Source organism: Styela clava, chromosome 3 (genome assembly GCF_964204865.1).
Source record: "Styela clava chromosome 3, kaStyClav1.hap1.2, whole genome shotgun sequence".
Lineage (NCBI taxonomy): Eukaryota > Metazoa > Chordata > Ascidiacea > Stolidobranchia > Styelidae > Styela > Styela clava.
In genome coordinates, this window is record NC_135252.1 from 24,315,201 (window position 1) to 24,366,792 (window position 51,592).

The 51,592-nt window shown below is 36.4% G+C and overlaps 2 protein-coding genes across 2 annotated transcripts; one reads left to right on the plus strand and one right to left on the minus strand.

The window, feature by feature from the left end:
• Positions 1 to 970: 970 nt before the first annotated feature.
• LOC120342685 (zinc transporter ZIP10-like) lies at positions 971 to 30,413 on the plus strand. Its single transcript, XM_039411623.2, has 17 exons — positions 971 to 1,125; positions 6,136 to 6,298; positions 6,825 to 6,889; positions 7,769 to 7,878; positions 16,700 to 17,044; positions 18,868 to 19,012; positions 20,284 to 20,361; positions 20,901 to 21,073; positions 21,709 to 21,876; positions 22,318 to 22,420; positions 23,165 to 23,242; positions 23,691 to 23,774; positions 25,406 to 25,450; positions 26,213 to 26,326; positions 26,997 to 27,176; positions 27,575 to 27,666; positions 27,969 to 30,413. The coding sequence occupies exons 1-17, from the start codon at positions 1,122 to 1,124 to the stop codon at positions 28,104 to 28,106; spliced, it is 2,085 nt and encodes a 694-aa protein (XP_039267557.2). The 5' UTR covers positions 971 to 1,121; the 3' UTR covers positions 28,107 to 30,413.
• A 17,871-nt stretch (positions 30,414 to 48,284) lies between these two features.
• Positions 48,285 to 50,471, minus strand: LOC120342769 (uncharacterized). The gene is made up of 6 exons (XM_078111199.1): positions 50,324 to 50,471; positions 50,094 to 50,152; positions 49,904 to 49,919; positions 49,651 to 49,701; positions 49,035 to 49,264; positions 48,285 to 48,672 (listed from the first exon to the last, which is right to left on the minus strand). The coding sequence occupies exons 1-6, from the start codon at positions 50,391 to 50,393 to the stop codon at positions 48,484 to 48,486; spliced, it is 615 nt and encodes a 204-aa protein (XP_077967325.1). The 5' UTR covers positions 50,394 to 50,471; the 3' UTR covers positions 48,285 to 48,483.
• Positions 50,472 to 51,592: the final 1,121 nt, after the last annotated feature.

Sequence of the window (51,592 nt, forward strand, 5' to 3'; positions counted from 1 at the left end):
TCTAACTGGATCATTGATAATTACTAATTTCGGACCTCCTGAAGTATGCGCACCAAGATGGCGCACAGCCTGAACTCAGGTTGTGTACCAGGTTAGGGTTTAGGTTGTGCGACATCTTGTTGCGCATACTTCAGGAGTACCCTTATTTCTTATTTCGAAACATGGCGGAGGTGCTTTCTCAAATCTCATAATTTTGCTTTTTTTGCGGGAGCTTTCTACAAAAGATCCGACAAAGAAATAGAAAGATAGCGAATGTCACAAGGCAGAAGGGCGAACATTGGAATTTCGGTTTCTTTTCTCTTTTTTTTATGACCAGTTGCCCGTATCGGTATGTCGCCATTCTACTGTATATTGCGAAATAGTAACGAAATTCCATTGAATATCACAACTTCCTTTCAATATCTAGCACGAACACACTATATACGGCGCTTATGCGCGTAAATAATCAAATCTGTCACGTAGGACAAAGTGGGGCAAAATCTAAACTAAGATAGTTGGAGTCCTGTGTGTTTGTATTCAGCATTGCAACATTTCATACCATGACATACTTCAGGGCGAATCATTTATTTTCTACTTAAAATCCCCTTGTCTTTTTACTGTAAGACGTTTACATGCCCGTATTTGTATGTCAACATTCTATCGCATATTGCCAAATAGTGATGAAATTCCATTGTATTTCACAACTTCCTTTCAATAGCTAGCACGAACACACTATATACGGCGCCTATGCGCGTAAGAATAGTCAAATATGTCACGTAGAAACGTCTGGAAACGCCTAAAATAGGCGCGCAACGGAAACTGCGGTAGCGCTTTACAATGACTCTTCAAAATGGCGGTACTTAATCGAAGACGCTCCATTCACAGACCAAACGCTTAAAGGAAGAGCCACGTATTGCAGGTTGAATATTATCTTAATCAAATCACTCAATTTTGGATTTAAATTTATTTATTTTTGCAGGAAATAATTTTATAGTTATTTTATCGATAAACAATACGTTTTGGAAAAAAAATTCTTTATCAAAAATCTCAAGAAATCAGCGAAGAAGAAACATCGAGTCGCTACCTTTAAGAAAATCAAAATCGCCACGAGGAGGATTGTTTTGCACACGGTACGCCTTAGAATGGGTAAGCACCGATTTTTCACACGGAACTCTTTATTTACTATAATATCTTTCATGTTACTTAGATTGCCGGCTTAAGAATCATTTTAAAAAATGAGGGAATTCACATCGAATAAGAATTTTGTGTTAATTCAGGGAAATAGGAGAGATGATTAAATGAATTGAAGATATATTGAACTACGGACTACGGTATCGCCTGCTTGTCTGGTTGCCAGTCCAGGCCGTTATCACTGTATCAGGTTAGGATGGGATTTACATATTTATCCCGGGGGAGAGGAAAGCTGATAAGACTGCTTAACCATATGGCAAACCACGGCCTCTCGTCCATGTTATAAGACTAGTTAAGTTAGATCATGTAATAAGTTTATTTCCATTCCATAATGAGCATAACAGAGATAGATAAATCGATAAAAGCGATTTGATCAAACTGATAACAAAATTCAGGAATTAGGAGAGCTGACAAAACCTCTAGGAAGGTTCAAAGTGTACGGAATTTAAGTTTAAAAGGTTTGGACAAAAGAAATATTACTCTGTTACATGTTAAATTGTTTCTTATAGAGAGACTCCTTTTTTCATTTGTATGTTCTAAGGCAGTAAGGGAAAATATAGTTTCTTAATTATCGGTTGATTCAACGTAGCAGCGGAGTGCTGCTCTTTTCTCCTTACTGCTGTGTTGGCTGTGTAAAGGATTTGATTTGATCTTGACTCACAGGTGTGGCGCATGGTGCTAAACGTCAGGAATACGCTCGCCACTGCACCTCTGATTACTCTGCGTGGGTTCGCAGGTTCGAGGTAATTTATCGAATCCCATGCGAGGATAGTTATGTGCGAGAGGATTGCTGAGGTAGGGTGGTTCACCTAACCGCATATGTGACATGGACGAGAGGCCATGGTTTATGATTGGGCCATCTTATCAGTTTCACTTTTCCTCTGGATAAATATGTAAATCATATCCTAATCCAGTGGTTCTCAACCGCCGGTCTGCGGCAACCTTGCTGCCGGTCCGCCAAATATTTTCCGATATTAATATATTATATTTAAGCAAATTGCACCGCCTACTTTTGTCGTAATTGCATACTTTTAATTATGTTTTGTGTTTATGACCTTTTTGATTAATTTTGAAGGTTCGCCAGTCCGCGATATGTGTTTTGAAATTTTACCGGTCCGCGAACTGAAAAAGGTTGAGAAACACTGTCCTGATCAGTAGTTATTCATGGTTCACAGACTTTTTAGTTCAAGGATGATTCACCCCAGACCTTTCGATCACTAGGTGGTATAAAACACTAACTATGCCCAAATGGGGGCTCCCGAAGTATGCGAACCAAGATGGCGGACATCGGAATGTAATATGTGTACTAGGTTAGGGTTAGGCCATAATTTTAGGTATAAATACTACGGGAGGCTCTTGGCTAGTCTTCGAACTGATAATAGGATTAAAATAAGGAAAATTGGAAAAAAATTATCGCCTAACCCTAACCTGTTACCCATGTTACGTTCCGATGTCCGCCATCTTGGTTCGCATACTTCGGGAGCACCCCCAAATGTCCTATAAATACACATGTATTGGAATATACATTATTTTTAAACAATCCCCATGGCAAATTTAAAACAAAATCATATCTCAAATCGTCTAGGGCGAAACGTCCATGGAACTAAGATTGTGTATACCATTTTTATCACACTGAAAACACAAATTTCTGTTTTTCAGAAGTATGTGTACCAATATGGAGGTAACTGATTTTGTTCGCCTACTTTACATCAAGTTGTGTAAAGTGACGGAAGCCTATGGGCAGGGAGTATATTCACTTGGCTAACACAGACAGTCCCCGAACTCGTAATAGAACTAAAATAAGGAAAATCGGAATAAAATTATGACCTAACCCTATCCTGGTACACATACTACGAGAGTACCCAAGTTCAAATCGAGACACTTCGATTTTCGAAAATGGTCTGTAAGTGAATGACATAAGATAAAATATAGTTTCATAATTGTCAATATGAAAAAGGAAAGTTTTTTGTATTAATTTTAAATATTCTCAATATCGAAATGAATGCATCTCATCAAAAATTATAGTCACATGACTAATTTTTCTGAAATTACTTGAAAAGAATTCATCATTTTTATAGAAAAATGGAAAATTCAAATAATAACATTAACTTTGACTAGACTACATGAACTTGTAAAATAAAAATTCAAAGTTATTTGGAAATAGGTGATGATAATAATCTAAGATAAAGATATCAAGATAAGGTTATGAGTCATAGTATATACCAGGGGGGTTGGGTGGGCACGGTTTTCAGACCAGGGGCCAAAAAATTTTTCCACCTAGACTGACGGGCAATGTAAGTATGGCGTGAAAAGTTACATTTTTTGAACAATATTTACTGCGTTACAAAAGCGACAGTGGAAAACAATAGGCCTTGTGCCAAAACTAAATTTCACCGCAATCTCAACATATTGAGCTATTTTTACCTAAAACATCAAAATTTGTTTTCAATTTGGTTGTGGCAGCATCAGGCGGGCCAGATTGAATTACCCAACAGGCCGGATTTGGCTCGTGGGCCGTACTTTGCACACATCTGGTATATTCGGTGAATATCAGAATATATTTAGCGCATTGTTCCATATGAGAGACTTTCAGTGACTGATTTTCAGTCGTTTGAAAAGTGAAACTCGATGACTCCAGTTATAATAGTTTCATAATTTTCAATATAAAAGAGAAATCACATTCATGAATTTCTAAATATATAATAATATTGTAATAAGCCTATTTTACATATCGAAATAAAAGTATTTTATGTAAGTTTTACAAAAATAGCGATTTAACATAAAAAAAATAAGAGTTTCCAATTATGTGGGGGCTTAAAATACACATTTCGCCGCATTATATTCGCTAAATTTTTATCAAAAATGATGGTAACTGATATGAAAATAGCAATTAAACATAAAAAATATCAGTTTTTGGTTATGTTTTTGTGTGGACGCTTTAAATACACATATTACTAATATTTCTCGTTAAATCCCCCTCAGGTACATTGTAGGATGTTAGTATTATTACTTATCGATCTTAAGATCAGTAAGTATGTTGATAGGTATTTTATCTGTCTGTTTGTTTGTCTGTTAGATGCACGCGATATCTCACGACAGCGAGGTTGAATCTGCTCCAAATTGTGCATGCGCATTCACCATAGCTTGGACCAGAAGCCTATTGATTTTGGATGAATTATGTCGTATAATTAGCGAGTTATCAATTAATTAGTGATGGGACACACAGTGTCACTATGGAGTAAGAGCACTGTTTTGGGATCCCCTAACTTTCGATCGATAAGTCTTCGGTCTCCGACCGATATTCTCGTTTCAGACATTGTTCTGCTGCTTTATATTTGCTTAATTTTTATCAAAAAATCATGATATTGATACAAAAATAGCGAATTTCACATTTGAAAAAAAGTAGTTTCCAATTATGTGGACGTTCAAAATACAAATTTTTTTAATATTTTTTTTCAAAAGATTGCTCAAGTAGACTGTAGGATATTAGTATTTATTCAGACATTGTCTTTCCGCATTAAATTTGCTGAATTTTCATCAAAAAATCATGACATTGATATGGAATAACGAATTTCCCATTTAAAAATTAAGAATTTTTGATTTTGTGGACGCGTAAAATATACTAATTCTATGATATGTATTGTTAAAAGCTTACTCAGTAGACTAATAGGCTTCTGAAGAAAGTAATTTATTTACAATATTATCAACATTTAGCCAACTGATCCATATGTGTTGTTCATGTCGAATAATTTTCCGGTCTACCTGTTACAGACAGAAGTTTGCGTGAATTCCTACCGGAAATAATTTTATTACATTTCTGTCAAGTAAATTTTTAATTAATTTATGTAAATTTGTTATTCTCCCAAGCACAAATTCGCAGAAAATTCTATCGGAATTAAATTGATTAAAAGTGTTCCTTTTTGACTGAAATTTGCTTTAATATTGTGAGACTTGTTTTGTCCGCAATAAAAGTTTTCGAAGTGAAAATTGCGTCCGTTACGTAATAATGAATAATTTATTTGACAATTTACGTACTTTCTGCCCCCTTCTACATAGAGTTCATGATTATGACCTTTCGCAAGAGCAAAGGCCTTCATTTGATATTCAAGAGGGGATGGGACAACAAGTGCTTTCATAGTTTACTATTTTTTTGGGGGGTTGTGAGGGCAAATGGGGGGGGGACTACTGTTTCATATATTCGAACTTTTATTTAGAGATATATCAGAGCAACAGCTATCATTTGGTATACAATGGGAAGTCGACATACGGTTTTGGAGGTCACCTTTTTTTATTTGGGGGGGGGGGTAATGAAGAAAAAGTTAGTTAGCTTTAGTACTGGTGTGATATTTGCGTATCTGACTAAGACGTGCATTATCACAAGCTTTAAGAGCCGGATCGGAAATATCCAGTCATGGTTTTCCATTCATATTTCATGTCACAATGTATTGCCCTGTAGTATTTTATGTCTCTCTTTCTCTCTGATTAAGCCATATTATTATTATCTTTTCTCTCTTTGCGATAATATTTCAATGTGGATTGGGGACGATATCTACAGCATGACATGTTTATCTAAAAACAATGGCTTATCTTATATTGATTATCAATCCATATCTTCAGTATAATTATCTTTGAGATAAAGCATTCAGTGCGTCTTGATATGATTAAGAGATTTGTAATAAGCTTATATGCACTGATATTTTAAAATATAAGTAATAGCAGGCTTAAGGATGGTTGAATTACATTAATAGGATGAGGCTTAGCTAATCTAGTGCAGGCCTGTCCAACCTTCTTGGTGTCGTGGGCCACTTTCACATGAGAAAATTCATTACGAGCAGACTGATAACCGGACGAGAGGCCGGTAAATACGCCGTCTTATTGTATTTTCTCCGGATAATTGTAAAAATACTGATTTTGCCAACTCATATTAGGCTTTCTCCTCTAATTATTTTATATATTATTTTACAGTTACCAATCCTTTATCAAAATTACCTTCAATATTAGCCATGTGCAATCCTACGACGTCATCTACGAAAGCTGCTTCTGGTCTCATCCACTGGGAGAGCAAGAGAGCTCGCCATGTGGGGAGAAACAATGATCATCATTGTATATTCAAAGTACTAAAATGCAGGTTAGTTCTCATTGAATATTTTTTCAATTTTGACAAATTTGAGAAGACTTGAGACTATTGGAAAATTTGAAGTTTCAGATATTTTATACCAAAAACAAAATGCCTCGGCCAATGCTTAAAATCGGAAAATTAGCAATTATCCAGTTAGGCTAGGAATGCAGATCGCACTGGAAATTCAAATTTTCGAACCATTCCTAAACCCCTAACAAATTTGTTATTTCAAAACGTGGCATTTTTTTTCTCAAATCTCACATTTTGCATTAGAGATGGAGTCTTTGTACGAAATATCTAAAACTTCTTGCTAGTAGGGTATTTTTCAAGCTTGCCTTGGTGATCAATTCTGCTTTTATCGTGTCATATGCATTCTTTTCCTCCTATATTTATCATTATTCAAAATACTTAAAGCATTTCATGAGTTACCGTACTTACTATTTTCTGCTTTGTTTATTATTATTTCTTTTTCCATTTAGGTCGAGTTATAGTGATTCCATGATGAATAAATTACTAATCCTCATTTTTTTTTCAGTTCTCAGCAACTTTGCATTCTCTGTTTCCTGCTTTATTATTTCGCTGTTGGACCTTGCATCGCAGGTAAGTTTCAAAGATGGCGCACTGCATATTTGGGGATGGGGGGGAGGGGGAGGGTTCTATTTTTAGCTTGTATGTTCAGGCATTACTTTCTTTTACTCTTGTCTTACTTTATGATATTTATTTCTAAATATTTATTCATCATAATTTTGTTGGCGTACTCAATCCATACAATATTAATCAGCGTCATTCTGGAAGATGGAAAACCCTTTTTGACCTTCGTATGACCTTGGTTTCAAAGACTTTCACCAAGGTCATTAAATATTTATAAGTCAAACTAGTTAATAAATTTCAATTATGACAGTCATACACAAGAAAGTTCAATAAATCCAATATTACATTATACATATAACATTTTTTCATATATTAAACGACACATTACATTTATTTCGAATCAACAAATTAAACGTTCCTTATTAATGAGTTGGTTAAATTTAAAATTTGTAATAAAGTTGTTGGACTCTGTCTGGAATTTTTTTCATTTTACTATTTGGGCCTCACTCAAAAAACTTTGCCAACTACTGTGCTACACTCTGAAAAAGGTGCTTCCGAAGTATTCGTACCAAGATGGCGCACAACCTGAACATAGTATGTGTACCAGGTTGGAGTTGTTCAGGTTGTGTGTCATCTTGGTACAAATACTTCTGAAGCGCCCTGAAAAAGGCTCAATACAAGCTATCAGACAGGCTTATATTAGGGTCATCTTACAGGGGTTCAGAGTTCAAGCAATTTGAAATTTTTATTTAAGATTACCAGATACAAAACTGATGCACTTTTTGCGATTTGGTGTCTATGCCAGTGGTTCTCGACGCTGGTCTTCGTCATCTTTCCTACTTCCGATTTATTTTGTGAGTTTATTGATGAAATTTTTTTTTTTTTTAGCTCCTGACAGCACTCGTCCTCTAGAAACTACTCCGCAACCTCCCCCCTCATCCGGAAATATTCAATGTTACGGAGATTCCTGCTATTTGAAGATTGAGTCAAATGCTGAGGTATGTGGATAAATTTGGGAATTTATTTAAGTTTTTCATAAAGTTTGTTTGCAGAAAAGTGACTGAATATTGTTGAATTGTTGTTTGCGCTTTTTGTAATTGCTTTTTGCACAACCAAGCAAATTTAAAATGTTTTACATATCCGTGGCCGCTTACATAGTGGCTTGTTTGAAGGAAGCGAATGTCGTAAACGAGCGTTGTCTACATGTTTCTCCAGAAGTCTTAAGTAAATGTCACAAATTACTTTCAAAATAAAGATCAAAGAGCGGATGAAAAGGAATGGCAAAGTAAATAGTTCTAGGGTTGGTCGCAACATCGCAGGTAAAAAATCCCTGAATGTGAGAGATTCCATTCACAATGGCTTCAAAAAGCTGATGTTTAAGCAACTTTTTAGAAGAAAGTAAACACATTTTAACAAAATGTTTTTATTTCCAAATTTTTCCCCACTTTTCGAACCTGCTCTCTGTTATGGTCTAACTTGGTGATTGAAAAATTTTAGAACACCCCCCCTCCCCCCCCTTTGAAAATTTCTGGTCCTTGGTCTTCGTAAATGTCAAATATTACTTTCACTCTGATATCAAATAGCTGATGTTTGCAATACGTTTCAGAGTAAAGGAAAGATATTTATTTATAGAACTTTAAAATAAAGAAGACCTTGTAAAGAGTAGAAGACTCAAAACACTTAAAAACATTGTATTGTGGTTTTAAGTAAATATCACAGACATTAGCATGAAAGAAACTTTTCTATTGAAATATGACAAACAATATTTACTCTTTAGATGGATCAAATAGAGTTTTGACAGAAAGAAAATTTTTAAAATTTTTCTGTTCTGCGTTTTGTGTAAGTTCAGCTTAAAAAATCTGTGGATATCTGTATTGAATCAAATATTTGAATTGACTAAAACGGAGTTAAATTTAGATTTTAGAAAAAATTAAGAATAATTATTATAATTAAAACAAATTTTGTGTTAATTTCCACTGGAAGGCACTTCAATTAAAATTTAGGTTTTGAAAATGATTCACAATATTCATTTCCTAAAGTTTAACATCTGATGGCCACACAAAAAATGCTTTTTTTAATTTCTCAAATGAAACTTCAAAATTTTTTTTGACATTTGTCCTTGCCATCACAATGTTTGTCTGCTTTGTGTGTTTGTGAAGACACATGGTTTAATTTTATTGGGTAGCAACATACTCTGATGACCCCAAAAGGTCGTATCGTTGCCACTCAGTCATATACCGAAGGTATTTGTGTATTGGGGGCTCCCGAAGTATGCGAACCAAGATGGCGGACATCGGAATGTAATATGTGTATAGGTTAGGGTAAGGCCATAATTTTAGGTATAAATACTACGGGAGGCTCTTGGCTAGTCTTCGAACTGATAATAGGACTAAAATAAGGAAAAATGGAAAAAAATTATCGCCTAACCCTAACCTGTTACCCATGTTACGTTCTGATGTCCGCCATCTTGGTTCGCATACTTCGGGAGCACCGTGTATAGATTACCGGTACTTATGCATTCGTTTTGGGGATCAGAATCCCCTCCTCCCCCCTTTTGGAATATAAAAAAAAGCATTTTTTTGTGTAGCATACATAGCAATTCTATGTAGCTTGAACACTAATTAGGCCAGGGTGGTCCAAGGTCGTTGGCCTCGCGGGCCACATTATTATTTTTATATTGTTCGCGGGCCACAATAGTGCCTAGAATGGGAAAACAGTGTATTACAAAACAAACATTTCTATTGTCCAAACACATTGATCAATATTTGTCTTTCATCAAGCTAAAACGTGCAAAAACCACCAAAAAACTCACTAAAACGTGCAAAAATCTTACTATATCTACACTTAGTGTGAGATTTCAAACTTTTCTTAACGGAGAAAATGCCGTTTTAGATTGTCACCGATGCAACTTGCAGACATATTAAGCAACCATTATGGTATACCATATCCAGTCAAAAAATTTGTTTGAATTGGTCAGCTTTCTTTTCAAACTCCTGTTTACAAAATAACTTACAAATAACTGCAGATTGATTGATTATCGAATTTTACCAAATTTAGGATACAGGAGGATAATTACTAAATTTTTGTAATACTGTTTAGGCTGGTTGCAAAAATGATCTGGCAGGAATTATATTCAGTTATCAGGCATAGCCAACCTAGGCTAATGGATTCCTTGTTCGATTTTTAGTTTTCTATGAAGCCTATTTTGTGAGCATATATTCCCGACCAAAAAATTGGAAAGCCAGATAACAATTTAACCAACCCAAGCACATAAATCAACTTCGCTAGTTGCTTCAGATAGCCATATAACACTACTCATTCAGTGACATCAGAATATTTTTTGGTTATTTTTATGACGAAACAACTCCAAATGCGATTTTTTGTTTACCTTCGCGCAAATGCGTCGAGGGCCACAGATAATGACGTTGCGGGCCACATGTGACTTAGATCTCAAGACTCATGAAAACTCAAGTTTTCGGGTAAAAATGTGAACATATTTTATCAAGATAACAAATTTTTTCTCTCATATTTGCTTCCTTTTATTTTAATTCCTTCTGAAGTAAACTAGTTCAAAAAAAGCTATTGTCTGAAATTTTGAGCGAAAATTGGAATTTTTTTTTTTCAATAAAAAAATTGTGAATACCGGTAATATTTACTTTTGCTATTCATACAGAATAAATTGATTTCTAATGAAAAATTTTTCACAGACTTCGGAAATTTGTTTCCTATTATTTGAATTCCTTCTGAGGTAAACTAGTTCAAATAAAACTATTGTCGCAAATTTTGAGTAAAAATTTGAAATTTTTTTTTTTTTCCATAAAAATATTGTGAATAATATTTACCTTAGCTATTCATACAGGGTAAATTGATTTTTATAAAACTATTTTTTACAGAGTTTGAGAATTTAATAAAAAAAAATTCTATTTTGTGTGAAATTTGGGCAAAATTCTTGTTTTGAAATAAAGCAGGCATTTTTGGCAAATTTCATGCCACTTTAGTAATTTCTGAGTTTTTATGGATTAAGATTAAATATTTGCATAAGAACACGCTTTCAAATTCCTGGTAATTCTAAATAAACATGCCAGAAAAGTATTTTTGGGAAAACCATTTAATTAATAAAAATGCCTGGGGGGGCACTGTTATGAATGCTGTTGTTTCTTGTGGCAATTTTATTTGTTTTCTAAATATTAAATCGAGAGTCGATTTGCGGGAAAGAACTTTCTGTTTTTTTTTTTTTTTTCTCCAGTTCATGGAAAGTAAAGTGACCACAGAATTTTTTTTGCAGCCAAAATAGGCCATGAACGAAAAAAAGGTTGACAACCACTGGTCTGGGGGTGGGATGCGCCCCACAAGGGGTCGTAGACAATTTTTAGAGGGGGGGGGGCGTGGAGCTAATTAAAAAAAATTTTTTAGATTCGATTTTGCCCGTCTTATTTTGGATATTTAAATTTCTTTATTTTAGATATTTACGTTCCATCCATGTATTTTCAAGGTGTTTTTTGAATAAAACATAATTTTGCTTTACTATCAGTTATTTGTAGCTTATTGTTAGCTAGTTATTTTTGAGACGGGCAGGAGACTTGACCAATTCTAAAAGGGGGCACAGCTTAAAAAGGTTGACAACCACTGGTCTAGATATTCAACATCTGGGAGATATATTTCACATATTGCGCAATGATGGGATTCCAAATCTAAGTACTGGTTCCCTTATTTCCAAAAACATTACATTAACATGACCCATCAGTGGTTCTATTTGTTAAATTTGATCTGGTCAGCCTTTTTTTGGATATTTACATTTCGAAACTTCACATTTATTCCATTATTTACGTTCCAGCGACGTATTTTCAACGTGTTTTTGAATAAAACATACTTTTGATTTACTATCTGTTATATTAAGCTTACTGTTAGGTAGTTATTTGAGGCGGGGTGCGAGACTTGACAAATTTTAAAAAGGGGGCACGACTAAAGTTTGAGAACCGCTACTTTCATAAATCTAATAGCCTACTTAACTTATAATTTATTGAGATTGCGATTAAATTTAGTTTCGGTGCGAGGCTTATTGTTTTCCACTTTTTCCGCTTTTGTAACACTGTAAATATTGCTCATGAAATTTAACTTTTTACGTCACACTTACATACTCCGTCAGTCTAGGTGGGAGAATTTTCTGGTCCTAAAACCTTGTCCACCCCTGATCTAGAATTTTACTTAAAATTTTCAAGTTCACACAGATCATAATATTTGGTCTGTGTCAGTTATCCTTTTGTTCAGCAATATGAATCAATAGATGACAGACTAGATGTCTGGAGCATTTGTTTTGCGAAGGCTGATTAGTAGAATTCTGAACGCCCTCGAGGTCAAACTATTCGAAAACATTGTTTCGCATTTCAGAAACCGATATTTCATCCTAAATCAAATTTTGATTTTTCGTTCAATTTAGACACTAGACTCGATGTCGGGAATTTTTATTGTTGGAAGGTAAACAATTTGAAATTTGGGTCTGTCAACATTGACTTTGAGTTTTGTTTTGAAATGTTCAACTCCGATTTTCGAAATTTTGAAATCTTTGAGTGTGGTAAACCAATGGTGAAAGCAGTGGTGTTCAAAGTTCTTAAGCCGTACCCCACTTTTAAAATTTGTCAGGAATCGCGCTCCACCTCAAATACAACTACGGTAGTTAACAGTAAGCTATAAATAACAGATGGAAGAAACATGTTGAAAATACATGGAAAGAACGTAAATATCCAAATTAAAGAAATGTAAATCCAAAAGGCGGGCAAGATTAAATCTAAAAAATGCCTACCGGCAATGTTCCCTCTAATTTTTTGTAGTATGTGTGCGCAGTAATTTTGGTGTGTGCGCACTTTTTTGGAAATGACTAATATTTCTGCAAAAACCAATGAAGAAATTTTGGCGTTTAACCGAGTAATAGGTGGGCCAACAACAAACTTTCTCAACCTGCAAACTGAGAACATTGTAACATTACATCAAAATACGTCTGTACGCAGCCTCTGAAAGCTGTGTGCGCGCGCACATGCGCACACTTTAGAGGGAACACTGCCTACCGGTACCATATTTTTATTTTTAATTAGCTTTACGCCCCCCCCAAAAAATTGTCCATGCCTCCCTTGTGGGGTATGCAACACTGTATGAAAACCACTGATTCAAATGTTAGTCCTGATGCCTTCTGATATTTGGAGTCTTTAGTTTGATTAGATTCACTGATAAAATTCTGGGAACCATTGAGGGACCAATAAAATGAAATTTACATAAACAACATGGGGGCTCCCGAAGTATGCGAACCAAGATGGCGGACATCGGAATGTAATATGTGTACTAGGTTAGGGTTAGGCCATAATTTTAGGTATAAATACTACGGGAGGCTCTTGGCTAGTCTTCGAACTGATAATAGGACTAAAATAAGAAAAATTGGAAAAAATTATGGCCTAACCGTAACCTGTTACCCATGTTACGTTCCGATGTCCGCCATCTTGGTTCGCATACTTCGGGAGCACCACAACATGTTACATTTCCAAAATCAGATCATAATATTTGATCTTTGTTGAATTTTTGATATTTTGTTTGATTCAGTTGCCAGACTTAATGTCTAAAATGTTTATGTGAGGAGTTTTACCATAAGAAAGAATTCTTTGTTCTTTCAATAATATTTACTAATGTATTATGTAGTATTACACTAACCTATACAATACAAAGAGCTCTGTGGTTCATTATTACCTTCCTTCAACCGTGACTTTTGAGATTTTGTTTTTAAATGTTTAACTAAGATTTACGACCTGATATCTATTAGCATTACAATGCTCCGATTGTCCTGTCTACGTCGCTTAATTTTATTCGAAAAGTAAATAGTATTTGAACCCAGATATTTTCAATAATTCTAAACAGTGATGACGAACCAGAAAGTTTTTCATAAATCGCACTGCTATTGCCTCGCTTCATAAATGTCTATTTGTTGATTTAGATTTTGATTTAAGGTGGGCCGATACTTTGAAGTTCTAGGGATGGGGGCATTTTGTTGGATATTCAAAATTTTAATAACAACCTTGACTTTTTGTGTCAAAATGTTTAATTTAGATTTCTGAAATGATATCTAGATAAGGATTAGCATCACAATGGTCTGATTCTCAGTTCTGCTTCCACGCCTTCGAGTCGGCGTCGATAACTTCATTCCAAAAGTAAATATAAGTAGTAAATAGGCAATGTCGAACCCGTGAGATTTCAGTAATTCCAGACAGAGATGGCAAACAAGTAAGTTGCCCATAAATCACACTGCTATTGCCCCGCTTTATGAATATCTAGATGTGTGTTTGATCTAGATTCTGATTTGAGATGGTCCGATACGTGAAGTACTAAGGGTGGGGGGCATTCCGTGAAGTATTCAACATTTTAATAACTTTGAGTTTTTGTGTCGAAATGTTTAACTTGGGTTTCCGACTTTATATCTAGAGAAGGATTAGCATTACAATGTTCTGATTCTGTGTTCTGCTTTCTGTCGGCGTCACTTAATATTATTCTGAAAGTAAATATCAGCCGGGATTTCACAAGACTAACTACTCTTCCTTGCTTTATGCCTTTGCACAAGTGGATCCGATCCATATGTGTATAATGCAATGATGCTGTAGCAAGAGTAAACATGACTACTCCATTTGGATCAAGACTCTTGCCGCACACTAATACAAAATATATTTCTGTAACATCTTGTTTGTCGGAGGTCAAACTTCTTCAGACAAGCGTGTAAAGTCAACTTTTCTCAGGGGGCCACAGGCCTTTGGTTGAGAACCACTGGTCTGGTAGTTAAAACGTTGGCTTTACCTATCTGGCATCGCAGGTTGAAAATTTGGGTTAATTCCTGTGCCCCTTACACAGGGGTGTAATAAATCATTGGGTACTCCCGAAGTATGTGGACCAAGATGGCGGACACCGGAATGTAGTATGTGTACCAGTTTAGGGTTAGGCCATAATTTTATTCTAATTTCCCTTATTTTAGTTCTATTACGAGTTCGGAGATTAGCCAAGTAACTCCTGTAGTATTTATACCTAAAATTATTGCCTATCCCTAACCTGGTACACATACTGAGTTCCGGTGTCCGCCATCTTGGTTCACATACTTCGGGAGTACCAATTATTGTATAATTGGTTTCATAAGACAGTTTCATAAGACTGTGTATGTAGTCGGTGTCAATGGGCTCTGCCCCTCCACGTTGGCCTTTTGTCTTTATTCATCAGGCCTACATATTAACAAACTTCAAAAGGCATAAAATACACATTAACGATCCCAAAGGGTTATATAAAGGAAGCAATTTTTTGTGTAAGTACGCTGTGAGTTTTTTTGATTTATTTGATGCCTAAGAAACAAAAAGTTTAGGAAGCGGTAATGTAGTATATTGGCGATTTATAACTGGAAAGATGTCAGTTCTTCCAAATTATATTAGGTCCTTGTTACTGCTTATACAGAGCCTAGCTCAAAGCAGAAGTTTGTGATAAATAAACAATATACCAAGTAGTGATTTAGGACTACATGTCGTAGCTGTCAATATGAGTCATGTTTGCTTGTCACCCATTTCCTGCGTGAATAACTTCTGTCGCTGATGTTGGGAGACATCTTTAGTCTATTTGTCACTTATTTCTTCATCACTGAGTCATTGACATTAGAATATTATTTTAGTCATGCATAACATGTTATATTCAAATTTGATTTCTGTATGGAAAGTTAGTTTCCACTTTCTACAAGTGGCTACCAAAACATAAGGAGTTACTATTATTAGCGCAAAAAATTTTCAGCTCGGTATTTCACTGCTACTAAGAAGCCATCTTTAGTCCATTCATTTACATATTTATTCATCACTGACGTCAGAAGATTATTTTAGTCATATGAGACATACATTCACACATATGCGTAAAACAGGTTGTTCATAAATTCTGTATTAATTTAGGGAAAAGAACTTTGATTTGCTCTGTGAAACTAATAGTCGTCATTTAGAGTGTATTAAATGAAGTGAAAAATTTCAATTAATATATATTTATATTCTAAAACAGTGGTTCTCGAACTTTTTAAGCCACGCCCCCTTTTTAAAAATTTTCAAGTCTCGCACTTCACTTAAAAATAACAAGCTATCAATAAGCTACGAATAACAGATAGTAACATGAAAGTATGCTTTATTCCAAAAAACATTGAATATATTTGTACATAATAAAGAAATGTAAACAGTAAAGACGTGTTAATATCAAAATAAGGCGGGCAATTTAAATATAACAAATATTTTTATTTTCAATTAGCTTCACGCCCCCCCCCCCCCCCTTCCCCCGCCCCAAAAAAAATTGTCTACGCCTCCTTGTGGGACGTGCCCCACCATTTGTAAACCACTGTTATAGAGAGATCATAGCTTTCTCCAAAGTGTGCTAAATTACTGAACTTTTGGGTACAATCATACATAAACAGAAGCTGAAGTGAAGTTGAATAAATTTTCGGGGTTCCCGAAGTATGCGAATCAAGATGACGGACATCGGAATGTAATATGTGTACTAGGTTAGGGTTAGGCCATAATTTTAGGTATAAATACTACGGGAGGCTCTTGGCTAGTCTTCGAACTGATAATAGAGGACTAAAATATAAAAAAAATGGAAAAAAATGATCGCATAACCCTAACCTGTTACCCATGTTACGTTCCGATGTCCGCCATCTTGGTTCGCATACTTCGGGAGTACCAAATTTTCTTTATCTTCATAAAAGTAAATATGAAATTTACTGATTTTTTTTTGCGTCATCCTGTAAATCAGTCATTTGAATATTATTTTTTTTTTCAGGCGTTAAAAAAAATGTCCAGCGTCAGTGAACATCTCTTCGATTCTTACGCTACAGTAAACAACACAGAGCGCTCAATCAATGAAAAAGGACTTGAAAAATTTTTCAGTGACCTTGGACTTTTCAAGGGCGAACATGAAGGTCATGACCACGAAAATCATGAAGGTCACGACCATGACGACCATGAAGGTCATGATCATGATGATTATGATGCATTCGTGTGGGACGACTCGGTAGATTATACAGAATTCAATAAAGGGGTTTTTGGAAATTCGAATAACGATTTTGCTCAGGCCAACGAAACGCACACTCGAAGGAAGCGATCTGAAGATGATAATGAACTACCGGTTCGTATATAAATGAATATTATGCGCTCCCGAAGTATGTGCACCAAGATTACGCACAACCTGAACCCTAACCTGGTACACATACTATGTTCAGGTTGTGTGCCATCTTGGTACACATACTTTGGGATCTTCTAAATTTTTATTAATATCAATGAGTGTTGGGAAGTCTGATAAGCAGATTCTTTACAGATCACCAACTATAGTGTTATTTTGATTGGTAGATTCCAAATTCTGTTATGTTCAAACAATTCATGCTCAATAAAGTGAAAACACCCCGTGAAAAAACCAAGCAATGAAACTATTAAGAACGGGGAGTGTAATGTGAAAAGTAAAATCTGTTTTGGGCTTAGCATTGTGGCCCCCTGCAACTGCTCTGTGCCCCATGGGTAGGGATGGCGGAATCGAGTCCGGATTCGATTACAGATTCGATTCTTTGCGGAATCGACTAGAATCAATTCCGACGCATTGGAATCGATTCTCGAGGTTAAAACTTGGATTGAAAAGAATGTGTAAAGTTTTGTGGCAATTTTCTTCACATATATGTATAAACTGCTTCGCTGCGATGTTGAGTTGCTACGACGACGCAAACTTCACTTCACTATAATATTTCGATAAAAGGCTTTAACGTTTATTTATTCTAAAAATCTCTGTGGGTTCTGAGGGATTCGTTTTTGTTGTGCGATTTTGTCTCCTGTGACAGATTGGATACCCATACTACTTAGTTCCGGCCTTCTTGGCCGTACAAAATTTGAACATCGGGCTCTTGTTTGATTTCATATGGTATTGCTTAGATAGGTATGTGTTCCTCGGTAATATATGTCGAGCAATCGAGATTCGAAATCGAAAATTTAGGAATCGGATAAAAATCGAATACTTGTAAGTACTCATACTTGGCATTACCGCCTTTTTTGGAAGCTGCTGCTACATAGTTCACTATGATTTATGTTCTTGACTCTAATTCTGAACACTGGTATCTTAACCCTCTCTAACTCATGGTCTCACCCAGCTGAAAAACGCAGCCATGTTAAATATGATGTTGCAGTAGCCAGAAGTTTTCAAAGGGGGTCGGAGTTCTGAAATTTCTAATTGCCAAGTTAGGGAGTGGGTTCTGAAGAGTTTCAAGTTGAATGCTTTTTTTTACATTTCAAACATTCCGACCCCAAACTCCTCCTTTGACTACACCCCTGTGATGTTGTATTGCTTGCGAGCATTGTTTGGCGTGAGAGGATTGTTTAAGTAAGCAGATTGTAATTATAGCCACATTACTTATGAGATAAATATGGGAACTGTATTTAAATATACCAGCCTTTAATAGTCATAACCTTTATATTGAGCGTGTTGTTGCAACATAAAAACTAAGCCATTCAGGAAATGTTGAATGACTAACCGCTGTATTCCCACGATTTAAACGATTCATTCATCTTTCCTATCCATAGCTTAATATATATGCTGTCCATAAAGTCTTAGAATTTTTCAAAATTGCAAAGGGAATTCATCGATACCATATATTGTTTTGGCCCTCACAGATGTATTAAATGAAGTAAAAACACTAACAATTAGTGATTGAAAAACAACAAACCTGGTTAAGATATATTGGAAACTGACTTCATAACAAAATTGAAATTGAAAAGGGGCTTTATGTATAGTATATATATGCAGAGTAGTATATATAGTATATATATAGTATATAATATATATAGTATATATATATATGTGATGTCGTTGCCTGATGACTAGTACTGTTTTATTCATGATTGTTTTATAAAATGCTTGTCTTTCGCACGAATGAGCGAAATAAAAAAAATAATATTTTATACTTTCAGTGCATATCATCAGTTAAAGATCTTATGAAAGCATATTTTCAACCAAGGTCATCCAACGACCTTCGCATGACCTTGGGTGACTTTATGACCCTGATGCCAGAGATTTTACTCAACATAAAGAGACCTGAGTGTAGATTGGAGAAAGGTGAGTTAGATTGAATTTTTTTGTAGGGGGGAGGGGAGATGCCTAATGCGTTAATTCAGAGCAGTGTTGGTAAGCAGTTCACACTTGGTTGAAATGTTCGAAAAATTTATTGACTTGTTTCACGTTGCCTGGGGTAACCGAGTATATGGTTTTGCGTGTCAGAACAACCCTCTCTCCCACCTGTAACATACATAGCAATTTTTTTGGAGCTTGAAATTCTTTTACTACCCTTAGACTCTTTAAAACTAACGTTTTCCAACCGGACCCGCTTCAGTTTCTAAAAATTTATCCCCCCCCATTTGGAAAAGTCCTGGCTATACTCCCGCACTTTGATTCTTTTATAGATGGCGACTACGATTATAACTTGGGTTGAGTCAATCACTACTGTTTATTAGCCGATACAATAAGGGGGATCATTGTATTTCCAATTATATTTCACTCTCATTAAATATTTATTGCAATCCCTTTGACCAAGTGTGGGTGGTGCTTGGAGCGCATTATAAAAATTGACTCCAGTCACAGCCTAGTCTTGAAAGAATTAATTTATTAATAACATTTGTTTGGAGTTTCCGAAAATTGAAAAATTCATGATTTGACCTGAAATGATTAATTCTCGGTGTGACTTATGACCTTTTGACATTGAAATGACCTTCAAAAAGTTCAGATGACCTTCAATTGATCAACCAGATTAAAAATTTAAACATAGAAAGCAAACTCAGTAATTGGATTCAATGTTTTAAGAACAGATTCTCTTTATATCGAACTCACTAACAACAGGTTCCCTTATTTCAGAAATATATCTAAGAACGGGTTCTCTTTTGTATTGAACTCATTAACAACGGGTTCCCTTATTTAAGAAAATGTACTTATGTTACTACGTAACCTACAATAACATGACACACTTTACGTAAATCCAATACATGACTTTAGAATCGCAAAATATCATGCTATTCGTCAGCTTGGTGCATGTTACACCCATATACTGCGCTCGTCTACCGTCTGAAACAAAAAAAAAGAACGGGATTGTTTAAACTTCCTGAATCCCACCCCTTGCCATACTACAGAATGCTAAAAAGTAACGCAAAATTAACAGAAGTTAAGATGAAAGGCTACTTAAAACATTTATCGACTGACACTTTTTACCAGTATTGAATTACGGTGAAATTCCATTTAAACAGTTGACGGCTGAATGGTTGATGGGTCAACAGAATAGAGGTTTTTAAAATATATTTGAAATAGTTTCAACAAAATTCATTTTTTTTTACATTCAGAGTCTGATCACGCTGAGGAAAGCAAGGAGAGTGAACACAAAAAAAGCAAAATCATGATTGAACATACAACAAGAAATAGTAAGTTTAAAAGAGCTGCATATTGCTTTGCTATGTTCTTGCTACTATTCATAGCATATTACATCATTTTGCTAACACGGGCTGTTCTTTATTTATCCTCAATGAGATGAAGATAAATTGGCTCCAAATCTAATAATTATACCTAATATAAGGCTTGGCAGTGTGGCTCATCGTGCTAACCATTAGGGAATACACTTTCCATTGCATCTCTGATTACCATGTGTGGGTTCGCAGGTTCGAATCCCATGCGAGGATGGTTATGTGCGAGAGGATTGCTGCATTCCTCGCTGTCGTAGAATGGTTCACGTAACCGCTGGTCGGTCACGGATTCCTCCACCATCAAGTCCATGCATCTGAAAACAAATAACTGGCTATCTCATCCCATATATGACACGGACTAGTAATTGGACGACTAGTATTTGGAGGTCATGGTTCCCCTCCCTCAGGTTAAATATGTAACTCCTATCTTATCCTGAAGGAAGCATACAATTTCTTTTGCCATTCATTTCATCGGTTAAACATTGCTTTTTTGTTTTCAGTCTGGCTTGTATCCTTTGGATCTGTCCTTCTAATCAGTTTAGTGAGCTTACTCGGGGTCATGCTCATTCCTCTTATCGGTCACTCACATATCTTGAATAGAATCATCGCTTTTCTTGTTGCACTTGCTGTCGGAACTCTTGCTGGAGATGCATTGTTGCATTTATTACCTCATGTAAGTATTTTGGCACTCCAGAAGTGTATGTACCAATATGGAGGTAAATATTGTTCGCCTATTTTACATCAAGTTGTGTAAACTTGTAAAGGGACTGAAACCTATTGGCGGGGGATATATTCACTTGGCTAATACAGTCCCCGAACTTGTAATATAACTAAAATAAGGAAAATCGAAATAAAATTATTCCTTCACCTGGTACACACACTTCGGGAGTAACAGTATTTTTTATAATTTTTCCGGTAGAATCCAGTAACCCAATTCTGCAACAAGTTAATGTGCTGAATTTTTCCGGTAGGATTTTGGAACTCAATTCTGCCGTAAATTTACTTCATAGAGATTCAACTCAAAAAATCATTAATGATGTTCTGACATGGAATTATTAATTACTCTCATAATTTTTACCAGTAAAATTTGCAATCTCAATTCCGTCATAACTTTACTTCATGAAATTTGGCATTAGCTATGGTTTTGTTTGTTGCTATTTGCCTTGCTTTGTGATATAGTAAAGCCATCTTATTAATTTTATTTTCTGAGATAAATATGGAATTCCCGTCATAATCAGGAAAATTCTCACTTTTCAGATAAATCCTCTTAAAAAATTTTACATTGTAGTCCAATATTTTTATATTCAGGCTTCCGGGGCTCACGATCATGGTAAAGGACACGAAGGTCATAACCATGGCAACGAAGAAGAAGACAAAGATCATTTTGATTCTATGTGGAAAGGACTCGTTGCATGTGCTGGAATTTATGTGTTTTATGTCTTAGAGACTGTCATGGGTTTCATCCATAAGAAAAAGGTATTTTTAGCTTTTAATACAACCAAATACTGGTATATTGTCAGTGTGTACATCAGTTTAACCTTTTTTCACTCGGATTTGAACGAAAATTTTCGGAATCCCTTGTCTAGTGGTTCCCAACCTTTTATCACTCGGTGCCCCCCTCCGAAGATATTTACCACTCATCACATCATAAATATCATTCCAGTGGTATTTATAGTATTATTATGATTGGTAGATTCCAAATCCCATTGTGGTCAAACAATTTGTGCTCAACAAAGCGAAATCACTTTTGCGCCTGGCATGGTGCCCCCCCCCTAACTGCTCTGTGGTCCCCTTGGTGGGCTCTGGCCCCTGGTTGGGAACTGCTGTCCTGAACTCTACTGGGAACCATAGAATGCTGTGAAAACCAGGGTCGCAAACCACCTATAATAAAACTAAATGCCCTATTTCATTCTTCAGCACAACAAGAAGCATCATCACCATACCCACACACACAATCATTCCTGTAATGCTGATTCACCAAGTTCTTCTTCACCATCAAGAAATAATACAAAAGTCAGAGGTTAGTAGCCTAGGGGGTAAAGCGTCTCACCCATGATGTAGATTTCAGTACTTCCAAAATAGGGTGCTCCCGAAGTATGCGAACCAAGATGGCGGACATCGGAACGTAACATGGGTAACAGGTTAGGGTTAGGCGATGATTTTTTTCCAATTTTCCTTATTTTAGTCCTATTATCAGTTCGAAGACTAGCCAAGAGCCTCCCGTAGTATTTATACCTAAAATTATGGCCTAACCTAGTACACATATTACATTCCAAGTCCGCCATCTTGGTTCGCAGACTTCGGGAGCCCCCAAAATAGCAGCTCCTTCATATGATGGGAGTTGAATATTTATCCTGGGAGAGAGGAAAGCCGATGATACGACTTAATCATTGAATCACTGCTAATCGTCCGATTAGCAGCCCATGTCCGGTATGACATTAGTTAGCCAATCAGTGTTTTCGGAAGCATGGACTTGATACCCATAACAATAATAAAACTAACCCCTATATCCTACCAACACTAATCTTTTTACTTGTCCTTGATGTTGTTTCCGCAAGATTGAATTTCTACCACATCATTATTATTCCGAATGAGTAAGAGTGTCACTGCCCGTAACCATTTGGTTTTTTGTGCTTATCCTGGAATGACATTTCTACGTTTTTTTTTTATATTGTTCATACAAAGTTTATTTTAGCGTGGTGAAAAAATTAAACTGAATACTAACTACAGAGAGAGATTCATTCATAATAACATTCTTTACCAGATTCCACTGTGATCTATTCGCCAAGTGAGTCACCTCTGCTTAGAATTCACAGTCCTAATGGGAAGATATCTAATGGAGGTACGCTGGCATTTTCTTATATTATATACATGTTATCTGTTTACTGGCTCCGTACAGGCATTCATCCATCCCCAAGACATTCATAACAAAATATGACTGTTGACATTTTAAAAGAAGAAATATCTGCTTTTTGGAGCTGGTATAAAAATCACAAATCTTTTTTCCTGCTCAATGCTTCAAATTAGTTTTCCATCTTGAAAGTATTGCTTTCAAAAATTCTTTCGGTATTTCCGGGTAACGTTGGGTGGGATAGGAAAGTAAGTCATCGGAAAAGCACTGTGGTTGGATTACTACTATTACCATAGTGATAGCTTCATATGCTATTTAAATATGCTCCATTAATACACCAATTCATCTATTTGCACAAATTATTTTTGACAAAAAAGTGCTTCTCTCAAACTGGGATGAAAATATGTTTTTAATATTTTTGTCTATATTGCATTTACAGATTGTAACACACTGAGTCCTGTACCCGTGGTTGCTGTCAACGGAATCTCCCATGCCCATCATGAACAGAATGGTACAGCTAATGGTGAGTATGCAGTAATATTTTGCAAAGTTTGATAAGGAATTGTATTTGATATTTTAAGGCAGGGATCTCAAATTCTCGGCCCTAATGAGATGATATTTTGTGGCCCCTGCCTTGGTATTAAAGTTTAATGTTAGTGCGACCCGCAAGTCACTTAGCTCAGTTAGCATGATTAATGCTTTCATTATAACAGCGTTTCCCAAACTGTGTTCCGTGGAGCAATAATGTTCCGCGAGCATCTCCCGAGTGTCGCGTAGAAAAAGAATCAAAAATACATCTAAATTGGTCGCCACTAACTATTTGGTCGGACTAACTGAGTTAGGGTAGTGGCATTTTCGTTAACCGTCGGTTTAGCTTTTTGACTGTCAATTTCATTATCAAATTTACAGTACTCCTTTTGGTTTTGTCAAAGACAAACAAGTAAGTCTAAAGAATAAAGGCAGAAGGTCAACCGTTCTTCTTCGATCTCAACCTGGTTTTACTTTCAAATGCTGAAAGTTTGTCAATTTCAATTTCACCCTTTCATTTTTTGGGGTTCTGCGAGGAAATATAAAAAGTGTAAGTGTTCCGTGGCCGAAAAAGAGAAACTCTCACGTAGGGCAAAACAAAATATTTTATCATCTATCCCCCATCTATCCATCTAAGGAATATGTGGTGCGGTAACCTACCAGTACCATACCTGTAGGCCTGATATTCGATCACGGGAGTCGGGACCGTCTGAAATAATTTAAAAACAGTGTTCCATGATTTTTGACGTCACAATCACTTTCTTGATACATTGTAATCATGTTTCCCATCGGCTAAATGCTTAATACAAGATGGAATTTTATAATTTTGCACATCCTAAAACGTGTCATTGGAAGTGAAGTTTCAGTAAACAGAAAGGTTTGTGATGAGCACAGACCATTTCAAATAACTGGGAAATGCAATATTTCTTTGTTGAGCATACGAGCATCCCGACATGTTTTATCTGCACAGTTAAAGTTGCAGTGCACAAGGAAAACAATTTAAACGAGTTGCTAAGCTGTTATTGTGAAAAACCAGATGCGGCCCGGACTCATCCAGACTCTGCCCCAGCGGCCCCCGAGTAAATTGAGTTTGAGACCCTTGTTTTAGGGTTTCTAGAATATGGCCACCCTTGTATCATAGCTTTGCGAAATACTTCTTTTTTCCTGACAGTGTTAGGTTGTTCAAAGTCTGGCAGCTGTTTTTCCCAGACAGTCTGATGATGCCAATCTGATTCAAACCGGATTAATAGTATCTTTTTGCATTTTGTTAGATCGGGGGCACAGCCAGGGGGTCTTGGAAACCTTGATTTTATGGACCCGATAGCTTTTACTCATTTATAAACTCATTTAGATGTTTTTTTATGCTTTTATCAACCAAAACATTACTGCTATACTCAAATAAAAAATTTTTTTTTACACGGTGCATCAGTCCTGGCCTAAGTAAAACCCTCGTTTTGCCACGTGACTATTAACATCTTCAGATCGCTCGGCGTTGGCCACATTAGGTGGCGCTTATTTAATTTCATCACAGCCATACTGAACAATTTAATGATACTTTTAGTCAAGATTAGAACCAGCTGATTGAATAACAGATTTCTAGTTTTCACACTCAATTCTTTATTTCAGGTCATGGACATAAGCATGTGATAGACATGGATGAAGAACCATTAGGTTAGTATTGGATTAGAGTTTTTGTATCAATCTTTTTTATGAGGTAATTTCACACTTTTACTGGTACGCCCGTAGTGTGTGTACCAGGTTAGGGTTAGGGCATAATTATATAAATAAATATACCCCCTGCCCATAGGCTTCAGTTCCTTTATACAACTTGATGTAAAGTAGAAGAACAAAGTTAGTTATCTCCATATTGGTACACATACTTCTGGAGCGCTGTTTTACTTACATTCATTCCAAGCAAAGTATGTTTTATAAGACAACATAATGATACCGCAAACCACAGTCCTTCTGTGATTAGTTTTCTGATGGTACCAGAGCTTGTAACCAAACCGTGAACTATTCTATGACATCTATTCTCTGGCACATAATTATCACCCACGGGGGCCAAACCATATTATGAGCTGCGGGCGGGATACGACCTACCGGACTGTTTCATCCGGCCCACCTGTGTCTGCTGAAATTATGACTATACTTGTTATTGATATAAAATTTCTGTTGAAAATATCGATGAAAATAAAGTCCTCAATTGTTAGATTTTGATCCTTATCACTGTATAAACGTTACCCTAGCCTTAGGACTAGCTAGCTGCTGTAAATATACTGTTTCCTATTCACAGTTTTTCATATTGATATTCAAGCCTCTGGCCCAGTAACCAATTCTATTATCTGTAACTGGCCCATTCAGAAGAGTAATTGGCAACGCCTGTCTTAGTGAATGATCGCACAAGCGTTTAAACTTTAAAATTCTATTTTTAAGAAACTGGCCACCATCACCACCATTCCCATGAAGTCCCAAAGACAATTGCAAGTCTTGCTTGGATGGTGATTGTAGGAGATGGACTGCACAATGTTACGGATGGCTTAGCAATAGGTAAGTTGTTCTGGCTGTCATGCTTCATCGCATTTATATTATAAATACCTGTGTGCACAATGTCACTGATGACTTAGCAATTGGTTAGTGATTCTGGCTGTCATGGTTCACTGCATTTTTTTACTCAACTGTCTGTGCAATGTCACAAATGGCTTAGCAATTGGTAAGTAATTCTGGCTGAAATGCTTCATTGCATTTTTGTTAGGATTAAATTATTTCACTGAACTGTCTGTGCAATGTCACGGATGACCTAACAATTGGTGAATTATTCTCTGCAGCAATTCTGACAGTCATGCTTCATTGCATCTTTGAACAGTTTAGGTTCAAGCCAATTCTGCTCGTCTCGCTTCATTGTAATTTTGTATAGTTAATTCTGCCTGTCATGGTTCATTACATCTCTGCTTTATTATTAAGTACTCATCCAAAGCCAAAATGCTTCATAAATATGTCATTTTTACATTGGAAATGTTAACTCAGTAAAGCGTATAACTAGTACATGCCCGTAAACATAACCAAAGTAACTCCAAGACACCCCAACAGGAAGGAGACCCCATTACGAGTGCAGATAACTACTTCACCTTCACAGCTGATTGGTCATGCTCAGCCATCTGGGAAAATGCTAGTTGCCAGAAATTTGTCACAATTTATAAATTCTTTTTCTGTATTACAGGTGCAGCATTCACCAGTAGTATTGGAGCCGGCCTCAGCACCTCACTTGCGATATTTTTTCATGAAATTCCGCAAGAACTTGGCGATTTCGCGATTTTACTCAATTCTGGAATGACTGTGAAACAGGCTCTGCTATGCAATTTCTTATCTGCCTGTCTGTGCTTTGTTGGACTTATCATTGGTAAGTTTTTCTTGTCTGCCTGTCTATACTTTGTTGGACTATGTCGGTCTATCTGTGCTTTGTTGGGCTTATCATTGGTAAGAGTGCCATGTCTGCCTGTCTGTGCTTATCATTGATAAGTGTTTCATGTCTGCCTGTCTGTGCTTTGTTGGTCGTATCTTTGATAGGTTTTTCATTCCTGTCTGTCTGAGCTTTGCTGGGCTATGTCTGCCTGTCTGTGCCTTGTTGGACTGTCTGTGATTTGTTAGACTTATCATTGGTGGGCTTTCCTGTCCGTGCTTCGTTGGGCTTATCATTGGTGCCTTATTATGACTGACTGTCTTTACTTTGTTAGGCGCATATTTGGTAAATTTTATTGTCATGAACAAACTCTGACATTGTATATTTCCTTCTAACAGGCCTCATTGTGGGTGAATACACGAGTGGTATCATACTTTGGATTCTTGCGTTCACTGCTGGAGGGTTTCTGTACATCGCCCTGGTCGATATGGTAGGTAATCAATACTTTATTTCTTTCCCTATATTAAAAATACACTTTGAACAAACAATATACTGAAGAAATAAGGCGTTTCAGGTTGAAACCAATACTGGGTAACAAGCAGCGCTGCCTGTAATACATCTAGCAGTAATTAACACAGAAAGAAGGAAAAAAAGTCAAACAGTTTATCATTAAAAACGCAAAGAAACAATTGGTTCAAAATAGGGTGCTTTAATATTTAAGCTAAAATCCATTTGAAAATCCATTTTCAAAAAATCCATTTAAGCTAAAATCCATTTTTTTTTCTCTCCTAGCTTCCAGCTATGATGAAGCAACTCGATCACAAGGATTGTTACAAAAGATTTCTAATCCAAAATGTTGGAATACTCTGTGGTTATGGACTCATGGTTGTAATCGCTCTGCAAGAAGATGCCTTCACCAATTATTTTTAAATGTGGACACTTGAGGCAGTAAGAACTTTTTTGTGAGGCAATTACTTTCCCCTCAACGATTTTTAGTGGAAACTTATTCTGTATAAGGCTTTTGTGTATTGAAATATCTACTTGATATTTTATAGGGTAATTCCCCCCCTTCCTGTTGATTTTTTGATGTCGATACTTGAGGCAGTATAGAGTTGAAAACTGAACTGGAAAAAATCATAACTCATCTCAAAATCCCCCTTCTTGAATAACGTATCATTTAAAATTATAAGCAGTATGAATGCTTGAGTACTATCTGTCTACGAAAAGGGAAAAAAATCATAAAACACAAATTCAAAACTTGACCAATTGGTCCCTTTAATCGGGATGTCCAAGCAAATACTATGTACTTGAACACTTGAGGCACTAGAAAGTTTTTTCTTAGTACGAATGGGAGACAGGAAATATAATACACAAATATCAAACTTGTCCTTCCTCAAGATAATACTGCTTTGCCTGACACTTGGGCCCCTAGAAACTTATTTTTCCACAAATTGGGGGGGGGGAATTTCAATACACAAATATAAAACTTGATCAACATGTCTAGGAATGTACTGTGCACTTTGAACACTTAGTGCGCTAGAGACTTTTTCGAATAGCTCTTCTGTCGTACAACTATTTTGAATGTTTACTATTTTCATTTTTATTTATTTTTACTTATTGCTGCTTGATTGTTTGTTCTTATTTATGATTTTCATAATTATTTTTTTTTGGAAGTGGGGGAAGATAATATGGTTCAATCATAGGGCAAACCTCAAAATAATGAATCTAACATTACCAACTGTAGTCTGGTACGAAAATAGCTAACTCAATATCTCCTAAGCTTTTTTGATACATTCTGCCTCTGCATGTTTTGAAACTCTTTACCCTTTGAATGTAGTTCTGTGCTGTTTGAACACTTGAAGCACTAAAGACTTTTTTTAATCGATTTTGAAACTTCTTACCATTTGTATGTAGTTCCATCTTACGATCTATTTCAAAATTAAAATTTCATTTCTACAATTTTGTTTTTTCAAAATAAATGAGGTAATAATAATTATTTTCAATATTGCCTGTTCCAAACCATGCCACCTAAAGCCCACTCAGAGAGAATTTACTTCTGAATGAATTTAGACTTGCAATTTTTCATAAACTTTAACCCATTTCAAAATTATTATTCTATTTCTTCAAAATATGTAGATTAATTTAATTCAAGATATTGTATACAGTACCCCCACGCACTCTAGCCTGATATGGAAATGAGCAGGGGTTACACATTGTTGGGGGAACACTATTTAGTACAGTGGTCCCAAATCCGGGGTCATAACGCTTAGCCTGTCGAACTTAAGTGAAATAGTTTAACACTTTATGTTTTTCCTTTTTGTGCTCTAGATACCGCCAATGGTTATGTCATCATCATAGTATAAGCATGTGTCTATTCTTGACAATTCAGTTCGGTATCTTAACAATTCGATATGTTAATTAAACGTACCGGTATCGGCCTATTGCGGGCGCTCCCCTCTCCTGGTCGCGAATTTTCTCCAGATTCTAATCTTTTGCCCTCGGTCAATCAACTTCGGCACCCACTGATCTAGTCATAGACTCAAGTTACCGTCTCTCAAAATCTCAAGTCATTTAATTGAATGACTCGGACGCACTCAACTGCCAATAAGACCTAACTCAGCTTTGGATATGTTGGAATATGAGCATTGAGAAGTAATTGACATATTGTTTTTCTCAAATCTTACTTTATTGAGATCTTTCATAGCCCCGCCACTGATGCAAAAATATAAGATTTGAGAAAAACAACCTTGCCACTTTTTGAAATATAAAATTAGGCATTATCCAGTTAGGGTTAGTGTTTGAAATTTCAAGTGCAATCTGCATCCCCACCCTCACCCTAATTGGATAATTACTAACTTTTTTTGAGCGGTGAAGGAGTGTATATTTTTTGGGGGCTTTTCATAAAAGATCGTCTTATTGCCCCACTACTATTTATTCAATTGTGGTTAGGAAGATGGTGAAATTAGTTGGTGGATGACATTTTCGGAGATTGAAGACACTGTTGCAGTTTTGTATTGTTATGTCACTGATTGTTTTATTTTTGTTTAGCTGTTTGGTCATAATTGCTCGTCTATTGTTTTTTATTCCAATTGTTTGGTAATAGCTGATTGTCTGTTCCTATTTTGTGTCTGCTTTAATATTATTTAAATAGATTTGCTGAAATGAAGAGTATCCTTTTTCTTTCCAACAGTGGGAAAAACGCATCAGAAATAAATTAGATTTTACGTAACAACATCATACTGGGATGAAAATTCGTCTAGCAAGAAGGGATAGGATTTAGGAAAGCCAATTAGACAGCTTAATCATATGACGAACCGCGGTTTCATGCCGGTTACTGTTCCATGTCGGGTATGGGATTAGTTAATTATTTGTTTTCAGATTTGTGGACTTGATCATGGAAGAAGCCGAATTGACCAGCGGCTACGTGAACCGCCTAGCAATCCTCTCACACATAATTGATCCTGCGTAGGATTTGAACGTGTTAACCCACTTCGGGTAATAGATAATCAGAGGTGCGGTGGTGTGCATATTCCTTACACTTATAGGCGCGGCGGTGTGGCTCAAGGGGCTGAGCGTTAGGAATACGCTCACCACCGCACCTCTAATTACTCTGCATGGGTTCGCAGGTTCGAATCCCATGCAGGGATGGTTATGTGCGAGAGGATTGCTGGACTCCTCGTCGTCGTTGGGTGGTTCACGTAACCGCTGGTCGGTTACAGCTTCCTCCACCACCAAGTCCATGCTTCCGAAAAAAAAAACAATATAACTAATCCCATACCCGACTTGGAATGGTACGCGGACGAGAGGCCGTGGTTCGCCATATGGATAAGCCGTCTTATCGGCTTTCCTCTTCCCCGGGATAAATATGTAAATCCTATCCCCCTTAGCACGATGCCGTGATGTGTTTTATCGGTATCATGTTGTGATGAGAAAAGTTAAAATGTCCACTACACCACTAGTAAAATGCAAGATACAGCCCTCATTAGAAAGTCTAAAAGAACATGAAAAAAATAAAAAATCGTATATATAATATACGTAATATGAAAAAAACTACATACGTCGATGCGACCTGGTACTTGCAACAGTCGTATGACTCAGTAAACTTTCAACGACTCCTAGCACCGACTGTCAAGGTATCCATGAAGATAGCAATGTTACAATTATACCATTGTGGTCTGATAGGGAGCATTGTACGTGCGTTCGTATGTTTCCATGTAGGGTTATCGGTTCCATTACATTTGAACCCACGTACATTTGAACCCATGACAATTGCACCTATATGCTATTGCACCTATGGGATTTTTTTTTGTTTCACGGATAGTTAAACCCATACTAACCCTAACCCATGGGTTTTAGCACCCGCATATAGATTGAACCCGTGTATATACGCATGGGTTCAAATGTACGGTCACCAGGGTTATCATATATTTGTGACTTTGAGGGACGCCTCCAAAGACCGAGATCCCTTGGCTGTGATTTTAAAACTTGCTTGGGCTCTGTCCGTGAATAGCAGCGTTTGAAATTTGTTACGCACGACGAGAGATGACAAATAGTGGCCAAGAAGGGAAAACGACTCAATGTTTGCAGCCATCCTTGAAAATCTGTCCGATCGTGGAGAATAGTTTAACTGGGTGCTAAAATTCTAATTGTTACGTCACCAGGTGTTGCTGATTAGCCATTGTTACGGATATAAATAAGGAAACATCCATTATAAGTTTACAGACGGTAGATTAGTCAGAGCAAACTTCTACTGAATAATCTTATAAACCAGTGGCATCGAGTTGAAGGATTTTCAGACAATTAAAATATAACAGAGAGTATGTATAAGCTAAAATATAAAAACAACGAAATTAAAGGTAATTAACATGGTTTTCCAGTAGGCTTCTTTTCCCGGGAATCTAACTATCCCGCGGTACCAGGATGCGACAGACTGGCCTGAAGTAACATAAGTAATCAGTTCAAATGTGACTACAAATAATGATTGGTTATGGCCTCTTAAGAGTCTTAGAAGTGCGCTTGAAGTTGTGTTGTGCTTTTCTTAGCCAGTCGCAAAATACAAATTGATTTTGTTGCACTTTGGCATGACATCCAGACGAGCTATTACTGCTTGATAACTGGTACCGTATTAGGCTACAAATATATTTGTTTACAGTCAGCTTTATTGGTTAGAATTATTTTGCTAGAATGGAATGGTGTCTGCACCTTCAACGTGCCTGAATAGAATCTGCGGTTGCCGTGGTTACACTGCCTGTCATGCCTGGAGTCATTTGCTTCCATTCTAACGAACGACACCGGGATATCGTGTCATTTATATTAGTGTTTTATGTTCGACTTTTTTCTTTGGTATAATTTAGTGTTAGACTGACGCTGCTCGATAGCCATTAATGGTTCATCGTGTGTGCCTTCCCATTGAAATGTATTTTCTTTTATCTTTTCCTATCCTGTATAATGTGTACTTTCGGTATGTGTAGAAATATAATACTGACTGAATAGGATCTTTGCGTTGCTTCTAGAATTCTAATCTTCGACAGGTGAATGTACTGGTTCTCTAAGTTGGTATGACGAGCTCTGAGTGGGCGTTATCTAAACGTCTTTTGTCGTAAATTATGACCTGCGGTCTCATTACTTTCTTTACCTTAGGGCTTCTTATGAAAGAGTTGTGTCTTGTAGTAAATTGAATGACCCACTGCTCAATTAACTAACTAGGTTGGTGCGGTCTAAGTACGCGTAGGATAATATCTTCTACTAAGCCTCCGAAATACGGGATAACTGAAGTCGCGTCCTGTCCTCTGAATCCCCAAATTAATGTCTGCAACCCGTGCACCAATAACTGGCAGCACTGCAATCTCAACAGTGTAAAAATCCCACTGAAGCATATAAGCACAGCACACTGCAATCTCAAATACCGTACACTTGCGTTGAAAGAAAGTTTTATATAAAATCAACTAATTCAAGACTTCAAAATGAGGCCTTTCAAAAATATTGTTTTTTTTGCCCATGGGAAATTCGGCATACGGGTATGGCCACGAACGAAAGGTCGAATTTACATTCCCTGGGTACTTTGACAACCTAAACAGTTTTAATAAAAATATTCTATGATAATTCATTTTGTGGAGCAGCTGTAGGCAGATGTTATTTCTTTTAGCGATTGCTCATTGTTTTTTCGGTCGGGATCGAATTTTACCTATATAATTCTATATTTTACCTATATAATTCTACGTTTTTAATGACCATAGAAGGAAGCTTACCAGCTGACGGCAAAAATTACGTGATTTTTTTCCATCTGGTCGCATAGTCACTAATCGCCCGTCTTCTATGTTGGGTTATGAACACCTTCGATACTCGATCGGAAAATAGATTTTACTCCAACAAAATAATCCAAAATTAAAAGGAGTTGCCAAAGTTGTCGGTGGTCAAATTTGTTGTCGTTATATGATTTCTGAAGGTGGGTGATTATGTTTATTCTGATGTGACGAAGGCACTCGTTCACGATGGTCATTATTTGGGAACCTCATACTTAAAGACACCACTAGATTAAATATTATAATTCATTTCCCCCGAAAAGACGAAGTGGCGAGTGTATCCAGATGGTTAGGAGATGTGATCTTAACGTTTTGAAAATTTACAGAAGTTAAGTGATCTTTAATGAAGCTTAGCAAATGAGAATATCGTAAACATCATAGTTGGACGACGTCGGCACATCCATAAATTTCCCCACTATTACCAGCTTCAGAGCATTCCAGAAATGAATCGAACAAGGGTTTGAATTTCCTACCTTTTCCATTTTAGGAAAAAATCTGTTCTATCGTATGATGCGCTTTTATGACCTGCCGTCATTTTCGGCTCTTCAGCTTGTCTAATTTGTTTGTTGAGTCTCTTTCCAAGCTACGAAGACATTTGGTAGAGGTGTTAACACTGTATATATGTAGGGTTCCATATTTTTGTGATTTTAAAGCGGGACACCTCAAAAGACAACTACTCATTAGCTGTGATTTTGTGACTTCACATTTTCCTACATTTATAGCTGTCGCGGCTGTCTTTATTGACCATATTGTTATCAAAATTCCATGCGCATTGCAAATATCGGGTTCAGTTCGAAAAATAGAAAGGAATTGACGTTAACGATACCGGTACAAATAAATCGAAATTAGACTAATTAGTATGGATTTTGCATGCGATACGTCTGCTCATAATGGGAATTAGCGGGAAACAAACGCCATTTACCTTCAGTAAGTAGGCTAGCGCTGCGCTACACAAAAACAACAGTAACGAGAACATGTTCGCGTATTATGCTGGATGGCTGAACGCAAAAGCGGGACTTTTGGCTGACTTGTCGGGACAGCGGGACAAGACGCTAAAATGCGGGACTGTCCAGCCTAAAGCGGGACGTATGGTAAGCCTATATATATGTATGATGAAAAATTTGATCGCTACCGTTACATGGCAATGATAGGCTATCAACAGGTCAGCTTGTACAACCCACGCATCCTGCTAAGCGTTAGGAATACGCTCGACACTGCATCTCTGATTACCTTGCGTGGGTTCAAAGATTATGTGCGAGAGGATTGCTGGACTCCTCGCCGCCGTAGTGTGGGTGGCTCACGTAACCCAGGTATCGGCAAACTTCTTGCGCTAATTGGCCTATCATACACATTTTGCCAACTTGCGGGCCGTACTAAAGCAGTCTATACACGCATACGTAATATATTTGTGTCAACAGTACGCAATCACCGCCTCTCGCACGAGAACCGGGGTCAATAATAAACAAATTTCGATTAAGAAATTTTATTTAATTCAAAGACACCTTCGTGTATTAGCGAACATTGCTTCATTCACTCATATGAAGGATGATGTTGTTTCTGTTCCGAGACCAGCGTGTTGAAATCAATGGGCAACTTCGATGATGAAAACTGCATTACGTCATTCAAATGACGATCTGACAAACAAGTTCGAACTTCGAAGCCCAATTCATTTTGGAAAAAAGCTGCTCACAAGAATACTTGCTTCTAAACAAGCACATCGACATCACACGTTTTGCGTTGTTATATAATTGGGAAAACACAGATTTCTCAATAAATTCTTTATAAAAGGTGTCACTTGGAACGGAATCATATTTAGCTTTAAACATAGTGGCCGACTGAAGTTCAATTAATTCCATTTGCACCTCGTGCTGAGCAGTTGCAACATCAACAGAGAATGGCATTGCAAAATGATCAAACTTGTCAAATCACGAAATCTGGGGTCAAACTGGGATTTGGTAGCAGCGATTACAATTACGTATTTATCGGGATTAGCAGGCATATGTGGCGGGACTGGATTGTCCTATTTTTTATCGTTTTATATTTTATTTATATTTCTTTATATGCATTGGTGTGTGGAGTCTGATCCATAATTCGGCCCATAGTTAGTTCCTGTTGTTCGACTCCAACCACCACTGCATATGTGAACTGGCTGCAGTTCGCAGCGTTCGCTCTTCTTGCTTCTGCTGTCGCTGGGTAAGGATCGTATTTTGTCGCTCTTATTTTATCTGCTTTAAGCGTGGCTTTTACACTATTTTAATAAAGTCTCTTCGTTTGCATCTTGAACTTCGAACCTATTTGTGTGTCTTAGCAGCACATTGGATCTTCTGAACTAATTATTACAGTAATACTAGACTGTATTAGTGGCGAGCACCGGTATTCTGGTTAAGTCGTACTGTTGCACATACAAGAAGATGAATTGGGGAAATGAGCAAAGTTGGAACTTGCTAGTTGAGTTTCCAACAAACGTAGTTTGTTTTCAAATGCCGTGATATAATCAAACATACGATTAATAAAATTCCTTGCATTTGTAAATAAAGTTTGTTCATATGAGAGGTGAAATCAGTGGGTCACCCATTCTGGATCACAAAGTTTAGCAATGCCAAAGCTTGCATTTTTATTCCTCAAAAAGTTCACAATTTCGTTGCGTAAATCATAAAAACGTTGCAACCTAACTTCGCAAAAATACACCAGTTCTTCATGTTGAGCCTGCAAGAAAGGTTTTAACTGGCGATGATTAGGCCCTCTCGCCAAAATAAAGTTGGTAATTTTTACGACGGTAGTCATTATTTCTGCCATATACGAACCTGTCATTTTTGCTACCAATGCCTCCTGGTGAATAAGGCATTGTAATTTTATGATTGTGTTGGAAAAACCTAATGACACTAAACGATTTTGCAAAACTGCGACTGCACCCCTATGAGAGCCAATCATAGCTGGAGCACCATCAGTTGTTGTCGAAATAAATTTTGAAAGGTCCAAATGCATTCTGTCGGTACACTCGAGTATTGCTTTAGTTATGTCCTCTCCTCGTGTAGTACCTTTCATCGGAATCAAATCGGCAAACACCTCAAACAGTTTAAAATTATCTGTGACACCTCTAATAAAAATGGCGAGCTGTGCGGTGTCGCTAGCGTCGGTGCTCTCAACAAAGGCAAGAAAAAAATATTCAAACTCAGTACCCTTATTTTTAAGTTTCAATTTAAGATTTCCGCTATATCTTCCACTTTGCGGGTGATTGTTCTGGCAGATAAGGAGGATACGCTGCCGAACAGAGCTTTCTTTTCGGGACAAATTTCGTATACAATAGCTAACGTACACGCTTTGATAAACTCACCATCAGTAAATGGCTTAATGTTGCCTTCGTAACTGATTCGTTCTCGTCTCTCCTTCTGAAAAAAACTACTTTGCTGTTCTAGTCCCACTTTCAATCTTTGCATTTTCAACTTTCTCCGTTCACCAACTATCTCCATGAATTGCTGTGGCAGGTTTCGTAATGTCGTTTAACATTAAATTCCTTCCTAACTGCCTTGCTACTTAGGCATATTAAGCAGGTTGGCTTGGAAAAATGTTCAATTAAAAATACTTTTTTATGTCCAAGAAACTTGAAATGTCCGATGTTCAGTATCAATTTCCTGCGTTTATCGGCCATTATTAGTATTACGAATAAGCTTGATTTAAGAAATAATGCAATAATTAAATTAATTATGAACATAAGTTATTTTTTGTGTGCACCCAATTTAACGCCGTCTATTTTTGTATCTCCGTTGGGATTGCGCTAGCCCACTGAACAGATAGAAATCAATATTATAGCGATTCTACTTGCGTTGCCGTTACCCACCCTCATGTGAAAACAGCTTAAACCTCGTTATAATTCTAACATGGCTGCCTACTACAACAATAACTAGTAGTAGGCAGCCATGATATTGGCGGAATTATAACGAATTGTGCATACGATCGGTTTTGATTCGTAGTTGTACGCGGAACATAAAATAATGAACGGCGGGCCGGATTGGGTCCGCGGGCCGTAGTTTTCCGACCCCTGCTTTAGAGTTTTCAAAAGAAACTCGTTTGTGATATGTTCGATTTGATGTCCTAAATTAGTAATATAACATGATAATCCTGTATCGAATATCGTCCCTGCTCCAATTTTCGTTGTTGTAATTTAGTTCATTAAATCGAGAAACGAGGTTTGTTTCTTTTCAGCGTATTTCTCAATTTCTTCGCCATTCTTACGCAGTTGGAAAATTTACACAGTTTACCGGAGTAAACTATATTATGATAAACAATACGTAAAACTGCGAAACGTATGATCAGAGAGTTTGGTCTCACAAGCTTAGAGATTGAATAATAAATATACCGTATTTGCTCGTTTAATAGGCCGGGCGCTTATTTTTTTAAACATACTCACTAACCGGGCCCTTATTCAAACCGGCCCTTATTCAAGCAGGGGCGCTTGATATTTTTAAGTAAAATTACACACAGAAATACCGGTAGATAAGATCGATCGTTACAATAATTAATACCGTATATTGTCGTTTCCAGTTCTCAAATATGATTTAAACGAGAATAATGAAAATTTTGACTTTTTCTACGCACCGCAGGTACAAATCCGCAAAAAAAAAAAACTTCTACACCGGGCGGGTATTCAAGCACCGGCCCTTATTTATTTTTATGTCCTGTTCACACGGGCGGCTATTCAAACGGGCCCTTAATCAAGACCGGGCGGTAAAACGAGCATTTACGGTAATCCTACATTCAAAATTGCACAAACCACGATTTGTAAAATGTTTTTTTTCTTGAGTTATTTCAAAAGTCAATATAAAATTCCCCGGGCATTTTTTGATCTTCAGTCAGTCTAGCATTATAATTGCTCAAGAGTTTTCAAAAGAAACTCACTTTATGATATGCTAAATTTGATGTCTTAAACCAGGGGTCACCCAAACCGCGGGCCAGGTATGACTCAAACTGTGTTGAAACGGGACGGACAAATATTTTTGTCAATGCAATACAATAAATTCCCAAGAGTTGGGAAATCCACCCAATTTATTCAACGATATGAATTCTATATTTCTGAAGTAAAAGCGATATAATCGCGACACGCGTGAAAAACACTGTATAACATATAAACAATATGAAAAGCAGTAAAATTGATTATATTTTGACAATATTATTTTTTCTTGCTATTTTCCGATTGTTTTGTCCAGGTTTCTTACCCGCCGATGCCAGTAGCGCGAATTCGCCATTACTGGACACTTGTATTGTTCTCTTCTTAATTAACCTCTGTTTTAGAAAAGTACTAAACAATTCATTTTTTATGTTGGCCGAGTGAGCGAGCCATTGATACAATTCCATCTCAAATTTTCTGAAACTACCGTGTAATTTGTACATTCCTGTGCCACAAAAAGACTTGTGAATATCCATATACCGGTACATGGTGTTTACCAAATTCTATGCAACTTCTATGAATTGTACTGCGTCATGTTTCTTCCATTCCGTTTGATTTGCACTTTCACTGTTATTATTTGCCCATTGTGTTTTATTATTCTTTTTTAATCATTGGTAGACAGACTTTGGGTTTTAGAGAGAGGAAAAACTCGCCCTTGCAAATAATGCGAAATATCCAAGGACATTTCATTGCAGTCATTGTTTAATTCATCTTGTTTGATCGCGTATTCAGTCTCCGTACTTCTGATACCTACCTTTTAGTCATCTATTACTGATAACTACCTTTTTAGTCATCTACTACTGATACCTACCTTTTAGTCATCTATTACTGATACCTACCTTTTTAGTCATCTACTACTGATACCTACCTTTTAGTCATCTACTACTGATACCTACCTTTTTAGTCATCTACTACTGATACCTACCTTTTAGTCATCTATTACTGATACCTACCTTTTTAGTCATTTACTACTGATACCTACCTTTTAGTCATCTATTACTGATACCTACCTTTTAGTCATCTACTACTGATACCTACCCTTTAGTCATCTACTACTGATACCTACCTTTTAGTCATCTACTACCGATACCTACCTTTTTAGTCATTTACTACTGATACCTACCTTTTAGTCATCTATTACTGATAACTACCTTTTTAGTCATCTACTACTGATACCTACCTTTTAGTCATCTATTACTGATACCTACCTTTTTAGTCATCTATTACTGATACCTACCTTTTAGTCATCTACTACTGATACCTACCTTTTAGTCATCTATTACTGATACCTACCTTTTTAGTCATTTACTACTGATACCTACCTTTTAGTCATCTATTACTGATACCTACCTTTTTAGTCATTTACTACTGATACCTACCTTTTAGTCATCTATTACTGATACCTACCTTTTAGTCATCTATTACTGATACCTACCTTTTAGTCATCTATTACTGATACCTACCTTTTAGTCATCTATTACTGATACCTACCTTTTTAGTCATCTACTACTGATACCTACCTTTTAGTCATCTATTACTGATACCCACCTTTTTAGTCATCTATTACTGATACCTACCTTTTTAGTCATCTATGACTGATACCTACCTTTTTAATCATCTACTACTGATACCTACCTTTTTAGTCATCTACTACTGATACCTACCTTTTAGTCATCTATTACTGATACCCATCTTTTTAGTCATCTATTACTGATACCTACCTTTTTAGTCATCTATTACTGATACCTACCTTTTTAATCATCTACTACTGATACCTACCTTTTTAGTCATCTACTACTGATACCTACCTTTTAGTCATCTACTACTGATACCTACCTTTTAGTCATCTACTACTGATACCTACCTTTTAGTCATCTATTACTGATACCTACCTTTTTAGTCATTTACTACTGATACCTACCTTTTAGTCATCTATTACTGATACCTACCTTGTTAGTCATTTACTACTGATACCTACCTTTTAGTCATCTATTACTGATACCTACCTTTTAGTCATCTACTACTGATACCTACCCTTTAGTCATCTACTACTGATACCTACCTTTTAGTCATCTACTACCGATACCTACCTTTTTAGTCATCTACTACTGATACCTACCTTTTAGTCATCTACTACTGATACCTACCTTTTAGTCATCTACTACCGATACCTACCTTTTTAGTCATCTACTACTGATACCTACCTTTTAGTCATCTACTACTGATACCTACCTTTTAGTCATCTATTACTGATACCTACCTTTTAGTCATCTATTACTGATACCTACCTTTTAGTCATCTATTACTGATACCCACCTTTTTAGTCATCTATTACTGATACCTACCTTTTTAGTCATCTATGACTGATACCTACCTTTTTAATCATCTACTACTGATACCTACCTTTTTAGTCATCTACTACTGATACCTACCTTTTAGTCATCTATTACTGATACCCATCTTTTTAGTCATCTATTACTGATACCTACCTTTTTAGTCATCTATTACTGATACCTACCTTTTTAATCATCTACTACTGATACCTACCTTTTTAGTCATCTACTACTGATACCTACCTTTTAGTCATCTACTACTGATACCTACCTTTTAGTCATCTACTACTGGGTCTTTTATCATATCGACATATACCGTATTTATCTGCCACTGGATTTCTTCTTATGCGCTTAACCGTGGGAGCCGAAAATCACTCCATGCGCTGGCCAGCCAACCTATCACATTCTACAACTTCGTTGGCAAATGACACATTGGTATCTTCACGTTTGTAGAGAATTGAACTATCTTTGAATTACCAACTACTCAATCAACCACTTTTGCGGTTGGGCCAGGTAGTGTAGCATGAAATTTGTAATAAATTGTTGTTTTTCTGAATCACGTGAAGATTCACAAAGAAATCCTGATGCAGGTTAAAAAAACGTTCGTTGTGCCAAAATATGTTTTTGTGTACGTTCGCTTCATCGTTCTTGCGTTTTAATCGGACTTAGGCATACTCCTCATGGATTACCGCATTTTACGGACCATGAGGCACATTGTCAATAGCTTGCTTGAATTTAATTTGTATCCATGCACAGGACGCATCGGATTATAGGAAGGTTCTTTGGTTTGTATGTCATTGTTGACATACGTGTACATTTTACAGCTGCTATATTTTTTTCAGTTGTCCCCAATTCAACTGCTTTTGACCGGACTTTTGTTTCGAACAATCAATAAATACATTCAGCAACGATGCCAAACACGCTACAGAAGTAGATGGTACAATCGACTTGGCCGAATACACCGTTAGTATATGACTGGTGGAGATTAATTCCGTTAAAATCCATTAATCGGGCTACACACGAACAAAATAAAAGTATATTGCTATTGTGATATCACGCAGCGTTTTTGTGATATCACAATTTCTGGCTTGGTCTTTTGGCGTGTGATTCCGGTGGTATGGTAACAAGTTTAGATGAGAATATACCCTCATAATTGTTGTGTTTAGAAGGTCTCTAGTATAAGCATATCAAACATTGTGATTTGTGACATGTCAAATTGATTAAATATTTCTGTTTTTCATTACCTCGGTATTTCATTTGGTTAAGCACACTTTTGGTCAAATATGCATTATTGAATGACGTGCTGACTTTCATCATAAACTTATAGCAAAATGGACAGGAAAAAATGTGTTATATTTTTAGCGTAAATAAAAATATATTAGGCGTTGATTGGGTTGACAAGCAGATATATGTCCACACCCTGACTTCAATCAGCAGGTATTTGTGGTGTCAACTGTCAAGAATTCTTCTGATGAGTCAGTAATGGGGGGCTTGCCTTCCGGGTTTGGACGCACTGGACCTGACAGCCGCTGAATTTCTCATGCACAAAACCAGACACAGTTCCGAAACGAACTTGCTTTATTTTCCACTCAACATAAAGTGCTATTGTGGCCACTTGTGTGAGGTAAAGTGATTCAAAATAGTTTGGGACTACAATGCTTCCAAACCCTAATTGATTAGATACACAGATGTGACTAAATGCACAATAAAACAGTTTGAAGTATAAACCTAATGACTAATCCCTATCCTAACACATCTCTGCATAGAATACAATCCTAATTTTCCTATAAGTTAACATTAAGCTACAGCATAAAAAATCACGCTCCTTCACCAAACACTGATGAACCAAGAGACTGTCGCAATAACAGGTTGCCACAATATGCGCAAAGTGACAATTAAGATAGGGCACTAGACTGCAATCACAAATTATTATCTCAATGGAATAATGGTCATCAAAGTGGATCATTAGCCTATACCTAACACAATTCTAAATAGGTGAGATAATATGCAAACGCCAATGTGCAGTGACATTTACATCGAAATATGTACATAAGAATGGCAATATGTGGCAACACTTTAAACCATGCTTTTTTATACAGAAAAAAGGGTAATTGACTCTATGTCGTCACCTAGCAGAATAAATAGATGAGAAAGAAAGAGATAACTATTACCGGTAATCATCCTCAACGGGCGTTATTATATATAGTAGTATACATGAGTATAGTATAGTGGTTACAGCTTCCTCCACTACCGTCGTTGTTTGTCACATGATTAGGTCGACTTTCCTCTCCCTCGAGATAAATATTTAAATTTTATCTTATTTCAGTTTCTCAAATATGTTGATAGCATGTTCACGAATCTCGTGAGCGAAATCGTTTGTACCCGAGGCATAATTAAAAATAATTTAGGCAAATAATTTAAGGCAAATAATTTAAGCCTTCAAAATAACGCCCTTCCAAAATCTCTTTTTGTCCCTGCGAAATCGGGCCACCCTGATTGGCCACTACTGAGAGTTCAAATTCACATCACCAGTTGTGGCAATTCATTTGTCCAAAACAATCTACATAAGAAGATAAACAGAAAATTATTGAAGCGAATATACGCTCTACGGTTGTCATAACCACACATACCCGAGGTTTTCAAAACTTTTTGGGCTATGAACCCTTGTTTGTGAACCTTATTTTTGACGTAAGCCCATCCTCTGCCTTATCAAGTTTGTGAAACCATGGGTTAATCCGTCAAAACAAACTCACTCTTTTTATGATTTCCTCCATTTGATGTATTGAAATATTGATAATCTTTTATCGGACAAACGCACATCGTTGCTGCTCCAATTTTCGTTGTTGTAGTTTAGCTTGTCGTAATCGAGAAAGGGTGTTTGTTCTTTTACTGCGAATTTCTCCATTTACCTTTTCAACATGGTTGAAATGCTTACCAGTCTGTGCTAATATTTTGTCCGAAACAATCTATTTTAAAAGATAAACAGAAATTTATTGAACCAAATAAAATTATCTCATAAATCATATGTAGTTACGCTCTCCTCTCCAAATATCTTGAATTTATCAAATTTTATGCCAAAGGCTTATTCAAATCACTCCCCAATTTTAACAGTATCTCATGCATCCATTTATTGCTTTATACTAGGGGTTTGCAACCTGCGCCCCACAAGTAAACATGTGCGACACGCGGAGAAGCGCCACTTTTGAATGGTGTGCGGCCAGCGGAAAGAGTTTATATTTTAATCTAATATGTGCGAGTAATTCCATTTTGTTTGCATTGCAATGTGAGCTTATGCAAAGCGAACAACGCATGTCACAAGATTAATAACCAAAATTATTGAGTCTGTAACTACTAGAAAACTTATGTTAAGTAGAGGTGCGGGACATGGTTTTACACAGTTATTTGTATCTGGTTCTCTTATATTAAAGGTTGCACAGTGAATGCACAACCCTGATTTTTGTAAAGAAAACATTTGTAATTGTGCGGTTTGTTTTTCATAAATAATTTCGTGAACAAAGTTACGATTTCAAGCTGTAAGATCCAGGGCGAATCCACTTTCACCGTGAAATACCAGGTACGGTGGTAGTATGATTCTATCAGCTCTGATGCATAAAATGGCTGTGATCTGGGATTTAATGATAGCTGGATTTTTGATTTTCTCTTCTGGAGGAACCCCGATTCGTCGAATCCAAGGCATCAGCTCTAATACATGAAAAGGCTGTGATCTGGGATCCACTAGTTTTGGTGATGTGGTAGCTGGATTTTTCTTTGGTACTCATTGCAATTTTTTCTGAATTTATCTGCAGCGGAAACCAAATTCGTCGCAGTTGTATACTGATGATTGTGCTGTGATATCATTGTCTTTATCATACTTTCGTATTCGCCAAACCAATTGCATACTTTCTCTTCTGAACATGCCATAGCCATCTCCAGTTTTGCTTTTCAAATTTTTATCACGATGGCAAGACAAATGTATTCATACCACAAATACTCTCCAGATTCTGAAAAGTTCCGACTTTTCTCCCAGACAGGTACAACATATCTCTGACGGCAGTAGTTCCTAAACCACGACCCGCTCAACGATTTAAAATGGGCCACCGAACTTGGGTGAAACAGTCCAACACTTTGTATTTTTATCTTTTAACGTTCTAGATACCTACAATTGTTACGTCATTATCACAGTTCAAGCATGTACTGTATATTTGTAACAATTCATTGATACGTACCGGTATCAGCCCATTGCGGCGCTCCGCGCGAATATCCTTCCGCTTCCAACTTTGGCCCCCGGTCAATCAACTTTGGGAACCAACATATATTTTACAAGCCCAAAAGAATCTGTGATTTATGCTTCCAGCTTAAAGACTATCTGCAGTGTGATAACTGTGTTTGTACATGGCGCTAAGCGTTGATGTGATAGCTGGATTTTTCTTAATTGCTTTTTATACAATTTTCTTGACTTTCTCTACAGAGGAAACCCCAATTCGTCGCAGTTGTAGCTGCTAATGGTGCTGCGATATCATTGTCTTTTATCGTACTCAGGAAACTAATTGCGTACCCTTTCTTCCGAACATGCAAGGCCAATTCCAATTTTGCTGACTTTTTCAGCGTGGCGGGACAAATATTTATACTGCCAAGAATCTTGAGAACTTTTGTCCTGAAAAGCTCCGACTTGCTTTTCGGATACTCTCAAACAAATAGGTGGTTCAACACCAATTCCCAACGAATTATGTTTGACTAACGAGGTGTATCACTGTATATTAAAAACAACCCAGAAATAACAGTTATTATGATAAAAGTGTTTTGCATGTCATAGTGAATTTAATTGTAACAAAAATGTATTTTTTCATAATTTTTACCTTATCGTATTTGCCCCACAAAGGGGCGCGCAGCCTAGATTTTTAAAAACGGTGGTTTCAAAACCTGAAATTTCCATTTTTTCTGAAACTATAACCGTGGATACGCGTTTGCTAAAACAGACAATTTTATAGCATATACCGACTTTTCTACCATTTATCCATTAGTAAATTCAGTTTCAAATACACAAAAGTATCATTTCTAGATACAATGGTTCACCTAATAAATAACAAACTGAAACTTTCATTCCAAACCAGCACACACACACCAATATCTTTTACATCCTGCAGCACGAGGCTTATTAACCAGAACATTCCCATGAACTAGCAGTGAGAATTAGACTTCTTTCACACAGTGAAACTCTCAAGTGACATTTACAGAACAGCAATTACCAAAAATATCGTTTAAAGAAACCTATCGAGCAATCAAGTACTGGTCATCAGTAATTTATTTACTTAGAATAACTGTAACATTCGACTTTTTTAATTTGCCCATTTTCGGTTGTAAACTTTCAATTGCAAGCAAGGCAGTAAAATCTTTACTAAACGAAAAAGACAATCACTTTTGTTTTAGGAGCACGGTGACAAATAGAGCATTTCAGACATTAAATCTAATGTATATCGTCAAAACTTCGAATGTCTACAGCACACATTATACTATGTTGACAAATTCGAAAAAATATTAAATATTCACTAAGTTTGAACAATTATTCCAAGTTATTTTTTCTAACTTCCAAATAAATCAAACTTAATAATTATCAGAGCTTGATTGGATAAATGCAAGACAATTGAACCACCATCATATTCAATATCACTTCGTTTTAAATTGTCAATCAGCCTTAAAAATTCATTCATGATTTTTTAAAAGCATATGTTAGAGTTCTATTTAGCGTTATGGCGCTTAAGAGTATGTCAAATGCTGCCCAAAAAATTATAAAAAAAAACCTTGAGTTGGAGTGTTTTGCACCTAATAGAAGGTTAAGCAGTAATTATAACTAATTAATTTTAATGTTTGCTTAACTTGGTTGATTCAGAATATAAATTAACTGCAGCAAGTATTGGCTATCTTTATTGTTGAGTAACAATAGAGTCAAACACTACATAATAGAAAGTAAACGACTTAGAAAGGTAAAATGAATTTACTGATTAATATGCACAGAATATAAATTACAAACAATAAAACATTTAATGTGAAACAATAAATCATACTTTAGTTCTGTTCAACAAAATTATGTTCATTCACGTGACACACATTTTGGGAACCGCTGTTACAGACATTAACTGCAAGGGCCAAGAGTTTCATCATCCTATGGCTATGTGTAAGCCATCCTATCTATAAGGATGACTGGCGCATTGCGACATGTTTTAAATATATATATTTTTAATCTTGCACTACGATAGAATAGGTCGCGGTTTCATCACTTTCAGCTCCTGAATTTGACAGCTAAGGTACAGAAACTCCAATATGGTTGGTTATTATTGAAATTTGAACCTTTACGTCGTTTACGAGCATGCCTTGTCGACAGATCACAGTATTGATTAATAAAAACAGCAGAATGGATACTTTTTGAGGATTAATTGTCATCTTGGAACTGAATAACTTTGCTGTCATTTTCATATCATGCAAGTGCTTTATTTATTATCAATACTATACAAAAAATTTTCAATTTTAAAGTTTATTCACGTCTTCAGGGTGGAGATGGAATGTTTCTGCAAAAATTTTTTATATTTATTGATGAAAAGTTGGAAAATTGTTGAATCGTTGGCTTTATGTTCAGAAATATTATTTATAGGATAACAGAATAACTAAAATGTTATTAAAGAAAATTGCATAATTAGTACCACTATGAAAGCAAAAAATTGTCGATTAGTCAAAAACATTCTATTTTGTCCCTAAATTAATGAATCTGCATTATTAAACATGAATCATTTTAGATGTATTCATACATGAGCAAACTTAGAAATCTTTTGAAACAATTGTAATCCTCTTTAACATAACATTTTAATGGTTTCTAACCTTTGTCTATTTTGGAACTTTTTTCCCATTTCTCACTGCATAAAAACTACTTTATTTATTACAGCTTCATTGGATCCTTAACTAGTTATGTGCACTAGTAGCTCTCCCACATCTGTACGGTTCATGTAGTTTATAATGTATAAATTATTATTATATTAATATTAATACAGTCAATTCGAAAGACTTGTGACGTGTCCATATATTTGAGCACAGCTCTCTTGTTATTTAAATCATCAAACTAAGCAACAAACTCACCCCTATAATGTTATGCCCGGGCCGACTGCCCCTTTGGTCTCCTCTAGACACGCCACTGCAGGCAGAGAAGTGTGTTGAATAACGTGTCGCGTGAACCTTAGAAAAGGATAATTATTCCAAATGATGTTTTCTTCGCTTCCTAGCATAATTGTTCCTTCACCCAAACCTAACGTGGATCTGAAGCAAAGCTACTAAACTACAGTCATACTGAACTTGTTTTTCTTTAGAAATTCTCTCTCTTATATACTTGCCCTAACCCGTGATATTAATAGGTAAGGTAGGCGTGGTTATTTTATGCATGGGTAAATAATTTTTTTGGTTCATTTGGTTTTCTGTTAGTTTCCCATAAACTGAAATAAACAACAACAAAGAGATCGAATCAATATGTATTTCATGACTGGTTATATACAGAAATCACATCGAGACAGCTATGAATTTTATTTTCTGAGGAAAAGTTTCAATAGACAAGGTGACGAATTTCAAGGCATGGATTGATAATAGTAAAGGAATAATATATAATAAGCAAATAATGGAAAGCAAGAACTCTTTGTCGTTTATATCATTCAGTCCGTCAACAAAGTTCTGGTAGGTTTTGATCTGGTTTATATTTCACAGATGACACCGTGGATTGTCCAGGATGGTGCGCCATTGAGTAATCCACTATTACCAAGATCGTTCGATACCCTAACAATAACATTTGTTTGCAATGCATCGGATGAGGGATACCCAAAAATCCACACTTCTTTTTCTATAGTGAATGACACTCCACTTGACAGCGAAAGCAGATTGCTCTGTAACAATTAAATAAATAAACAGTTAGTTGAAATGCAACTGAAATATTAAATGAAGAATTAAAAAACTGCTTGCTATAGTAAAGGTATTCATTATAGACGAGGTATGGTGGTAAGGTAACTACATGAATATGGGTAAAAACTAAACTTTACTCGACAGCCACACGGATTCATAAGAACAGCTGGTTCCGAGATCTTTGCAAGCCATTAAACGAAATGACGCGGACGCAACTAAGCGCCACAGAGTCTTAATTCAGTGATTTACTCGACTTGGAACTCGCGTGAACCGTGACTTGTGACTCGAAGTTTGGAGATTTAAACCCAGCACTGTCAAATACTCCAAAATTACACAAACACTTGACCTGATGACTATACTTCATTCCTGTCCAGATGTTGATGAATCCCCCACCAGCAGGGAGCAGTGTGTGTAGATAGGAGACCAGCAACTGGTAATTCGTGGGGTCATACATATTTGCGGGTTTTCCATTGTTCGTTGATTTGCAAATCGATTGAGCGTCATTGAAGGTGACGTTGCTTGTACCATACATCACTGCTCGGAAGCATTTGGAATTGTATGTGACGTCACATTTAACTTAAAACAATAATATTGGTATCATTGAATCTTTTATATCAAAATTTCAGAATATTTTAACAATCGGGATTAAGATTTTCTTATTCAATGAGACTTTCTCTAAAAATAGAAAATTTTGGAAACACTGTAATCTATTAATTTTGGAGAGAGGAGTCTATAAGACGAAAAAACGACTTAACAAATTTGTTTCAAATGTCATAATAGCTATCAAGTTTATATACATGATTGGTGAGCGAAGTCGTAACCGACTAGGGGTTTTGTTAATCACCCAGTGCCAATTCGGGATCCAATACTTGGATTTTCCAGTAAATTAAATACCAATGCTTTGACGGGTGTAGAATATTATATAGTCAAATTATAAATCAAAAAACACAAATATAAATTACTTTCAGCTTTTTTCTTTTCTTCAAGACTCTTCTGGATCAATCTGGCGATTTCTGTGAATAAATGACATATTTTATTTGTGCGAAGGGGAAGCGTTTTGAATCAGTTTTCATCATACAGTAATATATTGTCCACAGTTTTTTGTTCATCGACGACCATAACAACTTTGTAACCACTGTATAAGTTAACTATGTTACACGCCGAGAATATTTTTGCGCCATTACGTAATTTTTATCAGAAGTAGAGCGAACTCACCAGATCCATCGTCTTTCTGTGAAATAAATAAAAAATACAGATGATTAGTAAAGTGAATATAACAGGTAAGATATATTAGTTGCGTGACATGCAGAAGTCGGATTGAAAATTGGGATAGATAATTCAGAAAAAATTTTTTTTCCAAATATAGCAGCTCCAAGAGTAAAAAAAAATAGCAACATAATTTCACCTTGCAATCGCCAACTTGGACGAGTTTCCCATTCACGATCTTGGAAACGCAGGATCCAGCTGTCAAAATAAAACGTGAAAGTTCATCTTGTGCCAATAATATTGCTTTGGTTGAGTGTGATATTTTTTGAAATGATTCAGGAATCTTCGGTATTTTAGAATTCCTGGTACCAGAGGTAAAATACAGTATTGCAACATTTATTTATTAATTGTGATCGGAACAAATCTTACCTGGAACTTTTAGCTCCGCAAGCAAGCCACAGATGAGAGAGATAAAGAAAAGTATTTCGAAGAGGTCCATGTTTGCTTCTAGGAAGGTTTGATAACGCAACTAAATGCTTAGCTAGGATGTGAATATCTGTAAAAATATTCAATGGTATCATAGGTTCAGTCAGCACTGCCATAGTTATCTGTATTAATCAGCATTAAGTACTCCCGAAGTGTGTGAACCAAGATGCTATTACGAGTTCGGGGACTAGCCAAGTGACTCCCGTAGAATTTGCACCTGAGGTTATGGCCCAACCCTAACCTGGTACACATACTACGTTCCGGTGTACGCCATCTTGGTTCACATACTTCGGGAGCTCCCGGCATTTTTCTGGTATTTGCCCTAAGCAAGTTTTTTGGGAAAATGCAGTAATAGGAGATGTACTATATAAGTTGGAGCGCCACCTCAAAAAAACAAATGAAGCTCGGAGGTTTCTGATTTTAAAGTACATGACTCTAAAATTTGGATAACCCTGCATGGGTTGCGCGTGACCCAACGAACTAGCCTGGAAATTATAAATCGTACGTTGCTTTTCTGACCACTAAACATCATTCTGACAACCTTTCATTGAAACTTCTTTCCGGCACAACTATCACATTCTTGTTAATTTATAATTACTGCAGTATGCATACGTCAAGATCTCCTGACTATTTCTTCAAACCGTCTCGCTATTCAAGCATTTTATCACTAACGCCTTCTAATTCAATCGCTCTATTTTACGCAACATCCATTTACGTCATTTCCCGTTGCTACATAAAAATTTACATCGATTTGACTGAAACTGAAATTTATTCGCAATGAGTTTGCATACTCATTTTGCATTTTCTCGACATGAAAATTTTGTGGGCAAGTTCATAAAATAAAAATATAGCTTCATAAAATTGTCTTCAACAACCGCCGCTCAAACGCTTCTTTTATTAAAAAATTTAAGATTGAAATATCTTTAAAATGTTAGATCACATTCCGGCCTTTGAAAAATTTCAAAAATATGAAAAGAAGACCGTCCATATTTGTAGCTCGTTTATAGAAAAAAAAAATGAATAAGCGGTGACCGTACATTTGAACCCATGTGTATATCCGCGGGTTAAATCTATATGCGGGTGCTAACATCCATGGGTTAGGGTTAGTATGGGTTCAAATAACCGTGGGTGCAATCATTAAACTGGAAATACATAGAACGATCTTCGCTTTCGTTTTGCGTTGTCTCGCCGCCGGATCAATTGATCGCCGCC

Coding starts and splice junctions, on each gene's coding strand:
- LOC120342685 (XM_039411623.2), top strand. Junction 21,877..22,317: donor GTTTCATCCATAAGAAAAAG/GTATTTTTAGCT, acceptor TTCATTCTTCAG/CACAACAAGAAGCATCATCA. Junction 25,451..26,212: donor CATGGATGAAGAACCATTAG/GTTAGTATTGGA, acceptor TCTATTTTTAAG/AAACTGGCCACCATCACCAC.
- LOC120342769 (XM_078111199.1), bottom strand. CDS start 50,393: ATGGACCTCTTCGAAATACTTTTCTTTATCTCTCTCATCTGTGGCTTG. Junction 50,153..50,323: donor TGCGGAGCTAAAAGTTCCAG/GTAAGATTTGTT, acceptor TTATTTTGACAG/CTGGATCCTGCGTTTCCAAG. Junction 49,265..49,650: donor AGAAAAGAAAAAAGCTGAAA/GTAATTTATATT, acceptor TATTGTTTTAAG/TTAAATGTGACGTCACATAC.